Raw genomic sequence first — 72,089 nt, 5'->3', positions numbered from 1 at the left:
TGTTCAGACATATAAGACATGGTTGCTTTTATACTGGATATTCTCTCCCCTAAGCATATGTATTGTAGTAAACGTTTTCATTTTTATATTTTCAAAAATAACATTTAGTATAATTTAAAATGGTTGTAACACGGTTAGTAGATACGGGAAGAAGGAGGCGGGAACCGGCGAACATTCAACCAAACTTTAATTCAAAATAAACAAAGAACAAAACGAAAGTAATGCCGGCAGACCCTCGCGGACGTCTGCCGGCCACACAAACATAATAAAACGTAAAATAAAGTCCAGGCCTGGTCCTCTCTCGTCCTTCACTGTAGTCGCTCCTCCTTTTATGCTCCCGGAGCTCCTCCGTGAGGGACTCAAGGCAGGTGCGCCTCCCAGGTGAAGCTCATTAACACTCGCGCCACCGGCCTCGCGCCGTTCCCTCACGGCTCTCGCCCGCCCTGGTCGCCACATACCCCCATCGCCCCTCGCAGGCCGGGGGGTACTCCCGAGACTGCGCTCAACTCCCCCCCGGGCCTGTCTCGGCGGCCGCAGCACCTGGGGGTAAGGACAGACAAGACGAGAGAAAGGAGACGGAAGCAAGGGGAGCGACAGAACGAGAGAGGGGAAGAGGAAAAAGAGAGAAAAAAAAATTCTTGGTCCGGTTCCCAGACACACTGCCGCTCGGTCCTCAGCCAGCCGGGAGGCTCTTCCTCGCGGTGCCATGCGGTGGCACTGGACGCACGGTGGACGGCCCGATCCTCGACCGCCTCCTGGCGGCCGGCGATGGCTCCTCCGGACTGAGGGCAGCCGGCAGCGAGTCCCCCGTTCCCTGCTCCTCCCCTTTATGGCGGACGGCAGCAGGCTCCGGCCCACGGCGAACGGCGGCGACTCCTCCGCTCCCTCTTGGACGGCAGCCACCCCACCTCGTCCCAGGGGCATGGGCTCGAGCTCTCCGTCCCACCTGTCACTAGGCTCCAGCACCACCGCCTCGGGCAGCTTCTCGCGGTCTTCACACTCCCGCGCTGCCCGAACTCCTCAGCACCGCGATCCCCCTCAGCAGCGAGGGCTCTCCGACAGCATGTCCCTCCTTCCTCCCGGGTTTCGGCACCAATGTAACAAGGTTAGTAGATACAGGAAGAAGGAGGCGGGAACCGGCGAACATTCAACCAAACTTTAATTCAAAATAAACAAAGAACAAAACGAAAGTAATGTCGGCAGACCCTCGCGGACGTCTGCCGGCCACACAAACATAATAAAACGTAAAATAAAGTCCAGGCCTGGTCCTCTCTCGTCCTTCACTGTAGTCGCTCCTCCTTTTATGCTCCCAGAGCTCCTCCGTGAGGGACTCAAGGCCGGTGCGCCTCCCAGGTGAAGCTCATTAACACTCGCGCCACCGGCCTTGCGCCGTTCCCTCACGGCTCTCGCCCGCCCTGGTCGCCACAATGGTGTTTTGCAAATGGGGGTACATTTTGGTAGCTAAATAAAAAAATATGTAAAAACATTTTGCTTTTAGTTTATACTGAAATCTAAAAATCTCTCACTGACTCTCTCTGTCTCTCTCTCACACACACACACAAACACACACACACACACACACACACATTTCAAAAGTGAAAAACATTCTGTTCTTTGAATGAAGATGGTAATAAATAAAAGTATAACAATGTTATTAATAGCAAACAGTTACTAAGCCAAAATGATATACCAGTTATCACTGTAAAGCTGCTTTGACACAATCTGCATTGTAAAAAGTGCTATATAAATAAAGATGACTTGACTAAATTTACTGAAACCAATTATTATAGTTTTACTTAAATGAAAATATAAAATTTCTTACTTGTTGATGTCCTTTAACATGAAATGGCTTACAAACTATCTCACTGTCTCTCCAAGTGACTTGCAACAATACGCGAGAACGGTGGTCAGCGGTGGTGGATGAAACAATATTTTGTTCAAGCTAACTTTTATTTTCAAAGCATAAATGTAAAAGTTGAAATTACATCTTTTAAATCAAGCATTTGTTCAAATGAAATCTTTTTAAATAAATCAAATCTTTGACATTTTATTTATCAGTGTATGTGTAAAAATGTATGGGTCTCACAAGCCATCTCTCACACTGTATAATATTTTCAATAATTCACTATGAAAATCACCAAGCATTTTCACAGAGAAACAATGATTTCATTCATACCCTGTGATGCCTCAGGTTAGTTCTATAAAGGGAACTTGTCTCTATTTTGAATTGAAATTATTCTAAATATAAATAATATAAAAATGTTACTAAAAATTATTTAAACAATTTAATTATAAAATAAAACTCCCATTTGCGTGTCTCTCTTTAAAAGCCAATAAAAACTGAATCCATATAGGTAGCACAAAAATTATTTTTGCATACAAAACCAGAGACTTTAAGCTTTCATATCAAGCCTCCAACATGCTTCTGTTGCGTTGTTTTCACCCTCTAATGAGTCTGAGTAATATGCAAAAACAGTTCAGCCGCTAACTGAATACAAGTATGTATATTTCACGTGCTCATAACTTCATGAAAAATGCACAGATCATAAAAATGGCACATCAATATTTAAAGCAGACTCTCAAGATTAAAATGAATCCAAAATCAATATAATATATTGCGTTGATCACAAGATATTACTCACGGAATGATTTAACATACTTGGCTAAAAACATGTCTCTCATCTCTCCGGGATGCAGTGTGTATCCAATGTTCCCGGACCCATCCATGTTCGTTTTCCAATGTGGAATAACACAAAATAGATATCATTTTAAAGCTTAGAATCTCATCTTTTTAATGCATCTAACCATTTTGAAAAACTCCTAACGAGTGCTGAGAAGCACCTCTAAACCGGAGTTTACCGCCCGTTGGCGCCACCTGGCTGCGGAAAAAATGAACAACAATTTTTCAAACTATTCTTTATGCTATCACCACGAAATTTGAACCAGATGCAGCTCACATATTGGAGAGTATCACCAAAAAATATTTTTTTTAGCGATCTTATTGTGTTCCTGAGTTATTCCATGTCAAATAATAAAAAAAGAAAAATTATTGTAAAAAAAAAATATATATTTTTGTATTTTATCAGCTGTTTCTCAGCAAGAAAATGTCCAAATGTAATGTAATTTATATTTTCTTAAGATTTTAAATGTTTTCTATCAAATGATACCTACCTTTTGACTCTCCTTGCTACAGTTTTGGAGTTATGAATCTTTACTTTTGTGTGTGTCGCTCAGGGGGAAAAAAAAAAAAAAACTAAAAAAGCCTTCAGGTCTTAAAGTGTTAATTCAAATAAATACTTTCAAATAATTTGAGCTTCAGTCTGGTTTAGCATTTATATATATAAAAATGTCTTTGGTCAAATTAAACTGTAAAATAAATAGTTTATCCCTTTTAATGCAATGGATTTTGAAAGATATCAACAAAAAATGGGCAAAAAAAACTTTAAAAGCGATTTTCTCAGGTTTTCAATTTGAAAAAGAGGGCAGACAACCATAATTCAAATGGGTATATCTTTAAAACCATTCAAGGTATGACTTTGACTAGGATATCATTTTAAAGCTTAATGTCTCATCTTTCCATTGATACCAAAATCTCAATTTTGAAATTTGGGTCACTGTGACTCATTTTGCTGGATCAGGTCATATATATATATATATATATATATATATATATATATATATATGTGTGAGCAATATCAGCACGGCTGTGATTCGTCCGTAGGTAATCACAGCGTGCTGATATACAGCCATATCGCACAGCTACGAGTGTGATATTGCGTTTATACAACAGTTTGACGGCATGAGTGTGTAAACAAATAAAAACAACAACAACAACGGAGTGTCTTTAAAACTCTCTTATGTGCAGCACTACTTCCTTCCGCCACGGATTCAAATCTCAAGTTGACAGTTGGACCAAGCCTCCGTTACTAATTCTAAAACGTCACTTCAGAACTAGTAACGAAGGAATGTTTCAAATCTAAAGTTGACAGTCGGACCAAGCCTCCGTTACTAACTCTAAAACGTCACTTTAGAACTAGTTACGAAGGAACGTTGAGTCGCTTCATTGAAACACATTGAATTTTGTACAGTATGAGAGAGAGAGAGAGAGAGAGAGAGAGAGATCGCCTGAGAAAGTAGGCTATTATCTGTCTGATATACTGCATTACATTCATTCAGTCGATGTCCATATCATTGTAAAAAGTCTGTTTGAATGTCCGCTGAGGAAAGCGATCTTATATTTATCCCATAACATCACAGCGCTAAAACAACTTCCTTTGCAAAAGTTCCTTTCAATTTAAAAGTCTCTTGTGACTCACTGATTCATTCACCTGTAAAGTTTTGCCGCCATCTAATGGCGTATTAATGTAACTTTCACTCAATCCATATTAAGCATTAATGGACATATTTATATAAAATAATATTTATTGAACAACAAATAAACACAATTGTCAGTCAAACGTAAAGCACTAGTGTGCCCGTGACGGTTGTCAAGTGTGCCGTGGATAATTACCAAATGCCAAAAAATAAATAAATAAATAAATGCTACACCTTGTAAATCTATATTTCCTAATTTTTGTTTTATTATTTTAAAAAAACAAAACAAAAAACAATGATATAGGTCACCCTTTACGCTTGTATGTGGGTTTTACAAATATTTAACGAATTAAAAGGATTTTAAAGAGCTTGTGACAAAACCTATCTATTGGATCCTCAAACTGTCAGTCAAACCTCATAAATCCGCCCACCTCGTGAAGGAAGTGCCGCACGCAGTTTGGTCATCTTGTCCATAGATATACATAATAAAGGCTAAATGTCTCGTCCGCGCTGCTGGCCAATGGAGGTCGACGTCCGCACCTGGCAGCCATCTTGTCACAGTCAGCTCGCTCACTCCGACTCGTAACATTGTGTTTTAATGGTGCATGTACTTTTTAAATAACCATAACTTGCTCAATTTTCTACTGATTTTCAAACTGTTTGGTTTGTTATAAACGTCAGAGATGTACTTATGACACTGCATACTTATGAATAATTATAACGTACTCGGTTACTAACGTAACCTCGGTTCCCTGAGATACGGAACGAGTACTGCGTATGGGGAAAGGTCTCCCTTTTTCCCCGCTGCTGAAGCCTTTTTCAATAACGCAGTGTAACTGCATCGTCATTGGTTCACTCATAGACAAGTTGTTGAACCAATGACGGCGCGCCATAGCTGCGCAACCTATGGCGACAAAGCGCGCGAATATTCCCGCCGAAATGGGCGGGGTTAGGGGCTATATAAGCAGGCGTTTCGCCATAGGATTTCAGTGTAATCGACTGAAGCGACGACCCTGAAGCCGCAGCCTCGTGGCACGGCAAGTGACGCAGTACTCGTTCCGTATCTCAGAGAACCGAGGTTACGTTAGTAACCGAGTACGTTCCCTTTCGATACTTCACTCGTACTGCGTATGGGGAACGAATTCAACCACGCCGTGCCACGGCTGGGAACAATACAGCCTGATATTGGACACATGGGAGTGGGTCCAAAAGACAAGCGAGAAGGCAAAGCCTTAATCGAACCCTAGTTACACTTAAGGAAATAATTCCTGGGGTTGTGTGAGGCGGAACTCGCCAGAGGCCGCTTAATCACACTGAAAGAACCCGAGCTTGCAAGGTCGGGACATCGAGATGATAGAATCTGACAAAAGTGGACGGCGAAGACCAGCCGGCCGCCTCACAGATGTCTTGAATGGAAACTCCGTTGGACCAAGCCCACGAGGAAGCCATTCCTCTAGTGGAGTGGGCCCTGACTCCTATGGGGCAGTCTGCACCCAGTGAGGAGTAGCACAGGTTAATAGCGTCCACTATCCAACGGGAAAGGCGCTTTGAGACCGGAGACCCTTTGGTGCGGCCACCAAAACAAACAAAGAGCTGATCCGACTGCCTGAAAGGCTGCGATCGCTCCACATAGGTCCTCAAAGCCCTGACTGGGCAGAGTAGCTCTAGCTCTCGTTCATCCGCCGAGGGAGGAAGAGCAGAAAGCGAGATGACCTGAGCTCTAAACGGGGTTGAGAGCACCTTAGGAACGTAGCCATGCCTAGGTTTCAGAACGACCTTCGAGTCTCCAGGCCCAAATTCAAGGCATGCAGGGCTCACAGAGAGGGCCTGCAAATCGCCAACGCGCTTAACCGATGCCAGTGCTAACAGCAGAGCGGTTTTTAGCGTTAGGGGCCTGAGATCGGCTGAACCCATTGGCTCAAAAGAGCCCATTCCAGAAGACGTTTCGCCAGAGCGCATAAGCGGCTGGACGAGAGACCGCCCTGGTGGTTTAAATATGACACCACTGTCATACTGTCCGATCGGACTAGAACATGACGTCCTGTCAAGTGAGCCTGAAAAGACTGAAGGGCCTTCATCACTGCTAGCATCTCTAGACAGTTGATGTGTAGACGGCTTTCCTCGTGACTCCACGAGCCGAAGGCCGGTCTGCCCTCACACACAGCGCCCCAACCCGAGTTGGAAGCGTCCGTTGAGAGCACCGTCCTTCGTGAGACCGCCTGTAAGGGTACTCCGCGCTTGAACCACATAGGGTCCATCCAAGGTTTCAGGGCTAGAAGACAGGCCTGATTGACTTTGAGACTTAAGCGGCCATGCCGCCAGGTGCTGGGAGGAACCCGGAACTTCAACCAGTACTGAAGAGGCCGCATCCGAAGAAGGCCGAGCTGCAGCACCGGGGAGGTGGAAGCCATCAGCCCTAGTAGCCTCTGGAAAAACTTCAGAGGGAGACAGGCTTTGTTCTTGATTGAGGCCGTGAGCTGCTGAATCGTTAGAGCACGCTCCGGCGAGACTACTGCCGTCATGCGGACTGAGTCGAAAACTGCCCCTAGAAACGAGATTCGCTGGGTGGGGCACAGCGAGCTCTTGGCTAAGTTGACCCTGAGACCCAGACATTGTAAATGGCTGAGGAGCACGGATCTGTGGTGTTCCAGCTCGGCTCGCGAACGGGCTAGAATGAGCCAGTCATCGAGATAATTCAGGACCCGGATTCCCATTTGCCTCAGAGGGGAAAGCGCCGCGTCCATGCACTTGGTGAAAGTGCGAGGAGCCAGAGACAGCCCGAAGGGCAGGGCCGTATATTGGTACGCCACTCCCTCGTATGCGAATCTCAAGAATCGTCTGTGACGGGGGGCTATCTGGATGTGAAAATACGCATCCTTCAGGTCCAGCGAGCAGAACCAGTCCTCGGGGCAAATGTGCACGAGGATCTGTTTCAGCGTCAGCATTTTGAACTTCCGTCTCATGAGGGAGTGATTCAAAAGTCTGAGGTCTAGAATGGGTCTGAGACCACCATCCTTCTTGGGGACCAGAAAGTAGCGGCTGTAAAAGCCTGACTCGCTCTCTGTCGGGGAAACTATTTCCACAGCTCCCTTTCTTAGCAACGTCATAACTTCGGCTCGGAGGACATGAGCGTCGTCCGGATTGACCGAGGTTTGAAGCACCCCGCCATCGGGGATGGCCTGCCAGGCCTCGGCCCGAGTGGCAAGGGGTTGAATGATATCGGGTGACAGACCGCCGTTGAGGGGGTCGTACACCGAGAGGGGTGGAAGAGGAAATTTGCTCTTTTTTAGATGAGGTGAAATATTGTTCGCCGTGAAAACGGCGTTTGGAGTGGGCGCAACAGGTGTGGGCCCAGCTATCACTTGGAGCATGTTTCCCACGCCCGGAATTAAACGAGGCGGAGGGGAAATTACTCGTGGGAGCTTTGGGGGCTGTCCGGTCGCAACGGGACGATCCCCCATCCTCTTCCTTCCTGACGAATCAGGACGACTTCGGAGGCACCGGGTCCAGCACAATCTTGGGCCGGGGTCCCTGGCGTCTCGGGAAGGGAGGGCGCTTCGCAGGGCGCGAGCGCTGGCGATGCTCCTTGGGTGGCGCTGCCTGTGTTGCGGGTGGAGCTGGCTTGTTCTGCTGAGCCGGCGCAGTCCTGGGGCGGCTGGACGCAGAAGCAGAGCTGGAGCGCTTCGGCAAGAAATGCCTCATAGCCTGAGACGATTTCTGCGCAGCAGTAAAGCGCTCGGTGAAGCCGTCCACTGCAGGCCCGAAGAGACCAGAGGGAGAGACCGGGGCGTCTAAGAAGGCTGTCTTATCCAGGTCCTTGATCTCCGTTAGGTTGAGCCACAGGTGGCGCTCCAACACTACCAGGCTGGCCATGGAACGCCCGATGGCCTGGGCCGTAGCCTTCGTGGCTCGCAGGGCAAGGTCGGTGGCGCTGCGAAGGTCCTTGAAAGCCGGCGTGTCAATTCCAGACTCGTCCAGCGAGCGGAGGAGTTTGGCCTGGAAGACCTGAAATATGGCCATTGTATGGAGCGCGGAGGCAGCCTGGCCCGCCGAGGTGTAAGCCCGTCCAGCCAAAGTAGAGGTGGTCCGACAGGGCTTGGAAGGAAGGGCCCTCTTGGTCTTCCATCCCACAGCCGCGGGAGGGCAGAGGTGAGCAGCCACCGCTTCGTCTAGGGGTGGCAGGTGCTCGTATCCCTTCTCTTCGGTGCCGTCGACGGCGGTGAGGGCGGAGCGGTGCGTTGTGTGAAGGCGGGCGGAATACGGAGCGCGCCACGACTTCGTGAGCTCCTCGTGGACCTCAGGAAAAAAGGGCGCTGAGCGCTGGTGAGGTGCTTGGCGGCGGCCTGGCAGGAACCACTCGTCCAGGCGGCCGCGAGATGGCTCCTCTGGAGGGGCCCACTCGAGGTCCAGCTCTTCCACGGCTCTGGACAGGATGCGGAAAAGCTCGGCATCCATGCCCTGGCCGTGCTCAATGGGCTCCAAGGGAGGCGGGGGAGCGGGGTCATCCGGCTCGCCAGCCCATCCTTCCGCTTCGGAAGCCGCAAGTGACATGGAGTCATCCTGCTCGTCGTCTGTTCCTCCGAATGAGACGAGGTCACTTGCTTCGGCAGAGGGACGCTGCTCAGGGCGAGAGAACAGGACGGGAGAGAGTTCCCTCGGAGGAGAAGGCGAGGCACGCGGGGGCTGGGCCGGCGTGAGCTCGCCTAACTCCGGGCGCTGAGTCGCTCTACCCCGCTGTCTCTTCCTGGCCGGTTCGCGGGAGGAAGGAGACGGGAGGGCGCGAGCGGCGAGATCGCCCTCCGTGAAGAAGGCGACCCGCGAGCGCAGGGAACTGAGACTCATGCACTCGCAGTGCGGGCATGAGTCTCCAGCAAGCGCGCCGTCCGCATGGGGCTTGCCCAGGCAGGCGACACACTCGCTGTGACCGTCGCTATCGTGCAGGGGGGCCCTGCACGTAGCACATGAGTGACGGGGCATCGTGAGACGCCGGTGCCGTGAAAACGGCAGTTGGGTGGCTCTTTGTAGAGCGGCGAGGGCCGCGGAAGCTCTTAGAAGCGGTGAAAACCGCTGAAATCGCTCTTTTAGAGCGGCGTTAAGCCACGGGTGAAGCTCTCAGGCGGCGCGCCGGATGGCGGCAGGGGACGCACAGGAAGCGGCCGGGAGCGGGAAGCGGGAGGCGGCGGCTCGACGACGGCGCAGAAGCTGCAGTCAGTGAGGGCGCCGGCGCTGTCCTCAACCGGCGAGTCTAGGCGAGTCCGCTGCGGGAGCCTCTTCAGATGGCGACGAGAGCTGTCAGGAAGGCGGCGAGCTTCTTCGGCTTCAGGCGGAGATCAGCGAAGAGAAGTAGAGGTCGTCGCTGAAGGAGAAAACACTGAAATCCTATGGCGAAACGCCTGCTTATATAGCCCCTAACCCCGCCCATTTCGGCAGGAATATTCGCGCGCTTTGTCGCCATAGGTCGCGCAGCTATGCCGCGCTGTCATTGGTTCAACAACTTGTCTATGAGTGAACCAATGACGATGCAGTTACACTGCGTTATTGAAAAAGGCTTCAGCAGCGGGGAAAAAGGGAGACCTTTCCCCATACGCAGTACGAGTGAAGTATCGAAAGGGAACCATGGACTTCCATATGAAAATAACATTGAACAGAACAGACAGGTGCAATGAATATACACACGCAAGGTATTTATGTTAAATCAATATATAGGCTACTAAAACTCAGTGTATAGAATGGCAACATGATATATATATATATATATATATATATATATATATAGTATGGTTATGTATATATATACTACATATTTATACATTTACTATACAATAGTAATATTAATATTCATATATTATTATAGTAAAATATATATATATATATATATATATATATATATATATATATATATATATATTACTATTATATAGTAAATGTATAAATATATAGTACATATTATATAGTAATATATCCTATAAAGCCAGCAATATCCTGTATCATAATGTAAGATGTTTTTAACAAACCGATTGGAAATCATGTGCAGCTTATACTGAAAAGAAAGAGCAATTCTGCCTTTCCCACTGATGTAAAATTGCTGGGTAGCAGCTAAACTCACTAGGTCTCACTCACAGCTTGTAGTTATTAGCCAGCTAATAACTACAACCAACCACATCCACAAAGATTGTAATTTAGACAAAAGATTAAATGTCATAAAATCGTTAAATGTCAGTTCCTATATAATTGAACAGCTCAATTGGGGTCTCAGCCTTGATAACTTGCGCAAGTAGCCGTGATACACAAATATGCTACACGATTAAGTCGTTTTTCGAAAAGAAAAGCTGCAATTTCAACATGTTCAAGCATCCAAAATTATAGCCATGTTAAAGGTGATAGAGAGGATTTTTTCGTCGACTGAGAATCCAAAGACTGTTACTGAGTTTTTGAAATGAGCGCATGCGTAAGAACAGCCCCCCCCTTCACAGCTCACTTCAAAGGAAGTTCTCCCAAAACTCGTGCACGAGTATTGGAACACGAGTGTTTACCACCGGCATTCGCTGTGTCATGTTTTTTGGATCATTATGTCGGACTTACCGCAGGTAACTCATAATCTGCAGTTGTTACTCCTGTCTCCTGACAAAAACATTGCATGCGGCGCCTGTGGAGTGTGGAAAGTTACTGGAGCGCGCAGCCGCGCTCGTCTCTCACAAGGAACGTCACGGCAGTGATTGACAAGCCAGAGGGCCAATCGTTTACGCGATGATCGCGTAAATGATTGGCTGATGTTTTTGAGGCCCTGCCTCGTGCACAGATGATGTATATTAAAGGTGCCCTAGATTATGTTTTTAAAAGATGTAATATAAGTCTAAGGTGTCCCCTGAATGTGTCTGTGAAGTTTCAGATCAAAATACCCCATAGATTTTTTTTAATTAATTTTTTTAACTGCCTATTTTGGGGCATCATTATAAACGCACCGATTTTATGCTGCGGCCCCTTTAAATCCCGTGGTCCACGCCCACAGAGCTTGCGCTTGCCTTGAACAGTGCCTTAAAGTTTACACAGCTAATATAACCCTCAAAATGGATCTTTACAAAGTGTTCGTCATGCATGCGACATGCATGCGTCGGATTATGTGAGTATTGTATACTGTTATATTGTTTACTTCTGATTTTGAATGAGTTTGATAGTGCTCCGTGGCTAACGGCTAATGCTACTCTGTTGGAGAGATTTATAAAGAATGAACAGTACCACATTTAACAGTACATTAGCAACATGCTAACGAAACATTTAGAAAGACAGTTTACAAATATCACTAAAAATATCATGTTATCATGGATCATGTCAGTTATTATTGCTCCATCTGCCATTTTTCGCTATTGTTCTTGCTTGCTTACCTAGTCTGATGATTCAGCTCTGCACATCCAGACGTCCTGCGGAGGTCTTTTAAACAAATGAGATTTATATAAGAAGGAGGAAACAATGGAGTTTGAGACTCACTGTATGTCATTTCCATGTACTGAACTCTTGTTATTTAACAATGCCAAAATAAATTCAATTTTTCATTCGAGGGCACCTTTAATATTATTACTTACAGTGCACCTAATAAATAGTCTTTTATCTGTTAGTAAAGACAGTTTCAAGTAATATTGCAAAAATGTATAAAACAAAACATCCTCTTTAGCACCTTTAATAATATTTGTAAGAAACCAAACCATTTGTAAATCCGTCAAGATGTTAGCGAGATAAGAGTATTTGTGTTTGTGCAGATCACGAACCTTACATCAGGTATCACAGAGTCCGACAGAAAGCTAGCCTGTGACAAGATGGCCGCCGGTGATGACGTTAGAGAGTCCGCCGTAAGACATCTAGCCTTTATTATGTATATCTATGATCTCGTCTATGCAATGCAAAGGTAAATAAAGATCTGATGTTTGAAAAAAAAAAAAAAAATTGTAAAGCGTTTTCTTTACTCAAAAAACACTATGTCTATAAAGGGTATGTATTTAAAGGGAGCAAGAATAGGAAGCGGAGAAGAGTCTTCGTTTGATATGTCCTGTCTAGTTGTAGCCAATATGCTATGAGATGCTATATAAATAAGGTAATTATTATCAAATTAAACATAGCACAATTCGACTTGCTGTGGAAGAAATAATAGATTAATAAGACCAAAGACTGTCCTTTTTATGTACTCAAATTGAATTATGTCTCATGTTTAACCACTATAAGAGCCAGCTGTAAATCCCCGAAGCACTGCCCGAGATGAAGCTGTTGTTGGAGCATACATGATCAATGAACAGCCGCTGATGGCCTGGAGCTCGCATCTCCGAAAACGCCAAAACAAATTGTAAAATAGGCGCTATTATTAAATATAAGTCACATAATTGAGGTCTAAACAACTACATTCTCGCCTAAAAAACTATTAAAACTACAGTTCGTGGTACAACAAGTAGTATTTGTAAAAATTATAGTGGATTTGATCGGCCGCCATGACGGTCACTTCAAGCGGAGTGATACAAACGGTGAAAAGGTAAGAGTGCTGTTATCGGGTGTGCCTCATACGTCCTGAAAAATGAAGCTGCAGGCTCTTTGATCGCCTCCTGGAGGCTGGATGCAGTACAGGTCATAAACCCCGCCCTCTCAATGCAGACGAATGAGACTTAGGTTAAAACATAAAAATAAATTATGCTTCAAATAAAATTTTCTGAAAGATGGTTTTGGTCATTTAAGATAGTTGTTATCATGCTGATTTATATTCAGTTGTTCGTTTTTGTGATAAGTTTGATTTTAGCTAGCAATTTGGTGCTATAGAAACGGGGCATGTCGTCATGATTCACAATTGATTGACAGCTTCTCTGAGGACTGTCGGGCTTCGAGGGAAGATTGAAGATAAATAAATAACTATTAATTTTCAATTTCTATGTTATTTCACACCGACAAAATGAGCTGTTCAGCAGTAAACTGTACTAACTGACCTACAGGATCTGACGGATATCTGAGCTTTTCTCGGTAACGTTAAATGTGGGCTTCATAAGCTAATTAATAAATGTTATTAGTTAAGATAACACGCCTAACGTTAGCCATGACGGGAAAAAAGCAGGTGATTGTTATCTGGCAGTTACTAATTATTTTTATGGGTATAAAATAGTAATTAGCAGGATAAAACTAATGATAGCCTACTCTAATTAATTATAGAGCACTGTCTACAGCAATCAATCTCCTGTAACGTTAGTTTAACCCTTCATTTAAAATGGCAGGACCGTTTCTAGAGTTTTCTAGAGTTGTTTCTAGAGGCATATTATATTGAGTTTATCTATTGAATTTGCTGTTTCAAAAATATTATTGCTCTAGAAACAGAATAGCATATTATTTTATAGGTAGAATTTTAAATTGTGTATAATTTATATAGCCTATTTACAGTTTTTCTCGATTGCTTAGACACATTTTCTGAAAGCATGCCTCATATTCTCAGAACTCTACACACAAATCAAAAAACACACACACAATGGGCAAAACCCCTCAATTCTCCTGCAAAATGAAACTTTACATTCAAAACAATGTTATTTCTTCTCAAAATGGTATTTTGTTTTCAAATGACACACACAAACCATCATATGAATAGACATTTATAAGAACCAGTTGAACACTGATGTGCTCAATGTAAAACACTATGATGAATGGAAAACACTTCTTCTCCATTCATCATAATGACTTAGGCCTTTTTTTGTTCAGTGTTACACTTACTACAGACAGTACATAAGTGTGTTGTAAAATATTTGTTATATATATATATATATATATATATATATATATATATATATATATATATATATATATATTATATTATATTATATATATAAAAAATAGTTTTTATACTCAGAACACACAAATACATGGTAACAAATATATTTTATTTTTCCAACAAAAACAATGTACAGTGTACATCCCAACCAACGCAAAGTTGCACATACAGTACAAAACAACAGAAGAATTTACTGTATACAGTTACAGTAAAAAAAATAAAAAAAACTATGCTGCATCCTCTCTTCGGTTTCGGTCTGGCCACAGCACCTCATCCACATCACAAGCAATGTTTTCCCTGGCCAAGCAGCGGGGGAAATATCGCCTAGCATGGCGAGGCCAGCCATGAAAAGCATCAACTGCTATATCTCCACATGCGTCTTCCATAGCTTGGAGAAGGGGTATATGCGTTTGTGGATTTCGGTCATACACTTTCCATCTCCAGGCAGAAAAAAATTCCTCAATAGGATTGAGGAATGGGGAATATGGAGGCAGATAAACAACTAAAAAGCGTGGGTGGGCAGTGAACCAGTTACGAACCAGAGCAGCCCGGTGGAAACTTACGTTGTCCCAAATGACAACGTACCTGAGCTGCTCTGGGCGGTCTATCTGATCTGGGGGAATGAGTGTGTTGTGTAGAGTGTCCAGGAATGTGATCAGATGGGCAGTGTTGTAGGGGCCAAGGGTAGCATGGTGATGGGTGACGCCGTGGTGGGTAATCGCTGCACACATTGTGATGTTCCCTCCGCGCTGGCCAGGGACTTCAACAATGGCACGCTGGCCGATGATATTCCTTCCCCTCTTTCGTCTTTTTGTGAGGTTGAATCCAACCTCATCAATGAAGATGAACTGGTGCTCCACTGCAGCCACCTCTAGCTCAAGGACTCTCTGAAACACACATGACAATATCAGAAATAGACATGGAATGGTCACTATTGTGAAGCACAATCATTATGATTACAATACTGAAATATGTATAATTTACACAGTGTTGAGAGTATGCATCAATTGTGGGATTGTATAGGACTCACTTGCACATAGTTATATCGCAATTCTTTGACTCTTTCTGAATTGCGTTCAAATGGCACCCTGTAGACCTGCTTCATCCTCAGATTATTTCTGCGCAAGACACGGTCCAGTGTTGATAAGCTTACCCTATCAATATTTGGAAATATCTCATTGTTTTCTATTATTTTTCTTTGTATTTGCCGTAATGTTATGACGTTATTTTCTAAGACCATGTTCATGACTGCAGTTTCCTGTTCAGGAGACAGAACACGTTCCCGACCACCTTGTGTAGGTAATCTTTCAGTTCTGCCAAACAAATAGTAAAATACTGTGTAGGAATACAAAGTAGGAATACATTTCCCAAATACTTGAAACATACTTTATTTTTACAGTCCTACAGAACAGTCCACGGGCAATTCTGTACTACTGTACTCATTGAGCACTGTATTGATTTGCAGTAATGCAATTTTCTAGTGTGAGTAGATTTCTTACCTATTCTCATTTCGGAAAGTCCGGATGATGGATGCTACAGTGTACCTGCTCAAATTTGGCTGTACCCTTTGCCCAGCCTCCCTCATTGTTAGACCATGGTTGACCACATGGTCAACCAAAGTGGCTCGGATCTCATTAGAGATTACGGTCCTTGGCCTTCCTCGTCCCCGTCCCCGTCCTCCCCGTCCTCCCCGTCCTCCTCCCCGTCCTCCCGGTCCTCCTCCCCGTACTCCCGGTCCTCCTCCCCGTCCTCCTCCTCTTACTCTCACTCCTCTGGCTCTGCCTCTGTTTCCATGGTTGGCATCCATTGCTCCAAAACAGAAGAGCTCACCTGTTGCCCTTTTATGCTAAAGCTTTGTTTGCTAATTGTAAAAATGTGTGACAGGTGTTTGCCCATGTGATGAGTCAGTGTGCATATTTGAATGACAGTGTGTTCCTTGTGAAAACAAGAGATTTTTCTGCCCGAAAACTGTGCCAAATGCAGAGAATTGTGTGTAGTGTTTTGAAAAAAGTGTGTTTTAGAACTGCAATGTGAGTGTAAAGCAGGAATTGTGCTTGTAGTTTAGCAGAATTGGTTCAGGGGGTTGGTGCATGTTGTGGTCATTGTGTCTCAAGTACCAATATTTGTGTGTAAACAATTGAGAAAAACTGTAAAATACATCAATGATGACGCAGACGTCTGGGCAGAATTTGATACCGCGACTCCGCCTCCGGGCTCCACTGACGAGTCTTTCTGTGCATGCCCAGCCTCCAAATTTTTTTTTTTTTTTTGACATTTTTGCTTAACGTGTCGTTTTGACTTCAGTTTAATACAATGGAAGGAAGCGGCGTCGCGTTGTCCATTTTTTTTTACATTCTATGGCTGTTATCACTGAAATATCGCATGGCTATCAGCCAATCAGATTAGAGAACCAGACAGAACTGTTGTATAAATATATATATATATATATATATATATAAATATATATATATATATATAAATTTATATTATCCGTCCTCCATCCTATGACCCGGAAACCCATCGAGCTCAGCCATCTTGAAGGACATCTCAATTCTCTAATTGCACCGTGAGGAGGCAAGGATCGAGGAGTGAGGAAGCTTCCTGAGGAGTTATGAGTGAGGATACAGAGGTGCATCCTTTGCGGAAGTCTTTCTCGTTGAGAAACGTGACGCACGCATAAATTCTCCTCCCCCTTCATATCTGTCACAATAATTTAAAGTACAGATGAAATCAAAATCAACCCTATTTAGTTTATAAGTGATTATTACTAGTCTAGTGGTGAACAGTTAATCAGTGTAAGTTAAAACACAGAAAAAAATTGTTTGTCGCAGTAATCTTTAATCAAAATCTGAAAAGTTACTTCCGGTCTGGATGGCGTTCCTGATAACGTCAGTTTGACGGCTTGGGTTGAAAACGCTTAAACCACTCCTCTGCAACCGTTCGTCTGCTATGAGTGAGATATGGAGAGGAGAAGTGCTGAAGTAAAACTCTGCCCTCTATTCAATATTAGGCTTGTTTGAGATGAGCAAAATCTGCGCAAAACCGATCACTGGTGCGCTGACCAAAAGCACGATGGGAAACGACTTGCTGACGACACAGCTTAATGCTCATTGGTTTAAACAACCGTGATGTATTGATCTCTTTTAAAATGTTTGATTTTAAAACTATCATGTTTTTATGTGTAAAAATAATGTGTGAATATTCCTAAAGTCTCTGACAGTGCGATCTCTCTGTGAGTTATGTGATAGTTATCAGATTTATAAAAATATATAAAATCATGTCTGTAATTAAAATAAAAATGATTGATACACACATCTTTCGAATGGAAATAAATAACAAGTACTGTGGGTGTATTGTTCATTATGTATTCATATAAAAAGCAACAGAACTTAAATTACATCCAGTTTATCAGCAAAAAAGCACGAGTGTGAATCCCGCGATATCCGCCTTTGATCTTGTATGTGTCTGATCCAGTACGAGAACAGAGAACTGTCCGTCTTGCCTGCACTTTTTTCACTCCTCCCCTCACTGCAGCCGCCTGCTCTCGGCTGAACTTCAGGTGAGGCTAGGCACATCTCAAACAAGCCTATTCTGTTTCACTTGGAAATACGTCACAACACTGGAGAAAATTTGTTTGCAACTTCCGGTTCACGCAGACTTTAAATGTATACTTTAATGTATGCAGTTTAAATAAACTTTACATCTCACGTGTTTCAACGGGGCATCTTGCTTTATTAATATTTATTATATATTTTTTAAATAACCAAACGTTATCAACATATGGGTAGATCCCTCCAGTGCTGCTGATGACGCTTTGAAGTGACGCAAAAGGGAGCGAGGATATATCATTTCACTTGATTCAATTCCTCCGTCCTCGCGTCTTTTCCTTGTGTCCTTCCCTGGCATCCTGAAGGGGTGGAGCTAAGGTGCGAGGAAAGGAAGCGAGGAGAGGAAACGAGGATGCACAAATAAGAATTGAGAAGCTCCCTTTATGAAATGCAGCTCACTAGGATTGGATTGAGATCACTCATAGATGGAACCATGCAGTCATAGAGTTAAAACAGAGTGTTAAAAGGCAGTTTCAACATAAATTTAGGACATTTAGTTACTATTTGTTTTTTTGGGGTTTTTTTTTAATTGTTGTTGTCTTTGGCTGTTTTAGTACCTGGTTGAAAATAGGTCAGGTATGTATATTAAGGCATTTATATATGGCATAATTTGTTTTTATGCTCATTTTTATGCTTATTTGTGTTTGGATAATTAACTTGAAGTTGTTCATCATTAATGTTAGTCTTCATTTTTGTTAAATTGTTGTTATAGTCATTTGTTTCTTTTCATGTCTGTGAATTCCTTGCAAATACTCATGTTGTTTTGTTTGTTTATTGCAGCTCTTACGGTGTTGTGGAATAATGTGTATTGTGGAGTTAAACAAGGATAATAAATGGAAAAAGGGACAACAGCATGCTTTCATGTTGTCTATATTCTGTGTAGCATGTGGCTGGTGTTTTTCATCGACTGTGCATTTTTATGTCATGTAATGTATGGACATGCAGTCACTGAGAGTTCTCATTGGCTGCGTGTTCTTGTGTCATACTGTGTGAGCACCAGTCCTGCCACTGATTGGACTGTGTTTTTTTGAAGTCTAATAAAAAGCCCTTTAATCTCTGGATCATTGAGTCCTTCTTCATCCCTTGAACTGTGTTTTTTTGAAGTCTAATAAAAAGCCCTTTAATCTCTGGATCATTGAGTCCTTCTTCATCCCTTGCCTCACCTGACAATAATATATGTCAAAATATGTATTATACAAACATGAACATATATAATATATGGGATTGTTCCAATTTCTAATAGGTTTCATATATAGCTGGTCATATATGTGTATTTATGTTTTTACTCTACATGAGCATATTAGTACATGAGCATATTAGGACATTTCATATATGAGACATATATGTCCAAAAATGTATTATACATACATAAACATATATAATATATGGGATAAATGTATATGTCAATATATGGAATTGTTCCAATTTCTAATAGGTTTCATATACGTTTTTACTTTATATGAGCATATATTATTGATATTCCATATATGCACATATATTACATTTCCATATGGGGTGTCTCTTTTCATACAGATTACATAAACAGAGAATTTTTGTTTTCGATTTGACTTACACGATTTAAAACCTGACATTTCAACGTTTCTTTAGACATAAGTCTAATTTGTTTGTGATTAGTATTCACTAAGTTACAGCTCATTTTCTCAGAACTATCAGATTGGACTTTGTTCAGAGGGAGATGACAGATCACGCATCATGTTAGTTTTCTTTATTTTGCAAAAAGCACATCATTTTGTTTTTACTTTGAGTGTACACAAATAAATGAAGATATTATATAGTTTCAATTGATATATTACTTATGTCTCCATGACAAAAAATGACTGAGTATTTTAAGTCTGTTTTGCTGCAATGTGAAAAAAATGTTTTTCATATGTGAGTCATGTTCCATAAAAAGCTATTATCATGATGTAGGCCCCTTTCTGGCCTCCATGATTATGTGCCCACAGTATGGTCTACCTGTTAGGATGAGTTTTGTACTTCCCTGCTATGTTTGTCTGTGTAATATTGCTTAGCTCCCTAAGCTGATCATTGGTGAAGGCTTCCATGAGGCCTCCCATTGAGGATCAGCCCCAGGCTGGTTTGTGCTCCCCTGTATCAGGGTTTTCTAGCGCACAGCCTCCTCAGTGCAAATAATTAAGCGCTAGTAGATCCTAGTAGATCCTAGGATGAGCGGATTATACTCCCCTCAATACGAGGGTTCATAGCACTCAGCTGAGTTCTGCTCTCCAGGATGCCCGTCTCTATGTGTGGGTTTGAGTTGCTTACTGCCATTCTTGTAGTCACTCTTACCTGCTCTCTTCTCTGAAGAATGCGTTATGGAGATTCTGTATTCAGAAAGGGTTAGCCAAGACTAAGTTTGTCCTACATCAGACCAGGTCGGCCTCCCTGGTGGCATTGGGGGTGACTTCATTCCCCTCTAGTGACTGTCTGGGGCTCCTATCGGTTCCCTGGCCACATTCCCTTTAAGGGACCACTTTTCCTTGGAAAAGTTGGTCCCAGATGCCTTTAGCGGCCTTGGTAGGCTTTCTACAGAAGGCCTCTTTGAGACTCAGCTTGGGCTTTTGGCCGTAGGAAATGCTGTCACTGACAGCCTTTGTGTGACACGAGAGTGAGTTGCTATATGGTGTTTCATTCGAAACTGCTTGACGTTTGTCTAGCCATCTTTTGGCATGCACTATCCTTAAGCATGGCGGCGTGGGTATATCGTTCCCCAAAGCGTAACTGAACACAGAGTTTAAGTTCCCTTCGAAAGGGAACGTCTCAGGTTACGTATGTAACTATGGTTCCCTGAGAACAGGGAATGAGACTCTGCATTGCCCTGCCATGCTTTGGGGCTGTCTGCTGAACAGTCCCTCAAGACGAAAAAATACTGACTGTTTCTCCAGGCGCTCCTTTTATACTTCCATATTACGTCATATTACTGTCGCTGGCCAATAAGGATTGGAGTTGTTATCTTTCAGACACCGGGTCACGTGTGATGTTCCCCAAAGCATGATTGAACACAGAGTCTCGTTCCCTGTTCTCAGGGATCTACCAAGATTGAGTGATGTATTTCAATCAAGTGATATCGCAGACTGACCTTGATGGTGAAGACAACCAGCTCGGAATTTAATGGCCCACGAGATCCTGAAAGAACCAGAGAAAAGTGCTGCTTTTTGGATGTAAGTTGTAGTCTACCAGTTAACAAACCTTTTTTTTGTTTTTGCTTTAACAAACAAAGTGCGAGATTTTGGCTTGATATCTCCATTTTGAGTTTGTGTGTAATGGTTTATGGCACATGATTGTATGCAGCACCAAAATGCCTGTGACGAGCAGGGCCGTCCTCTCTCGTCCGTCACGGTCGTCGCTCCTCCTTTTATGCTCCCGGAGCTCCTCCTTGAGAGACTCGAGGCCGGTGCGCCTCCCAGGTGATGCTCGTTATCACTTGCGTCACCGGCCTCGCGCCGTTCCCTCACGGCTCTCGCCCGCCCTGCTCGTCACAATGCCCCATTCAGATGATTGGTCAAATCGGCCCGTATTCTGTAAGATAATAATTCATAAAGTGTTGAATGCTTGACTATGTACCGAAAATAATATCGACATGCCATACTGATACAGTTCCCTGCTGCTAATCCTCATTTACTGTTCAAAATATTATTGGTTCAATGTAGGATTTAGACAGACTATTAAATGTGAATAAAAAGTTGAACATGCTGACCTTATATCTTTTGTATCCTGTTAACAGATGCTGTTCTTCACGAGTTTCTGTGGTCAACTGCCTCTGTTAAGCGGCCATCAGACACAATAATGAGCAGCTCATCAGAAAATGAAATATGTGTAATTTGTATATGTGTATTGAGGGTCACCATTGGTCCAAAATATATTTAATTATTTTAATGAAAAACATGGTAAGTTTTTCTGAAACCATATTAAGTTTAAATAAAAACCATTGGATTTGTTAATAAAATATGTCTCTTCATTAGTGATGTTGTTACATTTTATTTATTTTAATGGCCTTGAAAACAAATGCACTCAACTTTGGGAAAATGTAATTTGTTAAATGGTATTTAAATGGTAGCACAATTATAATACTGTATTGTGTGAGATTATGTAATTCAAAGTACAGTAGTCAACATTTGAAGTGGCTCAAAAAAGCTTAGCAAAGTTGTCCTAAGAAGAAGGATTTTGGACAACTTTGATTAAAGGTTTAGATCCACTTCAAATGTTGACTATATTATACAAAGTATAATTGTAAGTAATAAAGTGTATTGATATTGACTACAAAGTGTGTAATTTTTAGTATTTAGAATAAGCCAAAGGTACTGAGCATACAGTATATACTATTACCTGTAAAATAATATATTAATTGTACACTCACCTAAAGGATTATTAGGAACACCATACGGTAACACTTTAGAATACTGATCCTTCATTAATGAATAACTACACAGGAACAAATGAGTAATGCATTATTAACACTATAGTAACTACTATTAACTAACAATAAACTCTGATGAATGAATTAGTAAGTAATAGTGCTCAGTTAAAGGTGGTAGTTCACTATTAACTAATCAGTAACTACTGTTTGTTCATTCCTCCCAGAGAACTACTAAGAACTACTATATACAGGTTCATAATTAACATGAATGATGCATAATGTATAATTAATTCTAAAGTGAAGGTGATAGTAACCCATTAGTAATGACTGAAGTATTACCAAATACTTCAGAAGGAATTACTAATTATTTGGATCAGTATTCTAAAGTGAAAAACATGATAACTCTCTAGTAACTACTGAAGTCTTTGTAAACTTTTGATGTTTTTGTAAAGTATTGGATAGTAATAACTCAAGAGTTACTATATAACTCTAAAGTAACTACTTCTTATTTGGATCAGTATTCTAAAGTGAAGATCATAGTAACCCACTAGTAATTAATCAAGTGTTACTACATCCTTCTAAAGGAACTACTTCTTATTTGGATCAGTATTCTAAAGTGAAGATCATGGTAACCCAGTAGTAATTACTTAAGTGTTATCAAATATATCATAAGGAATTACTGTAAAAAAAACATACCAAAACATCAAAAGTTTACAATGACTCCAGTAGTTACTAGAGAGTTATCATGTTTTTCACTTTAGAATACTGATCCAAATAATTAGTAATTCCTTCTTAAGTATTAATACTTCATTCATTACTAGTGGGTTACCATGACCTTCACTTTAGAATTAAATGTTAATTATGAGTATATAGTAGTTCTTAGTAGTTCTCTGGGAGGTATGAAAAAAACAGCAGTTACTGATTAGCTAATAGTGAACTACCACCTACAACTGAGCACTATTACTTACTAATTCATTCATCAGAGTTTATTGTTAGTTAATAGTAGTTACTAGAGTGTTAATAATGCAGTATTCATTTGTTCCTGTGTAGTTATTCACTAATGAAGGATCAGTATTCTAAAGTGTTACCCACCATACTAATACTGTGTTTGACCCCCTTTCGCCTTCAGAACTGCCTTAATTCTACGTGGCATTGATTCAACAAGAAATGTTTAGAAATGTTGGCCCATATTGATAGGATAGCATCTTGCAGTTGATGGAGATTTGTGGGATGCACATCCAGGGCACGAAGCTCCCGTTCCACCACATCCCAAAGATGCTCTTTTGGGTTGAGATCTGGTGACTGTGGGGGCCATTTTAGTACAGTGAACTCATTGTCATGTTCAAGAAACCAATTTGAAATGATTCGAGCTTTGTGACGGTGCATTATCCTGCTGGAAGTAGCCATCAGAGGATGGGTACATGGTGGTCATAAAGGGATGGACATGGTCAGAAACAATGCTCAGGTAGGCCGTGGCATTTAAACGATGCCCAATTGGCACTAAGGGGCCTAAAGTGTGCCAAGAAAACATCCCCCACACCATTACACCACCACCACCAGCCTGCACAGTGGAAACAAGGCATGATGGATCCATGTTCTCATTCTGTTTACGCCAAATTCTGACTCTACCATCTGAATGTCTCAACAGAAATCGAGACTCATCAGACCAGGCAACATTTTTCCAGTCTTCAGCTGTCCAATTTTGGTGAGCTTGTGCAAATTGTAGCCTCTTTTTCCTATTTGTAGTATCTCAAAAATATTGCAAGAATTAGATGCTTTGTCTCCAGTCAAGACTTAGAGAAACTTGTTCATGCTTTCATCACCAGCCGGGTGGATTATTGTAATGGGCTCCTCACTGGTCTTCCCAAAAAGACCATAAGACAGCTGCAGCTCGTACAGAACGCTGCCAGGATTCTGAGCAGAACCCGAAAACATGAACACATCACACCAGTCCTCAGGTCCTTGCACTGGCTTCCAGTTGCATTTAGAATTGATTTTAAAGTACTGTTACTTGTTTATAAATCACTCAATGGTCTTGGACCTCAATACATTGCAGATATGCTCATAGAATATAAACCTAACAGATCACTCAGATCATCAGGATCAAGTCATTTAGAAATACCAAGGGTTCATTTAAAGCAAGGAGAGTCTGCTTTTAGCTGTTACGCTAGCCGCAGCTGGAACCAGCTTCCAGAAGAGATCAGGTGTGCTCCAACAGTAGCCACATTCAAATCCAGACTCAAAACACATCTTTTTATCTATGCATTTGCTGATTGAGGACTGTGCTATGTCCGAACTGTTTGCACTTTATTTTATACGTATTATCTTTTTATTCTTTTAATTCCTTTTCCTGTTTTTATTTTATTTTTAATGTATTTTATATATTTTATGTATCCTCTTGTTATTCTGACTTTTAATGCATACTGTTATTTCTATTCCTTATGTTCTATTTTTATTATTCTTTTTTATGTAAAGCACTTTGAATTACCACTGTGTATGAAATGTGCTATACAAATAAAATTGCCTTGCCTTGCCTTGCCTAGTGGAGATGAGTGGTACCCGGTGGGGTCTTCTGCTGTTGTAGCCCATCCGCCTCAAGGTTGTGCGTGTTGTGGCTTCACAAATGCTTTGCTGCATACCTCGGTTGTAACGAGTGGTTATTTCAGTCAAAGTTCCTCTAATAGTACACTTTAAGTGATGCTAGAGGCCGACTGATTCAAGCTGATAGAAGAGCAACTTTGACTGAAATAACCACTGGTTACAACCGAGGTAGGCAGCAAAGCATTTGTGAAGCCACAACACGATGGCGCATGCTCGTAGTTTCTTCTGTGCTTTATTTAATCTATGATAAAGTAATTATGCAGCGAGCACCGGCGCATTTGCGCATGCAACTCTTGAGTGCGCGCCGCAAGCACAGTATAACGGCTGATTGGACAGTCGTGTTCATTTTTCTGAGTTTTACCGACATAGCCTTACAACATCTCATCCGACCGCAGTTCACTGTTGTTCAAGTGAAGCTCTCTCATCGTCACATGCACCTTTTCCGCGCTCGTTTGACTGGCACCTGGCGCTGAGGCGAAGTCGGAATGCGCGTCTGAAAAGTGTCCCGTTTGTTGTGGTCGTAAAGAGACAGTTCTATATAAACGCAGCGTTTTACTTGGGGATGTTTTTAAAAAAAAGATTTTTATTTTTGGTATTTTATATGCTCTGTTGGTGGTTTGTGGAGTAGCATCACCCAGAGGGGATATTTTTTTATTCCCACCGGGGATAAAAATAATTCAGCAGAGGCATGCACAGACCTCCGCGAGGGCAGGGGCGAAATCGCGTTCTGGGGGAGGAGAAATGGGAACGCGGGGGCACCGCGATATAGAGACCTACATCGGATGGGACGGATTTTTCAGTCCCGCTCCCGCTCGCCCGCTTCCCGCAAGAATCATTTGATTCTCCCGCAACTCGCACGCGAGTAGTCTTACCACCCGCGCTGCACTCTTTTGTGTTGGGTCCCGCGGATCCGGGAGTGTATGGAGTGCAGGTCTCACCGCGATGGGACCGCAAAGGGCGCGATCAAAGGGGCAGGGCTCTTTATATTCTCTCTGTATATATTGTATCATTAACTGTTAATTCTGTATCTTTCCAGCTAAATAATATATATACAAAACATGATTTTTTTTTTTCTAGTCATTATCTCAATCACTTGGTGCCCCCCTATTGGCTGGTGCCCCAGGGCACTCGCCCAATCCCGTCTATGGATAATCCGGCCCTGCTCATGAGAGACTAGGGGTGTGTCTCAATCAGTTCCCTAGCTCCCGAGCTCGTGAATCAGTATATCGTGTATACGAATTCGGGCACTGATAAGGACAGTAAAAGATGCTGGTTCACTACACATTGGGACACTTATGACTCTATTTCCGGCGACGTGACAACGTCCTCATTGTACAACATCACTACTGGTATTTATGAACAACAACAGAGCTGATATTTTCTGACATTACTTGTAATGTTATTTAAAGTACATTGTGATTAATTATTTGCTTGTTACATATACGTGCAACATTTCAGCCGTGAATAAATTATAAATGTTAGCTAGATTATGTTCATTACCTGTCTAGCGATGTATGTTTATGCTGAAATATAATAAAATAACGGTTTGTATTTTAAAAAACATCTATCGCGTATCGTTATGTGTAGTGAGTTGGCTCACGTGATTCAAGTTTCGCGCTTCAGAACTTCCGTTAAGGGAGCATAGTGAGCATCGATGCTCCCTGGGTTTCACGGTGCATTGTGGGACTTTTCAGGGAGCGAACGTTTCAGTGCCCTGGAAGGATTCTGCGATTGAGACAGCCCTTAAAATGGCCGACTCCCTGGTCAGTGCCCTGACTACTGAACTAGGGAGCTGATTGAGACACAGGGTAGACCTTTGAACATGAAACACATGCATACACACCACAGAGGAAAGGGGAAAAAAAGAGTAATAATTTTCTGTTTGAAAAGTTAAATGTTTATTAGAAAAGACATGTTTGATTTATTTAAGTTTGCAGTTACTTTAAGATAAAGTCTACAAAAGGGCTACTATGAAGTAAAATGACTTCTGTTAGTTTCTCTGATTACACTTTTAAGTTAAAGAAAGGATTTGAAGGAATTCGTAAAGTTATAAAATAAGTGAGTGAAATAACGGAGTAGCCATACTGTCGAATGTATCCCATTATTTTAAAGTTCTGTCAAAAGTATACTTTAATCTAAAAGGGGGTGATGTAGTGGAAGATTATGGCCACTTGGTGGGGCCAGAGATTAAGGTTGTTAAGCAACAACTTAGAAGAAGAGTTAAAGAGTTGCCTGATTTCATCCAGTGAGTTGTGTCCTTGAATACAGAGTATAGAGGAACAATACAGAGAACGTCTATAAAATATTAAAAGTAAAAAAATATATATATATATATATATAGTATTAAAGTAAAAATCACTACATCAAACTTCTGCCACAACATACACTACCAGTAAAAAGTTTGGACATGGTACGATTTTTAATGTTTTAAAAAGAGGTTTCATCTCCTCACCAAGGCTGCATTTATTTAATTAAAAACACAGTGAAAATAGTAATAATGTGAAATATTATTACAATTTAAAATAACTGTGTTGTATTTGAAAATATTTTAAAATGTTACATTACTCCAGTCTTCAGTGTCACATGATCCTTCAGAAATTATTCTAATAAGCTGATTTGCTACTCCAGAAACATTTATTGTGTAAAATTGTACAAAATATTTGTGTACAATATTTCTTTTTCAAAAGTCAAAAGAAATATTGTACACAAATATTTTGTACAATTTTACACAATAAATGTTTCTTGAGCATCAAATCATCATATTAGAATGATGTAATGATGCTGAAAATTCAGCTTTGCCAACACAAGAATAAATTAAAATTTAAAATGTTTTCAAATAGAACACAGTTATTATAAATTGTAATAATATTTCACAATATTACTGTTTTTACTGTATTTTTAATTAAATAAATGCAGCCTTGGTGAGCAGACGAAACTTACCATGTCCAAATTTTTGACTACATAAAATGGGTTACATGTAAAAACCACACCAAGATACAAAGTAAAGATAATCTCACTTTACACAGTCTGTTGTTGAATTGCTGGGTTTTCGAAACTCTGGGCCTCCAACTGGGCCTGGCCTAACACCCTAACATCAGAGACACATTCAACATGGCATCACAAAAGTTACAATATGCACAGTAATAATAGTACAGTTCACATGTTACATGACTTACCAGTGTCCATGGTTTATGCCAGATCTGCTTTGTGTCTGTGCAGCTGTGCACTGGGGGAACAGCAGGAATGTTTAGCTGTGAATAATGGGCAGACTGATAAAGAAGTGCAACCAAATGATTGCATAAAGCACAGCCCGCCACACAGGAACAATGGCTGCTCACCAAAACAACAGGTTTTGAGTGCTTTAACACCATCTAGGGAGAAACAGAAGCTTAGATGAGCTTAGATGATGAACACACAATTTGAGACTATAACGTTACATTTTTACACAGTATCTTGACATTATCTTTATAAAAGAAAACTCACACAAACTCACAATCGAAAGTTAGCTAATAAATCTGTCAGTCTTCGAACAAAACAGCTAACATTAATTATATTTAACGGCTCTGGTCGGATCCAAGGTGTTCATTGAAGGTATTGAAATCAAGCTTGACGCCGAGGGCCAAAGGATGGATTGAACATTATACGGCTAAGTTGGAATTCTGCAGCCACAAACACATGCTACTGTTTTATCATGTTTAAACCTAACAACGTTTCTTTGTTCATAATTTATAACATATATATACTTTTCATACTGAGTTCATATTGTGGCCTAGTTATATTTTATTGAGTTTGTTTCAAGTCTGTTCTGCTCTTGAAGTTGAGGATGGACTAAACCCTCTTCATACTTTTTGATATGTTGATATTTGAACTGTTGATATTTCATAACGGAGTTATCACTTATATCACTTAATGTAAAGGGCATTCGATATATTGTAAATAGAAAAGCAATATTTTTGTTTTGTAAAGAGATGCAGGCATATTTTATTTTTTACAAGAATCCCACTCAAGTGCTGAAGATGTTTTGTTTTGGAAGAACCAGTGGGATGATGATCTTTGGTTAGCACATGGAAATAATCACTCAACCGGTGTGAGCATTTTAAAAGGCAACTTCAGAGGGAAAATTCTTTGTAACAAATGTGATGTCAATGGGCATTGGGTTATTTTGTTTATTGAAACTAGCAGTAATTTGTTTATATTATGTAATGTTTATGGATACAGTTCCTCTTCTTTGAATTCTGGTTTGTTAGAAACTATAGAAGAAAATGTCAATATTCTCTCAATTAAATTTCCAATGCCAAAGATAATTATTGGTGGAGACTTCAGTATGGTTCATGATAATATTCTAGATAGATTCCCCCCAAAATCTTTAATAAGAATAACAATCTCCAGAATTTTTGTGATAATTTAGCTCTCATAGACATATGGAGAAATAGAAACCCCCTCATTAGACAATTTACATGGAGCAATAAGCAGATGACTCAGCAATTGAGAATTGACTTTTGGCTGATTTCCTCTGATGTAGAACAGAAAGTTTTAGAAACCGAAATTTGCCCAGCTATTCTCACCGATCACAACATTTTAACCTTAAAGATTAAATCTGAATATATACAGTATAATTCTAGAAATCTAGGCTATTGGAAACTGAACAATTCACTTTTGTACCATGAAGATTATTATTAATAAATAAATACTGGACAGAGGCAAATATTAAAAAGGAATATGGCAAGGTATGGGAACTATTTAAGTTTGAAGTAAGAAAATTCAGCATTCAATTTGGAAAAAAATGGCTATAAAAAAAGAACACAAATTCAAGACATAATTAGAGAGATTTACAATTTAACTCAAAACACCCCACCCACCCAATAATGATATTTTAGAAAATTTGCAGAAAGAACTAAACCATATTTAATAAGAAAAAGCCAAAGGTACTTTTGTAAGATCTAGAAGAAAATGGATCGAAGAAGGTGAAATAAACAGTAAATACTTTTCTTGAAAAAAGGAATGCAGAAATGTGTCTGATTAGAAAGTTAACAATTAATGACATTGTTACTAAAGACCTAGTTATGATTTCTAAATTTGTTTCTAAATAGTATACAGATATCTATTCATTAGAAGACAATCAAGATCATTTCATTCTTTTTAAAACAATTAGAAATACAAACATGCTATATTTAGAAAGTAAAATTGAATGTTCCTCAAACCTTTCTCTAATGAAATTGAGTTATCCATTTAAGCACTAAAAAATGACAAATCCCCTGGAAATGATGGCCTTACTTAAGAATTGTATAAAACTTTTATAGAAGATATATCTAAATTCCTCTTAGCAGTAGGCTTATGTGAAGAAGCCATCAACAAGGGATCCTTACCCTAGTGAAAAGTAAATATACAGAAAGAGAAAACAGGAGCGGGAGCTCACTGGATGTGTCACAAGAAAATATGTGAGGAAGACAGATGTCATTCTTTGTAAAAAGTGTAAAAAAGAAAGAAAGCCACCATCACATCTTCAGTACTTTGGTAACTGGTAGAGTCTGAGACTCAAACATATGGTGAATGGAGGGCTGTGCTGGAGGAACGAGGTTATAGGGGGAAAAAGCCAGGAAATGACAACCCTCCAGCTTCGTAAAATTGCTCTTTTTTGTTTATTATTTGGTTAATGTTTGCATTATAGAGCAATTTTCAAGTCTCCAACAATGACAGCTGTCTCTAAAATCTATAATAGTTCTCTAAAAAAAAAAAAAAAAAAATCTCTAAAAGAAACGTTTTTTTTTTTCTTCACTGTTTCCTCTGCTGCATGCATGACCTTTAAATGAGTCTTAACACAGAACTGAGTGTGATTTACTGTGATCAGCCACAGGGATTCGCACAAACTAAAATTAATTTAGTTAGTTACTCACCAACATTAATAATGACAATATTTTTAGGGGTCAATCCAAAGCTCATCAGTCTTTTTGGCAGTTAAAAAACAGAATCATAATTTTAGATAAGATTAGCCAGCAGCCTGAGAGCTGAAAGAGGAAAACCCTTTATTCCTCCTAGATACAGTCATGTCACTGTGTGGGTCAAACTCTGAATGGGTGATGCAAAAGTCTTAAAAGAGGAAATACCTGCTTTTTCACCTCTGCTAAATATTTCTCTGACATTTGTTTGACTGTCATCTATCAAGATGGAGCTGTACATAATCATTCTCACCCTTACTGTTGTTCTTTCAACTGATGCTGAATGTAAGTTAAAGTTTTTTAATCACTTAGGTAGTGGTAAAATGACAAAACTGATCATGTTTAACACCATTAGTCATTCATTCAAAACCTGCCTGTGTTTTTCTTAGGGGTTTAAATGCTTGAAACCAAAAGATTATTATTGTGTCATGTAAATTTGGTTTGTAAAATGTTCGGTTTCACTTTATTTTACAGTATGTGCACTTACATTACTGTGTACTTACCCAAGAAAGTAGTAATATAAGGTAACTACATGGATTAAGGTTAGGTTTAGGTGTAGGTTCAGGGTTATTACCTAGTTATTACCCAGTTATTGTAATTAATAAGTACATAGTATACATATGGGGAACAGGACTGTAAAATAAAATGCTGCCATTTTTTAATGACTTTGGTACTGTTTTCCACAAGTAAGTAACAAGTAATTTTCAAAACTCTTGGTACAAAAGACTATTTCTTGAGAACATTTGATACATGTTTTAAATCACCCTTAGAGGTGCTAAGAAATGTTACAGTACTCCAACATCACAACAAAAGAAAAGAAAAGAAAAGAAAAGAAAAGAAAAGAAAAGAAAAGAAAAGACCTTGCCATACTGAACTAAATAAAGAAGTTTGTTGAGACAATCTTTTACGTTGGCTTGAGAAAGCATGTCCAGAAAGTTTAAAAAAGTTGTTAAAGCTTGAAATTTGAAGGTTTTCAGTTTGCTTTGTGGTTGCAAATGTATTCCTTATGGTTTCTAAGGACTCAGGTGGTTGCTAAGGTGATTAAGGTGGTTGCTAGGGTACTCTGAGTGGTTGCTAAGGTTTTATGGGTGGTTGCTAGGGTGTTGCTATGTGGCTGCTAAGGTACACGGGGTGGTTGCTATGTGCTTGCTAGGATACTCGGTGGTTGTATTATCACATTGCTATTGCATGTTTCAGATTCCAAACTAGTTGAAAGAAAGAAAGAAAGAAAGAAAGAAAGAAAGAAAGAAAGAAATGAATGAAAGGGATTCCCAGCTTAAATTCCCAGAAGCACAATTCAGGTTTATTATTATAAGGAACAGTTATTGATGGCTTCACACAAAAGTACATCACAGGCACAGAATGAGCATTTTAAACCATAAAACACATGCAAATGACTCAATTCCTCTTAAAACATCATGGCATGGCATCCTTGTTACAGGTGTACAGTGTGAGGGAACAAACAATGTACAAACATAACAAAGGAAAGAAAAAAAAAGGGCCTTTCCCAAGTCTCAGAAATTACCAGCTTAAGCACCAGGATAGACTTCCCAAAAATAAAACAAAAGAAGAAAAAGCTAAACTGAAAAGAACAAGAGCAACAAATGAGCTCTGCAGAACTAAATTAATAACATACTGTAAAAAAAAAAAAAAAAAAAAAAAAAAAACTACTTTATTATTGTAACGATACAGGACTCATGGTAAGATCCATATGCAGCTTTATTAAATGTGAGCGTGGTCGTACAGGCAGGGTCAATCAGGAGCAAACAGGAACAGCAAGGGACAGGCAGAGTCGTAGTCAGAATACAGGCAGTATATCAAGGCAGGCAGATATCATACACAGAACAGCAGTCAAGGCAAGGATCAGGACAGGCAGCAACAGGTCGATAACGGGTAACAGGCAGAAACGGCAACAGACAGGCAGACAAAATAATAATGCTTAGAAATGTAACAAGGTAAACAAGACTTCGCGATCCAATGATGTGTGAGTGAGTCCTTTATAGTACAGATAAGAAGCTACAGGTGTATGTGGCAATTGGTGATTGGTGTGGAATGTGAACATGTGACTGGCAGGGAGGATTATGGGAAGTGTAGTCCAGGAGTTGACAGGAACTGACAGTGATCGTGACAGAATGTCCCCCTCCCGGAAGGCGCGTCCTCGCGCCGTAGATGGCACAACCGGGGAGGGGGGGTGGGTGCATTGGTGACGCAGACGGGTCTCCAATGCAGATCCAGGAACTCAGGTAGCCACGGTAGGTCAGGTGCCACGGGTAGCCATGGCGGGTCAGGTTCCACGGGCAGGCATGGCGGGTCAGGTGGCTTGAGCTGCCACGGCAGGTCAGGTGGCTCGGGCAACCACGGCGGGTCAGGTGGCTTGAGCAGCCACGGCAGGTCAGGTGGTTCGGGCAACCACGGCAGGTCAGGTGGCTTGAGCAGCCACGGCAGGTCAGGAGCCTTGGGCGGCCACAGCGGGTCAGGAGCCACAGGCAGCCATAGCAGTTCGGAGGCCGCTGATGACCGCGGCCGTGCAGGGTTCCCACCCGTTGGGGATTTCAGCGGGGTCCGTAGCGGGTTCGTGGGCAAGGAGTTCGGGTGGCGCCGGCAGGGCAAGGCGTTTGGGCGGGGCCGGCAGGGCAAGGAGCTTGGGTGGCGCCGGCAGGGCAAGGAGCCTGGGCGGCGCTGGCAGGACAGGGAGCTTGGGTGGCACCGGTAGGGCAAGGAGCTTGGGCGGCACTGGCAGAGCAAGGAGCTTGGGCGGCGCCGGCAGGGCTAGGAGCTTGGGCGGTGCTGGCAGGGCTAGGAGCTTGGGCGGCGCTGGCAGAGCAAGAAGCTTAGGCGGTGCTGGCAGAGAACGACACTTGGGCGGAGCAGAAGAGACCTCTGGAGTGGTCTCCAGGCCCACAACGGGCTCTGGGAAGGCCTCCGAGCCCTGAAAGATGAAAGGAGGCTTCTTCCTCCTCTTACGTGGACAAGGCGGCGGCTCTGTGTTCACCTCCTCAGTGGACACTGCAGCGAGCTCACGGGCTGAAGCGGACTCTGGAGCGGACCCACTGGCTGGAGCCGGCTCTGGAGCGGATTCACTGGCTGAAGCGGATTCAGGAACGGACTCACTGGCTGGAGCGGACTCAACGGCTGGAACGACCCCTACGTCCACAGACACCGAAGGGGCGGCCATCTTGCCCGTGGGCACTGGCGACGCGGCCATCTTGTCCATCGCATCCAGAGAGCCTGAGTGCGTAGCAACCGGCGAGCCTGAGTGCGTAGCAACTGGCGAACTTGCGTGCGAAGCGTCCGATGAGCTTGAGTGCAAAGCGGCCGACTGGCTTGAGAGCGAAGCGGCCGACGGGCATGAGAGCGAAGCGGGCAGAGGCTTAGGAATGCCAACCGCTCGTGCTGAAATCAGCGGTGGATCAGCCACACTGGAACGCAGCGCTCTCCGTTCTCGGACAGATCTAGGAAGGTGACGTGACTCTGGGCGATCAGCGGAGACGTGACGTGACTCTGGAAGATCGGCAGATGTGTGCCGTGGGTCAGGAAGATCAGCAGAGACATGAACTGTTGTTGTTGTGATGGTAGCCGCCATTTTGTGCATGTTCCTTGGCGCGGCAGCCATTACGTGATTCACCATGATGTCGCATTTCTTCGCGACACCCACAGTAAACGGACAGCCAACAGTCAATAAAGCGTAATCCATGAAATGACTTAGAGATGAACGGGGTCCCTCACGGATGAGTTGTGATTTGAGTGGTTGGTTCACGCCATCACAGAAGAAGTCTATGAGTGCGCAGTCAGGCAAATTTGAATACTGTACAATGTCCAAATATTCCACTACATATTCCTCCAATGATCATGTGCCCTGCGTACTCCACAACAACAACTGAGCAATGTCCATACCGTACAAATGCTCTCCAGGAAAGCTGCTGGATCGTGGTGGCGGCGAAGTCTTCTGTAATGATACGGGACTCATGGTAAGATCCATATGCAGCTTTATTAAATGTGAGCGTGGTCGTACAGGCAGGGTCAATCAGGAGCAAACAGGAACAGCAAGGGACAGGCAGAGTCGTAGTCAGGATACAGGCAGTATATCAAGGCAGGCAGATATCATACACAGAACAGCAGTCAAGGCAAGGATCAGGACAGGCAGCAACGGGTCGATAACGGGTAACAAGCAGGCAGACAAGATAATAATGCTTAGAAATGTAACACAAGGTAAACAAGACTTCGCAATCCAGTGATGTGTGAGTGAGTCCTTTATAGTCCAGATAAGAAGCTACAGGTGTATGTGGCAATTGGTGATTGGTGTGGAATGTGAACATGTGACTGGCAGGGAGGATTATGGGAAGTGTAGTCCAGGAGCTGACAGGAACTGACAGTGATCGTGACAATTATAAATATCAGCATATGTGTTAATGCCCTTTAACAATTTGATTTTGAATACTTTTTCGCAAAGATCCAAAAATAAAGCAAATTGTGGAATTAGGACTATTGGGATGAGATGCATAAAAATTAGTCCTACACAAAAGATTGTTTTAAAGACAAAAACCTGACAAAATAAAATGTCTTGAGGTGTGGTAACCGTAGTAGAAGTGAAGTAATTGACTCAGAGTCATAGCTATTTCATGTATATAACTAAACTGACTTTATTTGCTCATTCTATTTCAAGTGTTACATGAATATTTTGGAATTCATGGATGCTCTGAGACAGATGGAGAGGATATGCATGGAATTGATGGAGAGGAAATGTGGCATGCCGACTTTAATCAGAAGAGTGGAGTAGTAACATTACCTGATTTTGGAAATCCTATGGTATTTCCTGGTTTTTATGAAAAAAGTGTTATTGAAATGAAAGGATGCAAAAGTGATGTAGCCACTTTGACTAACATTTTCAAGAGCCCACCACCAGAAATGGGTAAGGCATGAAAACATGCATTTAAATTTTACATTTTTGAATGAACATCAATAGTGCATATATACATACAAGGATATAGTAACTATTTATAAAGGTGATCATTAATAATTAATATCCCATCTACAAGTGCATGAAAAGTTAGGCAGTTATAACAACTCAGGTTATGAATGCTTAATCATGATGCTAATTATTGCTACTACCTATTTTATTCAAAACCAAATTCATGAGTTACGTTATGATGCATGAAGTGTTACATGATGTGAACTTTTAATCTATGTGAGAACAGAAATGAAATGAGTTATATACATCCAGTGTCATCAAGTGTTGCCTCAAAAGTGTATATAATGTTACATTATGATGATATCTATATTTCTTTGAATTAATTAAAAAATAGTTATTTTTGTTTCTAGATGCACCCCAAACATCCATCTATCCAAAGGATGATGTGCAGCTGGGTGTTCAGAACACCCTTGTCTGTCATGTGACCGGATTCTATCCTCCATCTCTCAGCATCTCATGGACTAAGAATAATGTTAATGTGACAGAGGGCATGAGTTTAAGCCAGTACCGCCCAAGGGCAGATGGTACCTTCAACGCCTTCTCTACTTTTAGGTTTACACCTATTGAAGGAGACATTTACAGCTGCACGGTGAACCACATAGCCCTCCAGGGTCAACCTCAGACCAAAACATGGGGTAAGTGGGATTTTCAATTTGAATAAATGGATATTAATCTCTCTCTCTTTTTTAAATCATATTTTCATGCATCTTCCAATATCCTATTCATGTTTTTTTCCAGATGTTGACATCGCCCTCCCAAGTGTTGGTCCAGCAGTGTTCTGTGGAGTGAGTCTAACTCTTGGACTGTTGGGAGTCGCAGTTGGAACTTTCTTCCTCATTAAAGGAAACAACTGCAACTGACCTGGGGTGCGTTTCCCAAACAACAATGTAACTTTCTGCTGAACTACCATAGTATGATGCATCATTGACCAAATCAACTAGCTAGTCATGACTGTTTCCCGAAACCATATTGTCGTAAACCTGTCATTCAACCACGTTGGTGGGTGACGTCACGCAGGTGGTGAGAAATAACTTCTTTAAATGAATCCGTTTGAGATCAAATTAATGCTGGATTCTTTTGCTATAAATTACAGACATGGCATTAGAGGACTAATTCTCATTTTTCTCAGTTATTTTGCTTTATTTCCAGATTAAATCAAGTGCTTGTTCTAGAGCATGTACGCACATGCGCACTCTTCAAAAACGGTGCTTAAAATCTCTTGACAAACTAAAATATATAAATGACATTTGTATGTATTTGAATTAAAAGATATACATAAAAGATATACTTAAAGGTGATAGAGAGGATTTTTTCGTCGACTGAGAATCCAAAGACTGTTACTGAGTTTTTGAAATGAGCGCATGCGTAAGAACAACCCGAGTGTTTACCACCAGCATTCGCTGTGTCGTGTTTTTTGGATTCATTATGTCGGAATCACCGCAGGTAACTCATAATCTGCAGTTGTTACTCCTGTCTCCTGACAAAAACATTGCATGCAGCGCCTGTGAAGTGTGGAAAGTTACTGGAGAGCACAGCCGCGCTCGTCTCTCAAAAGGAACGTCACGGCAGTGATTGACAAGCCAGAGGGCCAATCGTTTACGCGATAATCGCGTAAACGATTGGCTGATGTTTTAAGGCCCTACCTCGTGCACAGATGATGTATATTAATATTATTCCTTTCAGTGCACCTAATAAATAGTCTTTTATCAGTTAGTAAAGACAGTTTCAAGTAATATTGCAAAAATGTATAAAACAAAACATCCTCTTTAGCACCTTTGATGTCAGCTTGCTTATTTTGCTCAAGATAACGATTTATTAAGTCCACATGTTATAAAAACAAGAAACTATGCTTCTAACCACATCTCGAGAGCTGTTGTTCCAACCACACAAGTTTGGGATGCAGTTTGCTTATGTTCGTTTGAACTATGGTTTCGGGAAACACCAAATCGTTGAACTATGTAAGTAACGATGGAACTTGCGATGTTAGTTAGCTAATGATGCTTTTGGGAAACGCACCCCTGGAAGCTACAATATCTCTTATTGGAACTGGCCAATTAGACAACTAGTACATGTGTGTCATTCTCGTGATGTCATATTTGATGTTAAAGGTATGAATAAATAAAGTAATAAATCTGGATTCAATATGTTCTAGCATTCTATTGATTCTTCAAAGCATGGCCAACTTTTAACACCAGACATGCTTATATTAAAAGTCTACAACCCTTTTATTAAAACAAAAATAAATATATGTACTTAAACATCATATTTGCAGTTCATATGCTAATTATGCATAACTTCATTAAATAATTTAAATAGTTATTTAATTATTTTATATAATTAATATATAAACTGTTCCAGGACTTGATGCCAGAGTAACAGCCCTATGCAATTTAAAGGTGGTACAGGGGATGTTTTCGTCGACTGAGTTTTTGAAATGAGCGCATGCGGAAGAACAATCCCCCTCCTTCACAGCTCATTTCAAGTGAACGCCTCCCAAAACTCGTGCACGAGTATCGGAATACGAGTGTTTACCACCGGCATTCACTGTGTTATTAAGCCGGGCACACATTTTACAACTAGCTAAAACATTCTGACTATGCTCAACATACAGCGATAGTTTCCTGCTCCTGAAGCAGATTTATATACTTTCACATGGAATTTGAACACCGACTGTAATCGCAGAATAAACGCAACTGGCTCTGACTGGACACGTTTGAGCGCGATCAGTCATAAGTATCAATTTACATTCATAATCGGCCTTACAATCATTAAGCCGCGCACACACTTAGTGGATTCATTATGTCGGACTCACTGCAGGTGACTCATAATCTGCAGTTGTTATTCCTGTCTCCCGACAAAAACATTGCATGCAGCGCCTGTGGAGTGTGGAAAGTTACTAGAGCGTGCAGCCGCGCGTCTCTCACAAGGAACGTCATGGCAGTAATTGACAAGCCAGAGGGCCAATCCGCACACGTCTCTCGTAATGGCAGTGATTGACAAGCCAGAGGGCCAATCGTTTACGCGATGATCGCGTAAACGATTGGCTGATGTTTTTAAGGCCCTACCTCGTGCACAGATGATGTATATTAATAATATTCCTTTCAGTGCACCTAATAAATAGTCTTTTATCACTTAGTAAAGACAGTTTCAAGTAATATTGCAAAAATGTATAAAACAAAACATCCTCTTTACCACCTTTAATCCCTGATATAATATATATTTGCAACTGAACTTAACTGCCAGTGATCACCCTGCATTTTCATGTATGGAAAACACATTTCTTACCTATGAAACTTATTTAAACATAACATGACAAAAATTTGTGGAATATATCATGAAAAAAAAAAAAAAAAAAAAAAAAAAAAAACCACACACACACAGAAAAAAACAACAACAACAACTTGAATTGCTCTGTTAGTAAGATAACTCGAACTCTTCCACCATCTATTTTTAAAACAAATCACAAGTATCTGCTGGGTCACATGACCATAAATGATAAAATTACTTCCTTGAAGTGACCATCACATGTTCCCTTCACCAGGCACGTGCACAGGTAGGGCTCAACCTGTGCAGAGCACATGCCTTTTTTGTCCTTACACTCTGAAGTCACCTTTTTTTTTGGAGGTGTTTTATTTTTATTTATTTATTTTCTTGAAAAAATCAATAAATTTACAAATATATTTAGCCTAATAAAGGTATTAAAAAGAGCTTGTGACGGGACTTCCGGTTTGGGCGATGTTGTGGTAGGTCGCAAGCTGGGAGAGCTCTGTTGAAATCCTCTCTAAATTCGACTATTACACGCATTATTATTACAGTCAACTTGAGCAAGCCTGTGTGAATGCATATTAATCATGGGGAAACCGACCAAAAAGCAAAACCAACCCGCAGAGGGCTCATCTGATGATAATCACAATGCCGGTTTGCAGGCTAATCAAAATGAACCGCATGCTGCTAATAACACGCCGCTAACCCTGGCTGACATGGAAAAACTCCTCAACTCAATGGAGGACCGCATTATAACCAAATTGTCTGTTCAACTTTCTGCTGACCGAGCAACGATTGATAGGCACGACCAGACCATCCAACAGATGGAAACGTCACTTAACGACATGGAATCCAGACTGCTGACCCTGGAAGCGACCTGCGCGACTCTGTCCAAAGATAACGAGGCCCTCAAACTTAAGACAGACGATCTTGAAAATAGATCGAGGCGCAATAATATCCGGGTAACCGGCTTACCTGAAAAAGTTGAGGGATCGCAGCCTACAGCTTTCATGGAGGTATTCTTGGCTGAAATTTTTGGCGAGGAAGCTTTTTCCTCACCTCCATCCGTTGACAGGGCACACAGAGTAGCCTTTTCTCGCAGGAAACAGGATGACCCACCGCGCCCTTTCATTGCACGGATTCACCGTTACCAGGACAAAGAGCGCATCCTGAAACTGGCTAGAGAGACTGGGCCCCTCTCCTTTCGCGGCTCTGAGGTACACATCTACCCCGACTACAGCGCGGAGGTTTCCAAGAAAAGAACAGCGTACTATACAGTGAAATCGCAGCTGAGAAACGCTGGATTAGCATATCGGATGTTTTTTCCTGCCAAACTTCAAGTCACTGACAAAAAGCGTTCGATCGGGTTGAATGGCAATATTTGTTTGCAACTTTAAGGAAATTCGGATTTGGAGACTTCTTTATCTCCTGGATAAAACTCCTCTACTCTCACCCTTCTGCCACAGTAATTACTAATGGACAGCAATCAGAGTACTTCTCTCTAGGCAGAGGCACACGTCAAGGTTGCAGTTTATCTCCTTTACTTTTTGCCATTGCCATCGAGCCACTGGCCATTGCTCTTAGACAATCTGAGGACTTCCGGGGCATAGAGCGTTGGGGCCTTCTACACAAAACATCCCTTTATGCAGATGACATCCTCTTATATGTCTCAGACCCACTGGGCTCTGTTCCTTCCATTCTCAACATTCTGACTCAATTCGGAAACCTCTCCGGCTATAAAATCAATTTTGAAAAAAGTGAAATGTTCCCTCTCAACAATGCAGCCACTTTAATACCGGCATCACATTTCCCATTTAGAATTGTTAACAAGGGCTTTAAGTATCTCGGGGTAGAGATTACTCAAACTTTTCCTTCCCTCTTCACTAAAAATTTTAATATCTTGTTTGAAAAATGTAAAAAAGATATGGCTAGATGGATGAATCTCCCGCTGTCCCTAGCAGGACGAATTAATCTTATTAAAATGATTATATTACCAAAATTTATGTACCTCTTCCAAAATATCCCCATTCTGATTAAAAAATCATTCTTCAGTTTATTGGAGAGTAATGTATCCTCCTTTATTTGGAACGGCAAACCGCCTAGAATCAAAAGAAGCGCCTTCCAAAAACCTAAAAAGTTGGCCGGTCTAGCTTTACCCAATTTTATTTACTATTATTGGGCATGCAATATAAAGACAATGCTGCATTGGTTGGGAGCGGGGGGGTACAGTGGGAATGGGGCCTGGATACGGATGGAGATTGCCTCTAGCCCATTTGATCCGGGCGCCGTGCTTTGTTCCCCACGCCCCCCACCTCGAAGCCAATTTTGTGCTAACCCGGTGGTCTGTCATTCTATTAGAATTTGGTCTCAATTCAGAAGACACTTCAAGTTGCAGACAATGTCGGTGTATTCTCCCATAAAGAATAATTATAGTTTCCCCCCCTCTCTCACAGACTCGACCTTTAGAACTTGGGCCTCGAAGGGCATAAATTCTATCTCTAGTCTCTATGTAGATGGCAAGTTTGTGTCTTTTGCCCAACTCTCTCAATTATTTGACTTACCTCCTTCCCACTTCTTTAGATTTCTCCAAATTAAACACTTTGTCCAGAAAAATATATCCTCCTTTCCAGACTTTCCAGCGAGCAATACAATCGATCATATTCTCTCATTACCCCCTTCACGTAAAGGCCTAATCTCTACTCTCTATAACTGTATCAGCAATGTCTCCCCACATTCTTTGCAAGATGTCAGGAGTTCGTGGGAGAACGATTTCGGGGAGGAATTTACAAATGATCATTGGAAGGCTGTGCTTGACTCAATTCATACCTCCTCTCCTTGTGCCAGGCACAACGTGATTCAACTTAAAATAGTTTTAAGAGTACACTTGACTAAGACAAGGTTGGTGAAAATCTTTCCTAATGTCGATCCCTCATGCCCTTATGTTATCTTGGTTAATACTTGTATTATACAGCCATTACATTTTTGTATATATATGATCCACTATGTGCTGTTGAAATCCTACTTGTTTTAAGAAAAAACCCAATAAAAATTGTTAAACATAAAAAGAGCTTGTGACAAAATCTTTTTGGATCCGCTCAAACTGTCAGTCAAACCTCTTAACTCCGCCCCCTGAGTGCAGCGAACTGAAGTTCCACAGCAGAGCAGCTGAACGTCTTGCTACAGTAAATAAATATCTTGTTGTTTGAATAAGTAGGCTACAACGTTGTCTTTACGAAAGAAACATTAGTATGTCTATAAAGTTTCATATTTTATGCATTTGAGGCCTGAGACTGGCGGCGGAGAGAGAGGGAGGGGGCTAGCATTTGCCTTCTAAGTCATAGCCAATACCAATAGCCTACAAATAGCCTTAAATAGCCTGTGCATACAGTGTAGTATTACATCTTTTATAAATTGAGATTGTGGCCAAACGTATTTTACAACAGGAAAAATTGAGCGCTCATAACCTATTGATGACGACGTAACACGTAGCCTAATGTGATGCCATCGTTTTAATGACGGACAAATTGCACATTTGCACATATTCGCTGGTCAAAAACCCGGCGTAACTGCATTTGAGTTTGACAAAAAAGCGACTGAGTGATCCCCGTCGTCAGCTAGGTAAAATATATTTCTAAGGAATTTCTTCTTTGATTTATGATGGCTATCTGCATACACTTAATTCATTAACATTTAATCATATTATATGGTCACACAGTATGGTTAATGTTTACGATGTTAATATGTATTTGCTCGCTATATAATGTTTTTAATCTAGTATTGTATACTCCCCACTCTTCACATGTATAAACATAGTAAAACATGGTTTTACTACAGTAATGTTGTAGGAACTAAAAAACATTATAGAATCATCAGGTCACTGTGCTTCTTTATATTTTATAATGCAGAATGTAATGTGTGTGTATTAATGTGTTGAGAGGGACATCCCTGGATCACAGTGAAATCAAACATCTTCAAACACATGGCGCACCGAAGATTGCTGTTTTAATTATTTTTAAAGAAGCCCTGAAAACCTGTATATATGTTTGTTTATTTATATATATATATATATATATATATATATATATATATATATATATATATATTATAGTGCCCTTTTTTTTCAGTTTCAGCACATGCCCCTCAAAAGGTCTGTGCACGGCCCTGCCCTTCACTAAGCCTCACACAGCCTTGTGGAAGGGCACTTCATGTTGGGATCCAGTTGTTCACTTTCATTTGGAACCCGAAGTGCCCTTCAAGGGAAACCATGGACTCACCAGTGCTGCATCTCCTCCTTCTCTCTGAGAACCAAAGGTGGCTGGGGTATTTGGGCTGGATGCTTGAGATGGCGGCCCGAGGCACCCACCGAGGTCATCCCAGAATCTGAGCCAGATGACATCAAAGCCCTGGAGTCTACACATGCGGATCAGTCCATCTCAGAGCTAGGAGCGGACCAAGTCTTCATCTTCCTCGTCGGTCCTGTCTGAGATGATCTTCCTCTGCCGATGTTCCTGTCTGATTTCCTGGTCCCATCTCCACCATTGGTTAGCAAGTCCCTTGGATCTGTTGGCACCACTGGTGTTGTCCAGCTCCTCGGCTCTACCTCACGTCGGACTTCCCCTCCATCAGCTCAGCATGAATCCCTGGCTGCACCTCGGGGGTCCAGGCCCATGTCTCCACTTCAGTGAAGATCATGTGAAGAACATTTGCTGCTCAAAACCTTATTTACTTTAAGCATTTTTCTTAAGTCCTTTTTATTTGTATAATTTATTTCTATATGTGTTGCTTCCTAACCATATGCTTGCAGTTTAAAGTCCGCGTGAACCGGAAGTTGCAAACGACTTTTCTCCAGCGTTGTGACATATTTCCAAGTGAAACGGAATATTGAATAGAGGGCAGAGTTTTACTTTAGCGCTCCTCCTCTCCATCTCTCGCGCTCCTCCTATCCATATCTCGCTCATAGAAGACGAACGGTTGCAGAGGAGTGGTTTGCGCGTTTTCAACCCAAGCTGTCAAACTGACGTTATCAGAGAAGGAACACAGTTCCAGACCGGAAGTAACTTTTCAGATTTTGATTAAAGATTACTGCGACAAACAATTTTTTTTCTGTGTTTTAACGTGCACGGATTAATTGTTTACCACAAGACTAGCAATATGCACTAACATAGTAAATAGGGTCGATTTTGATTTCATGTGTACTTTAACACAAAATAGTTTTATTATTCACAATGTACCACTACACTAAATGGCTTTATAGAACTTCTAGAATATATTATCATGAAAGACATAAAATTGTCTATTCATTTTAAATAGCATTTTAATCATGACTTGCAACTTGAAAAATTGTGTTATATATATATACATACAGGTGCTGGTCATATAATTAGAATATCATCAAAAAGTTTATTTATTTCACTACTTCCATTCAAAAAGTGAAACTTGTATATTATATTCATTCATTACACACAGACTGATACATTTCAAATGATTATTTCTTTTAATTTTGATGATTATAACTGACAACTAAGGAAAATCCCAAATTCAGTATCTCAGAAAATTAGAATATTGTGAAAAGGTTCAATATTGAAGACACCTGGTGCCATACTCTAATCAGCTAATTAACTCAAAACACCTGCAAAGGCCTTTAAATGGTCTCTCAGTCTAGTTCTGTAGGCTACACAATCATGGGGAAGACTGCTGACTTGACAGTTGTCCAAAAGGCGACCATTGACACCTTGCACAAGGAGGGCAAGACACAAAAGGTCATTGCAAAAGAGGCTGGCTGTTCACAGAGCTCTGTGTCCAAGCACATTAATAGAGAGGCGAAGGGAAGGAAAAGATGTGGTAGAAAAAAAGTGTACAAGCAATAGGGATAACCGCACCCTGGAGAGGATTGTGAAACAAAACCCATTCAAAAATGTGGGGGAGATTCACAAAGAGTGGACTGCAGCTGGAGTCAGTGCTTCAAGAACCACTACGCACAGATGTATGCAAGACATGGGTTTCAGCTGTCGCATTCCTTGTGTCAAGCCACTCTTGAACAACAGACATTGTCAGAACCGTCTAAAGACAAAAAGGACTGGACTGCTGATGAGTGGTCCAAAGTTATGTTCTCTGATGAAAGTAAATTTTGCATTTCCTTTGGAAATCAGGGTCCCAGAGTCTGGAGGAAGAGAGGAGAGGCACACAATCCATGTTGCTTGAGGTCCAGTGTAAAGTTTCCACAGACAGTGATGGTTTTGGGTGCCATGTCATCTACTGGTGTTGGTCCACTGTGTTTTCTGAGGTCCAAGGTCAACGCAGCCATATACCAGGAAGTTTTAGAGCACTTCATGCTTCCTGCTGCTGACCAACTTTATGGAGATGCAGATTTCATTTTCCAACAGGACTTGGCACCTGCACACAGTGCCAAAGCTACCAGTATCTGGTTTAAGGATCATGGTATCCCTGTTCTTAATTGGCCAGCAAACTCGCCTGACCTTAACCCCATAGAAAATCTATGGGGTATTGTGAAGAGGAAGATGCGATATGCCAGACCCAACAATGCAGAAGAGCTGAAGGCCACTATCAGAGCAACCTGGGCTCTCATAACACCTGAGCACTGCCACAGACTGATCGACTCCATGCCACGCCGCATTGCTGCAGTAATTCAGGCAAAAGGAGCCCCAACTAAGTATTGAGTGCTGTACATGCTCATACTTTTCATGTTAATACTTTTCAGTTGGCCAGGATTTCTAAAAATCCTTTCTTTGTATTGGTCTTAAGTAATATTCTAATTTTCTGAGATAATGAATTTGGGATTTTCCTTAGTTGTCAGTTATAATAATCAAAATTAAAAGAAATAAACATTTGAAATATATCAGTCTGTGTGTAATGAATGAATATAATATACAAGTTTCACTTTTTGAATGGAATTAGTGAAATAAATCAACTTTTTGATGATATTCTAATTATATGATCAGCACCTGTGTGTGTATATATATATATATATATATATATATATATATATATATATATACAGGGTTGGGGAGTAACGAAATACATGTAACGATGTTAAGTATTTAAAATACAAAATTTGAGTAGGCCTAACTGTATTTCGTTACAGTTACATTTTAAATAGATGGTAATCAAATTACAGTTACATTCAAAAAGTATTTTAGATTACCAAAGTGATTACTTTGAATTTTAATGTCATTTATTTTATTTAATAGCTATTAACATAAGCTGTTTGGGGATTTTTAACCAATGAGCCAATGTTGATGATTATCCGACTTTGTCTGTTTAAAAACAAAACAAACTGCGCGCAGCCTGTTCAGATATTAGAAAACTGCAGAGTGCACACATGAGATCGCACGCAAGAAATGGACAGGAAAACAGGGCATAACGCATTTCTCTAGTGGAAATTCAAAGACAGTTTTACTTATATAAACATTAAAAAGGGTGTAAAGTAACATCATAGTGCAATGCAAGATGCTACCTGCAACAAAACGGCTTCAAAGGATTCAACATCTAATCTAAAGCATCTTGAGGTAGGCCTAAACTCTTGGTCTTTGAAAATGTTATTTTCCTTATTTACTCCTTATTTTCCTATTTACTCGTACGTTGAGCTTTGTATGGTTAGCCTCGTTTTAATATTTATAAGAATTTATTAGGTCTTTGAAAAATAACAAAATCCTCATAAAATTAACATTCAATTAATCATGCGGTAAATAATGTTTTATAAAGCCAATTTCTTGGGTGTACTTTACAGAGAAACTTTAAATCTTAATTCATTCCAAATGTTTAGGTATATGGCGCGTACTCGAGTTCATGATCAAAAATAGAGATGCAGTAGTCCACTGGTCATAAATCCAAAGGTTTTTTTAATTTTATTTTGGTCTATCTTTATTCCGGGTTTGCAAACAAACTGCTTTATAATTTCACAAAATGTCAGGAAATATTTATTAAGCCTGTCAACAGGACATTAACACATGCACACGCTGAAAACGGGCACAAAGAGGAGAACAGATGCACCAGCAGAGAAAATACAGCACCATGCACAAGCTCACTGTTCGCGAAATATAGGAAGAATAATATAAATATTGAATTGGGGTTGATATGAATGTATCTCTGAAGGGAACTGTCTTCAGAAAAGTTTTGATGGCTATTCCTCTTATCTCCACCACAGCTGCTTTGTGTATAGTGGTAACCGTGGAAACGCTCTATGGCTGCTGTTCCACAAGCACCACCTACTGTCAGAGAGTGAATTTGCATTTCATTCAGTCTGTCTGCTGATTGTGTTTTGCGCAGGTGTCTAATGTAGCATAATTTCACAAAGCTAAAGTCAGACCAGGCTGTTTTTGCTGTTAATCTTGAAATTATACAATAATTTAAATGAGAAAACAATTTATTTTTTTCGCTGTTTGTTTTTTATATGGTTAATATTAATGCAGCTATCAGTGCACTAAGGTTAAATATTAGTATAAACATATTTTTTTTCCAAACCTGTAAATTGTGGTGGTGGAGAGATGCAAAAAACTGTAGGTGAGTCAGCTTTGAATATAGGCCTTCTCTCAAGATTATTGGGTAGATCATTTCATTTCATTTTCTTTATAAACATTCTAAATGTTACAAAGAAACTTTGTTAATAAAACAATTTAAACCACTGTGTCAATTTGACTCTATACACCTATAAAACAACCTATATTATTAACAATATTTTATTGTTGTTAATTAATATTTTGTTATCCCTCTGATGCACATCTTTACAAATATAAAAATATAATTTAGGAATGATATATCAATAGTAATTATATATTGATGTGATGTTAAAAGAAACAAATATTTTCATAATTTGTTTATCAAGATATTGAAATTCTTTACCAATACATAGGTTATGTCTAATAAACTGCAGATATATATTTTGTAACTGATGTTAAAAATACAATTTTGTGGAAAACCAAATCCTGGTGGGTAGAGGTCTTTTTTATTTACAGGTTGTAAACTTAAAACAGAACATCAAGTTAATACTTTGTGTTTCTTGTAATCCATTGTCCTTTGTGTTAAGTATTTCAAAGTATTCCAAATTATTTAGATTAAGTTACTAAACATGAGTAATGTAACGAAATACGTTACAGATTACTTTTTAAAGCATGTATTTTGTAATCTGTAGTGAAATACATTCTAAAAGTAACCTTCCCAACCCCATATATATATATATATATATATATATATATATATATATATATATATATATATATATATATATATATATGTATACTTATTATATAAAACTATACTGTCAGTACACTATAGTTAACAATATCAATGCATTTATTTCCATTCAAAGGGAGGGAAACTGATAGAAAATGATCAGGCTTAAAATATTGCCTCTAGTGGACAACATTAATATCACAGCCTTCATCTTTTAGTTGAAATGGAGTGTAGACTTTAGAATTTGCTGTTAACCTCCAGAGAATCATAAATTCCATGTGTACAAAGTTTTGAGAAGTTTGGACTTTGTGGATAACAGGTCATACCAAACACATGCAAAAATTGTATCTGTAAACTGTTTGATCAATCAAAATTCTTTTAATATTTTATTGCCAGCTTGGTCTAGAAAAAGTTAATAAAAAGTTGATTTATTTCACTAGTTCCATTAAAAAAGTGAAACTTGTATATTATATTAATTCATTACACACAGACTGATATATTTTAAATGTTTATTTCTTTTCATTTTGATGATTATAACTACTAAGACAACTAAGGAAATCCCAAATTCAGTATCTCAGAAAATTAGAATATTACTTAAGACCAATACAAAGAAAGGATTTTTAGAAATCTTGGACAACTGAAAAGTATGAACATGAAAAGTATGAGCATGTACAGCACTCAGTACTTAGTTGGGGCTCCTTTTGCCTGAATTACTGCAGCAATGCGGCGTGACATGGAGTCGATCAGTCTGTGGCAGTGCTCAGGTGTTATGAGAGCCCAGGTTGCTCTGATAGTGGCCTTCAGCTCTTCTGCATTGTTGGGTCTGGCATATTGCATCTTCCTCTTCACAATACCCCATAGATTTTCTATAGGGTTAAGGTTAGGCGAGTTTGCTGGCCAATTAAGAACAGGGATACCATGGTCCTTAAACCAGGTACTGGTAGCTTTGGCACTGTGTGCAAGTGCCAAGTCCTGTTGGAAAATGAAATCTGCATCTCCATAAAGGTGGTCAGCAGCAGGAAGCATGAAGTGCTCTAAAACTTCCTGGTATGCGGCTGCGTTGACCTTGGACCTCAGAAAACACAGTGGACCATCACTGACTGTGGAATCTTTACACTGGACCTCAAGCAACATGGATTGTGTGCCTCTCCTCTCTTCCTTCAGACTCTGGGATCCTGATTTCCAAAGGAAATGCAAAATTTACTTTCATCAGAGAGCATAACTTTGGACCACTCAGCAGCAGTCCAGTCCTTTTTGTCTTTAGGCGCTTCTGACGCTGTCTGTTGTTCAAGAGTGGCTTGACACAAGGAATGCAACAGCTGAAACCCATGTCTTGCATATGTCTGTGCGTAGTGGTTCTTGAAGCACTGACTCCAGCTGCAGTCCACTCTTTGTGAATCTCCCCCACATTTTTGAATGGGTTTTGTTTCACAATTCTCTCCAGGGTGCGGTTATCCCTATTGCTTGTACACTTTTTTTCTACCACATCTTTTCCTTCCCTTCGCCTCTCTATTAATGTGCTTGGACACAGAGCTCTGTGAACAGCCAGCCTCTTTTGCAATGACCTTTTGTGTCTTGCCCTCCTTGTGCAAGGTGTCAATGGTCATCTTTTGGACAACTGTCAAGTCAGCAGTCTTCCCCATGATTGTGTAGCCTACAGAACTAGACTGAGAGACCATTTAAAGGCCTTTGCAGGTGTTTTGAGTTAATTAGCTGATTAGAGTGTGGCACCAGGTGTCTTCAATATTGAACCTTTTCACAATATTCTAATTTTCTGAGATACTGAATTTTGGAATAATACTGAATTTTTGAAATAAACATTTGAAATATAATCAGTCTGTGTGTAATGAATGAATGTAATATAAAGTTTCAGTTTTTGAATGGAATTAGTGAAATAAATATATATACACACACACTCACCTAAAGGATTATAAGGAACACCATACTAATACTGTGTTTGACCCCCTTTCGCCTTCAGAACTGCCTTAATTCTACGTGGCATTGATTCAACAAGAAATGTTTAGAAATGTTGGCCCATATTGATAAGATAGCATCTTGCAGTTGATGGAGATTTGTGGGATGCACATCCAGGGCACGAAGCTCCCGTTCCACCACATCCCAAAGATGCTCTATTGGGTTGAGATCTGGTGACTGTGGGGGCCATTTTAGTACAGTGAACTCATTGTCATGTTCAAGAAACCAATTTGAAATTATTCGAGCTTTGTGACGGTGCATTATCCTGCTGGAAGTAGTCATCAGAGGATGGGTACATGGTGGTCATAAAGGGATGGACATGGTCAGAAACAATGCTCAGGTAGGCTGTGGCATTTAAACGATGCCCATTTGGCACTAAGGGGTCTAAAGTGTGCCAAGAAAACATCCCCCACACCATTACACCACCACCACCAGCCTGAACAGTGGTAACAAGGCATGATGGATCCATGTTCTCATTCTGTTTACGCCAAATTCTGACTCTACCATCTGAATGTCTCAACAGAAATCGAGACTCATCAGACCAGGCAACATTTTTCCAGTCTTCAGCTGTCCAATTTTGGTGAGCTCGTGCAAATTGTAGCCTCTTTTTCCTATTTGTAGTGGAGATGAGTGGTACCCGGTGGGGTCTTCTGCTGTTGTAGCCCATCCGCCTCAAGGTTGTGCGTGTTGTGGCTTCACAAATGCTTTGCTGCATACCTCGGTTGTAACGAGTGGATATTTCAGTCAAAGTTGCTCTTCTATCAGCTTGAATCAGTCGGCCTCTAGCATCAACAAGGCATTTTCACCCACAGGACTGCCGCATACTGGATGTGTTTTTCCCTTTTCACACCATTCTTTGTAAACCCTAGAAATGGTTGTGCTTGAAAATCCCAGAAACTGAGCAGATTGTGAAATACTCAGACCGGCCCGTCTGGCACCAACAACCATGCCACGCTCAAAATTGCTTAAATCACCTTTCTTTCCCATTCTGACATTCAGTTTGGAGTTCAGGAGATAGTCTTGACCAGGACCACACCCCTAAATGCATTGAAGCAACTGCCATGTGATTGGTTGATTAGATAATTGCATTAATGAGAAATTGAACAGGTGTTCCTAATAATCCTTTAGGTGAGTGTGTGTATATATATATATATATATATATATATATATATATATATATATATATATATATATATATATATATATATACACACAGTACAGTCCAAAAGTTTGGAACCACTAAGATTTTTAATGTTTTTAAAATAAGTTTCGTCTGCTCACCAAGGCTATATTTATTTAATTAAAAATACAGTAAAAACAGTAATATTGTGAAATATTATTACAATTTAAAATAACTGTTTTCTATTTGAATATATTTCACAAAGTTATTTATTCCTGTTATGGCAAAGCTGAATTTTCAGCATCATTACTCCAGTCTTCAGTGTCACATGATCCTTCAGAAATCATTCTAATATGCTGATCTGCTGCTCAAGAAACATTTAATGTGTACAATTGTACAAAATATTTGTGTACAATATTTTTTTTCAGGATTATTTGATGAATAGAAAGTTCAAAAGAACAGTGTTTATCTGAAATCTAATCTTTTGTAACATTATTAATGTCTTTACTGCCACTTTTGATTGATTTAATGCATCCTTGCTGAATAAAAGTATTCATTTCTTTAATTTCTTTTCAAAAAAATAAAAATAAAAATTCTTACTGACCCCAAACTTTTGAACGGTAGTGTATAATGCTACAGAAGCTTTGTATTTCAGATAAATGCTGTTCTTTTGAACTTTCTATTCATCAAGGAATCCTGAAAAAAAAAAGTACACAACTGTTTTCAACATTGGAAATAATCATAAATGTTTATTGAGCAGCAAATCAGCATTTCTGAAGGATCATGTGACACTGAAGATTGGAGTAACAATGCTGAAAATTCAGCTTTGCATCACAGGAATAAATGACTTTGTCAAATATATTTAAATAGTACACAGTTATTTTAAATTGTAATAATATTTCACAATATTACTGTTTTTTACTGTATTTTTAATTAAATAAATGTAGCCTTGGTGAGCAGACAAAACTTCTTTTAAAAACATTAAAAATCTTAGTGGTTCCAAACTTTTGGACTGTACTGTATATATATGTCAGATGGGTGTGTGTAGTGGTGAGTATGGTGCACGATTGTGACCATCCTGCCAATTTTTGGATTTATGGTCTCTACACTGTTACATTTCAGTGCTTGGATACCTAATTATTGAAATTTGTCACTAAATAATGTAACAATTCGTCAGATAGATAACTTGAAAATAACTGGTTTTTGTTTTCAAATGAAAGCAGTATGCTGCCTAGCAACACTTGACACTTATCCATGCACTAAATGGTTGAACAGTTATCTTAGACATCCATCTCATAAACATGAACAAAAAACTGACAACATTCAACTGGCATTCAGTGAGTGAAAATGTCACAGCCAAAGCTCTTGAGTTGTGATTTTATATTGGCACTGGCTGCATTCCTTGTTGTAGAAAGTGGTAAGTAACATGAGCGGTATCGAAGTAATATAATTAAATATCAACAATAAATTGCATTATTATTGTTATGATTGTTAGTAGTAGTAATAGTAGTAGTAGTAGTGGTGGTGGTGGTGCAGCATTATCTTAAGAAGGGTGACGTTCTAATGGTGATGGACCTTCCAAGGAAAATATTACTTGACAAGTACTTTTTATAAAGACAACCAGCTGACTGATGCATCCAAGTTCTTCTGTTTCTTACTTCTTGACATATTTATCTGACAGTTTGTTCTCTGTCTAAATTCTTTTTCAGCTAATGTATATTACCGATACCGTATGTCAAGATGCATCTACAGCTCCTCTAATATCAGTGACATGGTGTATTTTAACAACTATTACTTCAATAAATATCTATTCATACAATTTGACAGCACTCTGGGGAGGTTTGTGGGGTTTAATGAGTATGGAATGAAACTTGCAGAGATCTGGAACAATGGCACCATTGTGCAGGAAGAAAGAGCTGTTGTGGACTGGTTCTGCAAAGGTAATGCTCAAGAAATTGACTCCCATATCTGTGATAAATCAGGTAAGTGGCTCAAGACTCTTCTCTCATTTTTACTGTCAACATGTAGAGCATATGTTAGTATCTAGAAAATAATTATTTGCAGAAAGATAGTAAGCAGAAAGTAAGCATTAAATAGTAGCATTTGAAATGAATCAAATTTTAAAAACTTATTGTGAATAAAAATAATTCATATTTACAGGGATTCTTCAATTGACCTTTCTTTTATCAAATTAACCACACACACACACACACACACACACACACACACACACACACACACGCACAGGTTAGTTTTGCTATCAAAGTGAGGACATACCATAGGCGTAATGGTTTTTGTACTGTTTTGTACTGAAACTGTACATTCTATCCCCCAGACTACCCCTACTCCTAAACCTACCCATCACAGGAAACTGTCTGTATTTTTACATTTTTAATAAAACATTTAGTATATTTTTAAAGCTATTTTAAATATGAGGACTCATGAAATGTCCTCATATTTAATGTTTGCGTCATAATACCAGTGTAATACCCATGTCATTATACAAATTTGTGTCCTCATAAATCACAACAAAAGCGCGCACACACACTCTTTGGGTTTCTGTGTTTTATGGTTACTTTCCTTAGACATAATGATTTTTATACTGTACAACCTGTGTATTTAGGATGTTGCTCTTCTTGATTCAGTGAAACCGAAGGTTAAGCTCAGTTCAGTGACGCAGGCTGGTGGCAAACATCCAGCTGTGTTGATGTGCAGCGCATATGAATTTTATCCTCCACACATCAAAGTGTCCTGGCTGAGAGATGGTAAACTGATGACCTCTGAAGCGACCTCAACAATGGAGCTGGCTGATGGTGACTGGTACTACCAGATTCACTCTGAGCTGGAGTACACCCCCAAATCTGGAGAGAAGATCTCCTGTATGGTGGAGCATGCCAGCGTCAATAAACCCATGATTTATGACTGGGGTAAGAGGAGATACTCACCTACTCTAATCTTAGTACTACTTTTGTGGACAGCATAGTTTGACACACCAGTGTACCCTACAGATCCATCTCTCCCTGAGTCTGAGAGGAATAAAATCGCTATTGGAGCTTCTGGTCTGGTGCTGGGAATCATCATAGCAGCTGCTGGACTCATTTACTACAAGAAGAAATCAACAGGTTAGTGAGAATATTTCAGAATGACGTTAGTCTATTTACATCATCCCTGTTAATGCATGTAACATATAAATATTTTTTTCTTGACAGGGAGGATCCTAGTACCTCATTGATAATGGTAGATTTCTGATAACTCATGCACATGATTAATAATTAGGCCTATTTTTACATATTTCAGTTTGTCATTCTGACTGCAAGGAGACCAAGAATGAAGCATTGTCCTTTATGCCACAATTATCATATATAATCCTTGTAACACAGTTCGTATGTACAGGAAGGAGACGGGAACTGGCGAACGTGTAAACAAACTTTAATATGTAAAATAAACAAAGAATAAAATTAAAGTAATGCCGGCAGACCCTCACGGACGTCTGCCAGCCACACAAACGTAATAAAACATAAAGTAAAGTCCAGGCCTGGTCCTCTCTCGTCCTTCACTGTCGTCGCTCCTCCTTTTATGCTTCCAGAGCTCCTCTGTGATTCGAGACCGGTGCAATGCGCAGCTGATGCTCATTATCACTCGCGTCACCAGCCTCGCACCGCTCCCTCACGGCTCTCGCCCGCCCTGCTCGTCACAATTTGCACAATCCTTTAGCTGATGCTTTGTTTTTTAAATTTAAAACAAGGGAAACAACAATGATATAAATATAGCATAAAATCTGACACTTATTTTTTTTCTGGGAAGTATTGTATGAATATAATATCATATTTGAGTAAGATCAGTGACAATGATGCAAATGATGTGACAATGTTGACAATGATGTAAATGATGTATAAAATATAGAGAAAATACAGATTATTGTTCTCACTGAGTTTGTCTCTTTTTGTACATACAGTAGAAGTAGAGGAGTTTGTTATTGTTGAAACTCATAAGATATGTCTTTGTTGCTATGCTGAATACATAAAACAACTAAAACATATCTGATGAGCATATTTTACTCTTCTTTCTTTATTAAAAAAAAAAAAAAAAAAACTTATTAGATGAAGTGAATGTGTAAACTTGCATCTAATTGGTCTTAATTTTTATGAATGACATATTTCTATTTAGGAAACTGCCCCATATGTCCTTAAAGGATTAGTTCACTTTCAAATGAAAATTTCCTCACTCCCATGTCATCCAAGATGTCCATGTCCTTCTTTCTTCAGTCAAAAAGAAATTAAGGTGTTTGATGAAAACATTCCAGGATTATTCTCCTTATAGTTGACTTCAATAGACCTGTTGGACGGTTGAACGGTTGAAGGTCAAAATTACAGTTTCAGTGCAGCTTTAAAGGGCTTACGATACCAGACGAGGAATAAGGGACTTATTTAGAGAAGCGATCAGTCATTTTCTAAAAAAATAAAAATGTCTAGTTTATTGTCACGGTTCATGGGTTCACTTACTCGCCCTCGTGTGGTTGCGGTGTGTGTTGCCGGTGAGTGAGTGATTGTGTTGGCGTCACCCACCTGTCTGATTGTGATGTGCTGCCAGCCGTGTCTTGTTCAGTGTTTGCTATTTAATGTGCGTGTCTACATGGTGTCTTTGTCAGTTCGTTGCAGGCTGTCCCGGTGTCGTGTGTTCCGTGTTTCACTTCCCATTTCCTGGATTTCTGGACTATCGTCTTGTGCCCGCGTCTGGGTGGATTATATGAACTGTCGTCTTGTGCCCGCGTCTGGGTTGGATTATCATTGGTTTCTGATACCCGCTGCAGCCCTGCGCCACCCTGTTCATCTGCCTCCGCACACCATTGCTTCAGCATGCCTCAGTCACTGCAACGACTGCCCATTTGGAGTGAAGTTATTGTACAGCGTATTCTGTCAATAAATATTGTTTTACTTGCACTTGGATCCTCTCTCCGTGTTCATTTCCTGACATTTATAAACACAAATGATCACCTCGCAAGTGATTCCGTCAGGCCGCCTTCCGTATTCTTCAAAAAGCTTACGCTGTATGTCCTACACCTTCCCTATTCAACTTATGGAAAAAACGGAACTGGCGCCATGTTCGATCTGTAATTTGAATGGCAAAAGCACTTGTGAGGCGATCATTTGTGTTTATAAACGTATACATTTTTACTTTTTTTAGAAAATGACAGATCGTTTCGCTAGATAAGACCCTTATTCTTCATCTGGTATTGTATCATTTTGAGATAAACATGTTCTTGATTTTCAATTTCGATTTCGATTTGTTCGGTATGTACATTTCTGATATACATTAAGTTTTTAAATTATACTTTTTTTTAAATTTATGATTTATTTATGGGTTTTTTTTTACAATACATTCAGGTTTAAAGGAAATAAAAAAGTAAAAAAAAAAAATCAATAAATAAGTACATAAAAACAATAATGATAATTAAAGCTGCAGGCAGCATTTACCAGGGCTCAAGCACTTTAAGGCCTTTAAGCAAATATGCGTAAATAGGAATTGTTTTATTTAGCAAGCATGTCACCACTGAAATCATAGAGAAACAGCTATGATATATGCTAAAACAAGAGAAAGAACAGGCTTAAACAATACTACTTGATGCACAGTAAGCATGCATACACACACACACACACACACACACACGAACAAACACAGAGACACATATTTTATTGTAGATTCAGTATTTGAAATACATGATGGGTTTTCTGCATATCTCTATAACACCACTTTCAGGTTTCATTTTACTCATAATGTGGCACAACTGTTAAAACTAATAATCAACTGGAAATTAAGTGACGAATTTTGACAAAAAAGTGATATTAAATGTTAAAATAGTGATTTTATAAACTCTAAATATGAATTATAGAACAATATTTGTGAGTAGTATGACAACATGACTTTTAAATTATTGGCTGACCAATTATTGGCTCACTTTCATTTTTAAAATTGTCTGTTTTGTGTTTAAAGTACATTTCCCATGTTAAAACCATTAATTAAATGTGTTTTCACACATTTTGTTGCAGATATGGACATTTGAAATCAATTATAGGTTAGAAAATGACCCAAGAATGTGTTTGATTTTTTTGCCACTTCCTATCAAAATTTTGACATTTGGGCTCTAACATGTAGTTAATCAACTTAGGTTCTGTGTTTCCTACCCTGGTTTCGTCTCGATCGGACTAACAGTTTCCAAGATATTTGTTAGTTTTTAAGCGCTAAATCACAACGTTGTACAAACCATAAGCCAAAACCTGGCAAGTCTGGTATCATCTGGTAAGTCTGGTATGAGGTTTCAGGAGTCTAAGCACGTGACTCCCATGAAAATAAGTCGATCACACCCAAAGTTATACACAATTTTATCCAAAACCATTAAAAACATATGTTTTTATAAAAGTTTTTAACAGTTATAACGCCACCTATGGTCCGATCTCCATAAAAAATGGCATGCTTCTTTAGAGTCATAAGCTGCATATGCTCACCTATTTTTCTGAATTTCTGAGTTTTCGGCTTTTGGGCATATTTAGCCATGCCCACTTTCTAAATGACCCTGTTATAGTGACCCAAAGGGTAAAGTTAAACTTTTTTAAATAATTATTGATCTAGAGAGTCCAGAGAATTGTCCTGCACTGGTTTTGTTCCGATCGGGCCAAAAACATAGGACTAGTTCGCAAACGTTTTTCACATATTCATGAATAATTAATGAATGATTTGATTGACAGCATTGATTCTTGAGGCAAAGTTGTTCAGAATGTGGAGATCTATCCAATGATATGCATATTGTGTAGATCTGTTAAACACCACGTGATTACTGAGGTGTAAAAACTCGTTAGCGCCAACTAGTGGCCGATTTCTTTCAAAATTCTTACAGACTTCTAGGGCCATGAGTCAAACATGGCCACGAGTTTCGTTCCGATCGGCCTCCATTAACCTTGTCTAATAGGTGCTCAAACTTCATTGGCTAATGGCGGCCATGTTTTTTGAGATACGCCAATGTCCTCCTAGATCATGCCCCCTTGGACCAAGACACTGCATGATTAAATCAATCACACTAACAGTTGCATAGTTACAGCTGTTTTCATTTTTTTTAAAGTTATAGCACCACCTAGTGTCCAATCGATGATTTTTTTTTTATTGTGACCAAAGATAGATTGATAAAAAGATTGTGTGGTCGAAACTTGTTGGAAATCATATTTGATATCAACTTTAACTTTTAGTTGTCCATTCTCAATTTCAGTTTCAGAGTTGTGAAATTCTCACCCTTCTGAGCTTAACATGGTCACAGACAAAGTGTCCTGCACATTGTTATTAGTTTGTGCATCTAGCTCTTGTATTCTATCCCTTTGCTGGGTCCTGTGTTGGAGCACCAACTAACTGTGCTGGCGTAGACTTGCAGCACCTTGCCAGCACCTTGCCAGCAGCCATATCACCCTGTAGCCCAAGACTGGTTGCCCACTGAAGCTAAGCAGGGCTGAGCCTGGTTAGTACCTGGATGGGAGACCTCCTGGGAAAACCAGGTAGCTGCTGGAAGAGGTGTTGGTAAGGCCAGCAGGGGGTGCTCACCCTGTGGTCTGTGTGGGTCCTAACACCCCAGTATAGTGACGGGGACACTGTACTGTAACAAGCACCGTCTTTCGGATGAGACGTTAAACCGAGGTCCTGACTCTCTGTGGTCATTAAAAAATCCCATGGCACTTCTCGTAAAGAGTAGGGGTGTAACCCCGGTGTCCTGGCCAAATTCCCTCTATAGGCCCTTACCAATCACGGCCTCCTAATAATCCCCATCCATTGGATTGGCTCTTTCACTCTCTCTCTCCTCTCCACCTACAGCTGGTGTGTGGTGAGCGCACTGGCGCCGTTGTACTGTGGCTGCCGTCGCATCATCCAAGTGGATGATATATATATATATATATTTTTTTTTTTTTTTTTTTTTTTTCATACTCCCTCATACTCTCCTCTGAATGTTCTAGCAGCAAGCATGTTAACAGCCAAGTGAAGGTTGATGTTTTTTTTTTATTTCATTAAACATTGTGTGTAAAATGGTGGTGTTTAATGTGGTTGTTGATTATTAAATGTTGAAATGTGGGCAGTGACTAAATGTTATAAAAAGCTGAATATTATGAAAGGTATATCCTCACCATGACAGTAACTTTCACATGATTAAAATACCTTCCTTTCACTCTGTGAGCTTTTGTATGAGGAAGCATCACAAATTTAAATATCTGGTGCAGGTTTTGGCTGTGTTTGTGAAAGTCATGCATCTCTGGTATTTAAAAACTGGTTTTCCATGATTGTTGTAAACATACAAACAGGTTATTTTACAGAAGAACTGAAGCTTATAATCATGGGAAAGATTTGGGGGAACTATGGGGAAGTTTTGATCAGATTTTAACAAACTTCCCTATAGTTTCATAATACAGTATTCAACAATGGACCCTTTTCACAGACTGAACATCGCTCTCTTTCCATACATGAACAGAGAATATTTGTTTTCGTTTTGAATTAGGTAATTTAAAAGTAGATGCTTAAATGTTTCTTTATTGTTCATGTCTGTGTAACAAGTATTCACTGAGTTTGGTTTCATTTTTTTGATGCACTTCAGAAAAAAGTTCATGGAGACTGTGATGGAAGAAAGCTCACCCTGTTTGTTTTCTGTATTTTAGAAAGGCACAATATTTTTTTTGATTGTTGACATAAATAAAAGTAAATCCTTTTCAGTTTTGGATGATGTATTGCTTTTATCTGTATGATCATAAATGACAGAGTATTTAAGTCGATTTTGCTGCAATGTGAAGAAAAAAAAAAGAAAAAAAAAACTACCACAACGCCCGGTTGTGTTCGTTGACCCCAAAGGGATAAACAATGTTTTACATGCTTGTTTCACAAGTTCACACTTACAAATAATCAGATAGTAATAGTATGCTTATCAGATAGTAATAGTATGCGCATTTGGCATGCTGTCTAAAGAAAGGGCTCCGAGCTCGGTATTTGGCACGAGTACTTCCCCGTATTTCAGGTTAGGAAAGTAACCAGGTGAGTGTGAGGAGTTACAGGGATGCCGAAAAACTGTTAATAAGGATGAGTTGACTGTGTTTATATAGGCCTCCACTTATGCTGATCAGGTACATATGTTGATTGCTGATTGTTGACAGCTGGCTGAAATGACATGATGATTGGATACATTATTTGAATGTGTTCCTCCCGAGCTTTAATTAAAAATAATTTAATGAATCATAAATAATTATTGCACATGCATCTGTGGACACTAACAGATTACAGGTGGTAGAAAATTAAAGACACAGTTACAGTACCTTAGGACACAAGACCTTTCTATTGACTGAAAAACACCAGAAGAAAGATGCCCAGGGTCCCTGATTACCTGTGTGAATATGCTGCAGGAGGCATGAGGACTGCAGATGTGCATAGGGCAATAAAATGCAATGTCTGAAATGTAAAATGTCCTAGACAGTGTAACAGGGAGATGGGAAGGACAGCTGATCGCCCTTGGAAGGGCAACCCACGTGTAACCATGTGTCCCCCAAGATGTGTTTGAGAATTTGTAAGTGTCTTGGTGGAAAAGTAGAGTAACATCTCACAGCAAGAACTAGCAAATCTAGTGCAGTCAATGGATAAGTATTTGATTGTGAGAGGACATTTCTTTTTTCTTTTTTTTTTTTGCTGAATTTATAATAATGAATATAACATTAAATGTATCTGTTGGGCCTGATCATGGCAAAAGACAGCAGATTTGCTGGTATCACATTGTCCTGAAAAATGGTGACCAGGACCACAACTGATTTCACCAACCAAGCTATGTCAAAGAAATTACAACAAAACCAGCCACTTCCTTTGGTGTTAGTTGTTAAAAAGTTATACTTTTATCTCTTAAGAGAGGGCAGTCGGGTAAGATGAGCCATAGTAAGGACTTTCTTTACACAACACATCAGTAATAGCAGTGCTTGACTGACATTATTTAAACTCATGCTATTAAGAATGGATATTTAATTGAGTCAATACAAATAATGTCAGTGCAACCACATCTACATGGTCTGAGAAGTTCTGATGATCTGTTTCTAGACATGATCTGTTTCTAGAATTGTGAGCATATTTGCAACTTGCCCTCATTAGAAGTATGCAAGGCAGCAAAATCAAAAAGATTAAAAAAAAAATTGCAGAAACATTCAACTCAAAGCTACTACCATTATTCATAACCATGTCTTTACCACACACTTTGCAATAGCATTCACAAACATTTTAACTTTAAGACCTCTTGATGCAGAGAAAAATGAACACTGCTGTCACGTTCATCAGCTGGAGTGTCCTTGAGAGCCATCAGGGGGCACTCCACCTCAGACTTTTCACTTTCACAAACTACATTCCCCATAATCCATTGCCTGGACTCATCAATTGTTGCTTTCAGCTGTGTCTCATCATCTTGTTCTCCCTGCCTATATAAAGCATGGTTTATCAGTTACTCCTGGCTAGATCTTGCATGTTTTTGTATTGTACCTCTTGACCTCTTTTTTGTTTTGAAAAAAAAAAAAAAAAAACCTTTTTCATGATATTCTAATTTATTGAGATACACCTGTAGATCTGGGTCACAAGACCCGAATATATAAGAATGATTGGCAAAACATTCATGCATTTAATGGTTCAACTATAATTTTCATCACTTTCAGCAGTGGTTTATGTATCCTCAAAGGGTTTCCTGTAAAATGACACACAATTTTGTATTTAGAGCACTGTATGTGGTATGGGAAGCTTTTTTAATTTGGGTAGGCCAAATCCAGGCGGAAATCCCCAAAATGGTCCCAAGCTAAAGCATTTTTGAGAAAGATAGTTGCAAATACAAGGATGTTATTGTGTGTTTTTTTTAAATTCTCTCTCTCACCAGATAGTTATTATGTCTATGTACTGTACCAAATGCACCTATATTTCCTGTGATCTCAGTGATGTGGAACTCATTTATTCAATTTCCTTTAATAAAGTTGTGCAAATTGAATTCAACAGCACTCTGGGAAAGTTTCTGGGGTTTACTGAGATTGGAATGGATTATGCACGCTACTTGAACAACATACCATGTTAGATTTTAGAAATGTGTTTAGAAATTCAGCAAAAATAATGGATAAATTGGGTAAGTTGGAAAAAAACTCTTTTTAGTTTCTAATTTTAACAGAAACTGCAAAAAAGGTTTAGCTGTTTTATTTTTATCTTGAGGTCTTCTGGGATATTATCATGCATGCATTCTACTCTTTGTTCAGTCCAACCCAAGATTAAACTTAGGTCAGTAAATCTGGTCAGCTGCAGCTCTCCTGCTGCATTGGTGTGCAGTGCATATGACTTCTACCCTGAACAAATCAAAGTGTCCTGGCTGAGAGACGAAAGAACAATGTCCACTGAGGAGCTGGATGATGGGGACTGGTACTACCAGATTCACTCCTATCTTTAATATACTCCCAAATCTGAAGAGAAGATCTCCTGTATGGTGGAGCATGGCAGCTTCAACAAGCCCATGATCACTGACTGGGGTAAAAGTGTCTAATTTTGATAAAAGCTTCTGCCAGTCTTACATTAGATTTAAAATTTTGAAGTCAATATAATATGCAGACATGCTGAACTGACATTACCCACTTTTAAATGTTATGGTAACAAAATGATACTCCACAGACCCCTCTATCTCTGAATCTGACAGGATTAAAATCACCATTGGGGTGTCTGGTCTGGTGCTGGGAATCATCATAGCAGCTTCTGGACTCATTAATATTACAAGAAGAAATCAGAAATCAGCAGGTCAGAATAGATAAAGACAAATATTTTAGTAGTGTATTCTTATTATGACAATCAATTCCCCTTTTGTTTTGACAGGAAGGATTCTGGTATCACATCAGCAATGTCTAATACAACTTTCTGTAAGTGACTTTGATTTCATTATTGTATTTCAACTATTTATTCTTAGCACAGGACAGCCATTATGTGTTTATCGTGCATTGCAAACCAAAAAGGAAATTGTAAAAATGTGTATCGCTAAATTCGGTAGCACTTTATTTTACAGTTCGTGTACTTTCCTGGTACATGACTCCATGACACATGGTAATTACTTTGTACATATAGACAGGTGTTGGGTAATAACAGGCACTTACTTATAGTGTCTGTATATGGTAACTAACAGACACATTACTGTATTTACTAATGGAATGCACATGGTAACTATGTAGTACTTACAGACAAGTTTGGGTAATAACAGGCACTTATTTATGGCAACTAGTAAGACATTACTGTACTTACTAGTGATATACATGGTAACTATGCTGTACTCACGGACAAGTGTGGGCACAAATAACAGACACTTACAGTGTGTACATGTTAACAACAGTAAAAAAACAGAGGCTTGCCAAATAGTGTTTCCTCACTGATGTCATTTAAAAACAAAATTCTTAAGAAATAAAGTAATTGTTTTGCTGCACTATGTATGTACATTATGTAGTGTTTTATGAACTGTTAATGCTAAATTGCTCTCCACATTACAGTGCATCTTATTTTACAGTCCTTACTAGTTAATATGCTTTATTATTACAAAGGTTAAAGAGTTGGTAATTTCTATGTAATGTTTATGTACAAGGGTTCACTTTATTTTACAGTCCTATTTTCATGTACATACTATGAACGTATTAGTGAATATACCAGTTAGATAATGTGGTACAAGATACTTCTTGAGTACTACATGATATACTATTGCGGTTCAACTTGACCAATCTTTACTGGACAATGATTGTGAATGATAACCGATTGGTCAAACAGGGGTATTTTGATGACATACAAACATACAGATCAGTAACACTACAACTGTACTTGGTATACTCAGTTGTCATGTGTCAAAAGCTTTGCTTAAAAGGACTACTTAATAAGTATTAACACTATGAAGTGCTGTAGAGTTACTGTAGTATATCATTTTGGTAAGCACATTTGTTTCACAGTAGTTAAGTAAGTGCCCGTTATTTGTGTCCACACTTGTCCGTGAGTACAACATGTACATATATACCATGTATATACCACTAGTACATTAATGTGTCTTACAAGTTACCATAAATAAGTGCCTGTTATTACCCACACTTGTCTATAAGTACTACATAGTTACCATGTACATACCATTAGTAAATACAGTAATGTGTCTGTTAGTTACCATATACAGACACTATAAAAGTGACTTATTACCCAACACTTGTCTATAGGTACAAAGTAATTATCATGTATGTACCATTAGAACATACAGCAGTGTTTCTTATTAGTTTCCATGTACATACATGTCAGGTAAGTACCTTGTGTCACCACTATTTACTTTATATCAAAATGTATTTTAAAATAAAATACCAAATACCTTAATTTTAAATGTATCAAAATAAACTACAAAATACAGCAGCCACACCATGTATCAAAATAAAATACTGTATTTTTGTATTTTGAAAATGAGCATGAAATTTCTTCGCAAACCCTCCATCAGTTGGCCTATTTGATCGATCCCTTCATCATTACACTGATTAAGCAAACAATGTTTGATAGCAACAGCTTTACTCTGCCTGAGTCATGCAATAAATCTGACATATGCAACCAGTTAAAGGCACAAATATGTAGGATTTTTTAGATTAAATATTCAAAAACCACTAAAACAATGTTATATTTTTTGTTGACTTGTGTACTTATATTATCCCAAATGTTTCCAAGAAATTCTAAATCCAGAGAAATAAGCAATTTTAACCAGGACACACACCGTGTCTGTGTGTCGCCTATCAATGACATGATTACTGTCATGATCACTAGTGAGAGTGCCCTAGTCAGCCACTAGAGGGCACTCCATCCTGGACTCTTGTTTTTCACCCCTTGGACTACAATTCCCATACTCACTCTTGGACTCATTATTCCACTCATTGCACTCAGCTGTTTTGTGTTTGTTATCAGTGTCTGTCTATTTAGTCTCAGTTGTTTCTGTCCTTGGTTGTGGTTTGTTGTATTTTGTTACGTGCACTTTGTTTCTCTGGCTTTCTGTATTGGAATGTTTTTGTGGAGTTTAACCTTTGCCTGTGTTCTGGATCACATGCTTGGAGTTTCCTGTAATAAACATCGCTGCACTTGGATCTTACCATCTTGTTCTTGTGTGCACCGTGACAGAACAAACCACCATGCAGAGATCCAGCAGCAGGAGACTCCAGTCATCAGTGGGGGCTGAGGAGGCTCAGGCCCTTTTGGCAACTCTCCGCCAGAGGAGAATGGGAGTGCGGGCATTTGTCCAGAAGTTCTGGTCACGGGCGGAGGGGTATGGTCTCTCGGATACGGTCCTCAAGGACACAATTAATAACTGTCTGGATAAACCTCTGCCGCAGTGGGAGATGGAGCTGGTAAGGGGGTTAAACTTTTGGAATTTCTCCAATTACCTGCATCTGCGTGGGAATGGGCCGCTTCGACTACCTCCAGCACCCGCTCCAGCCCGTGAGCCCACTCCAGCCCGTGTGTCCACTCAAGAGGCCGCTCCAGCCCGTGACTCCGCTCCAGTCCGTAAGCCCGCTCCAGCCCTTGCGTCCATTCCAAAGCCCGCTCCAGCCCGTGTGTCCTTTCCAAGGCCTGCTCCAGTCCATGAGTGCGTCCCAGCCCGTGAATCCGCTTCAGAGGCCTCAGAGGAGGTTGGCACTGAGTCTCCGCTTCCCACATCTAAAAGGAGGAGGAGGAGGAGGAGGAAGGCTTCCATCCCCCAAGACCCGGAGGCGTGTCAGTGAATCCACTCCAGAGCCCGCTTCAGTTAGTGAGTCCACTCCAGAGCCTGCTCCAGTTAGTGAGTCCACTCCAGTCAGTGAATCCACTCCAGAGCCCGCTTCAGTTAGTGAGTCCGCTCCAGAGCCCGCTCCAGCCAGTGAGTCCGCCTCAGAGCCCGCTCCAGCCAGTGAGTCTACTACAGAGCCCGCTCCAGCCAGTGAGTCAACTACAGAGTCCGCTCCAGCCAGTGAGTCCACTACAGAGCCCGCTCCAGCCAGTGAGCCCACTACAGAGCCCGCTCCAGCCAGTGAGTCCACTACAGAGCCCGCTCCAGCCTGTGAGCCCGTTCCAGCCAGTGAGTCCACTCCAGAGCCCGCTCCAGCCAGTGAGTCCGCTCCAGCCAGTGAGTCCGCTCCAGCCAGTGAGTCCGCTCCAGCCAGTGAGTCCGCTCCAGCCAGTGAGTCCGCTCCAGCCAGTGAGTCCGCTCCAGCCAGTGAGTCCGCTCCAGCCAGTGAGTCCGCTCCAGCCAGTGAGTCCGCTCCAGCCAGTGAGTCCGCTCCAGCCAGTGAGTCCGCTCCAGCCAGTGAGTCCGCTCCAGCCAGTGAGTCCGCTCCAGCCAGTGAGTCCGCTCCAGCCAGTGAGTCCACTCCAGTGCCCGCTCCAGCCCGTGAGTCCACTCCAGAGCCCGCTCTAGCCAGTGAGTCCACTCCAGAGCCCGCTCCAGCCAGTGAGTCCACTCCAGAGCCCGCTCCAGCCAGTGAGCCCGCTCCAGCCAGTGAGTCCGCTCCAGCCAGTGAGTCCGCTCCAGCCAGTGAGTCCGCTCCAGCCAGTGAGTCCGCTCCAGCCAGTGAGTCCGCTCCAGCCAGTGAGTCCACTCCAGTGCCCGCTCCAGCCCGTGAGTCCACTCCAGAGCCCGCTCCAGCCAGTGAGTCCAGTCCAGAGCCCGCTCCAGCCAGTGAGTCCACTCCAGAGCCCGCTCCAGCCAGTGAGCCCGCTCCAGCCAGTGAGTCCACTCCAGAGCCCGCTCCAGCCAGTGAGTCCACTCCAGAGCCCGCTCCAGCCAGTGAGTCCACTCCAGAGCCCGCTCCAGCCAGTGAGTCCGCTCCAGCCAGTGAGTCCGCTCCAGCCAGTGAGTCCACTCCAGTGCCCGCTCCAGCCCGTGAGTCCACTCCAGAGCCCGCTCCAGCCAGTGAGTCCAGTCCAGAGCCCGCTCCAGCCAGTGAGTCCACTCCAGAGCCCGCTCCAGCCAGTGAGCCCGCTCCAGCCCGTGAGTCCACTCCAGAGCCCGCTCTAGCCAGTGAGTCCACTCCAGAGCCCGCTCCAGCCAGTGAGTCCACTCCAGAGCCCGCTCCAGCCAGTGAGCCCGCTCCAGCCAGTGAGTCCGCTCCAGCCAGTGAGTCCGCTCCAGCCAGTGAGTCCGCTCCAGCCAGTGAGTCCGCTCCAGCCAGTGAGTCCGCTCCAGCCAGTGAGTCCACTCCAGTGCCCGCTCCAGCCCGTGAGTCCACTCCAGAGCCCGCTCTAGCCAGTGAGTCCACTCCAGAGCCCGCTCCAGCCAGTGAGTCCACTCCAGAGCCCGCTCCAGCCAGTGAGCCCGCTCCAGCCAGTGAGTCCGCTCCAGCCAGTGAGTCCGCTCCAGCCAGTGAGTCCGCTCCAGCCAGTGAGTCCGCTCCAGCCAGTGAGTCCGCTCCAGCCAGTGAGTCCGCTCCAGCCAGTGAGTCCACTCCAGTGCCCGCTCCAGCCCGTGAGTCCACTCCAGAGCCCGCTCCAGCCAGTGAGTCCAGTCCAGAGCCCGCTCCAGCCAGTGAGTCCACTCCAGAGCCCGCTCCAGCCAGTGAGTCCACTCCAGAGCCCGCTCCAGCCAGTGAGTCCACTCCAGAGCCCGCTCTAGCCAGTGAGTCCACTCCAGTCCCGCATGCTCTCCCTGTCAGTCCCGTGATGGCCAGGAGGGCTGTCTTCACTTTTTATATTTTGGCTGTCTTGCGTGCCTGGAGGATGCACTCAGAACAGCCCGAGCCCGCTCCAGCCAGTGAGTCCGCTCCAGAGCCCGCTCCAGCCAGTGAGTCCACTCCAGAGCCCGCTCCAGCCAGTGAGTCCGCTCCAGCCAGTGAGTCCGCTCCAGCTCCGCATGCTTTCCCTGTCAGTCCTGTGATGGACTCAGGGCAGCCCGAGCCCGCTGCCGTCCCAGAGCAGCCCGAGCCCGCTGCCGTCCCAGAGCAGCCCGAGCCCGCTGCCGTCCCAGGGCAGCCCGAGCCCGCTGCCGTCCCAGGGCAGCCCGAGCCCGCTGCCGTCCCAGAGCAGCCCGAGCTCCCTGATACGGCCACGGAAGCCGTCACCGAGCTGTCCGCTCTCCCTGATACGGCCACGGAGGCCGTCACCGAGCTGTCCGCTCTCCCTGATACGGCCACGGAGGCCGTCACCGAGCTGTCCGCTCTCCCTGATACGGCCACGGAGGCCGTCACCGAGCTGGCCGCTCTCCCTGATACGGCCACGGAGGTCATCACCGAGCTCCCCGCTCTCCCTGATACGGCCACGGAGGCCGTCACCGAGCTGCTCGTTCTCCCTGATACGGACACAGAGCACCCTTGGTCGGCCCTGCTTCCACCGTCCAAGCCTTCTGCCCTGCTGCCGCCGTCCAAGCCTTCTGCCCTGCCGCCGCCATCCAAGCCTTCTGCCCTGCCGCCGCCATCCAAGCCTTCTGCCCTGCCGCCTCTGCCCAGGCTACCAGAACCGTTGAGACCCGCCTGGTCTGTTCCTCCAGCACCGCCCTGGCACTCAGCCAGGAATCCTGACCTGCCAGTGCCTGCCTGGTCAGTTCCTCCAGCGCCACCCTGGTATTCAGCCAGGACTCCAGAACCGCTGGAACCAGCCTGGTCAGTTCCTCCAGCGCCACCCTGGCTCTCAGCCAGGACTCCAGAACCGCTGGAACCAGCCTGGTCAGTTCCTCCAGCACCGCCCTGGCTATCTGTGGGGCACCCTGGATCTGACCCGCCATCCCTCCCCCTGATCCTCCTCCTGTCCACCTCCCTCCTGAGTTTTTGTGTTTTTCGTTTTTGTTTTCTGGTGGAGCGTCTGGTAGCCGCTCCTTTGAGGAGGGGTAATGTCATGATCACTAGTGAGAGTGCCCTAGTCAGCCACTAGAGGGCACTCCATCCTGGACTCTTGTTTTTCACCCCTTGGACTACAATTCCCATACTCACTCTTGGACTCATTATTCCACTCATTGCACTCAGCTGTTTTGTGTTTGTTATCAGTGTCTGTCTATTTAGTCTCAGTTGTTTCTGTCCTTGGTTGTGGTTTGTTGTATTTTGTTACGTGCACTTTGTTTCTCTGGCTTTCTGTATTGGACTGTTTTTGTGGAGTTTAACCTTTGCCTGTGTTCTGGATCACATGCTTGGAGTTTCCTGTAATAAACATCGCTGCACTTGGATCTTACCATCTTGTTCTTGTGTGCACCGTGACAATTACCCTCGATTTCCCGTTTTATTTTGTCGAAAAACCATGGAAAAATCAAAGACACTTTAGTACTTTATGAGTTTTATTAGACAGGGAAGTAACTGTTTGGATACATTCATCGACAGAAAACTCATCATGTTATATCGCTTAACACATTAAGGGCCAGATTTACTAAACGGGGCAAATTAGCGTGAGAGCGCAATTCCACAGATGTGTAGGCAAGTGTGTGGCAAGTTTTGCACGTGTTCTGCTGACATGCAAATTAAAGAACACAGACACGGTCAGATTATTTACATAATGACTAATGCAATCTACCAAGGGCAGTGCAAATTAGAGTTGGGTCGCATATAAACAGAGCTGAATCAGGTGCGGGTCGACACAGGCGCAACTTAACATGTAATCTGACAAACACAACTGCGTGTCTTTAGTAAATTTAAGTAGTTTTTTAATGCCAAAAGAGGGTTTGCGCTGGCACAATCTGTTAGTAAATCTGGCCCTTTTTGTTTGAATCTTGTTTTCTTGATTTATTGCGAGTACCATGTTTTACCATGACTAATATCGATCTAGCTTACTGCAGTGTGCAACAAGTGTCTCATAGTAGCCGCTGAGCGAACGCACAGAATAGCACTATACCAACTTTCAACACCAAATGTATCTAATATGATAAACAGCGCTGCTTTACCCTACGTGCACATGACCGAAAGAAGCAGAAGCGGCGACTGTGGCATAATAAAATATCCGCTGCTGTCGTGCTGTGTGTCGCACTGGCGCTTGTCTCTCATTAGTAATCGCTCCAGTGGGCTCGTTCAGCTTCCACAGCATTTGGTCCTGCTCTGCTTCATACTAAAGTAACATTAATAATCTCTCCATAAACATGATTTCTGCCTGAGTCCTGTTCCGATTCTTTTCCACCGGCTGTAGACGTGAAGAAGACAATACATCCCATGATTCCGTGAAATCAAGGTGTCATCGAGCTTTGCCTTTGTTTTGAATTAGCGATCTTTAGAGGCGAAAATTTACATATTGTGGCTTTAACAGAACAAATATTCACATATCCCTGTGATCTCCCTGATGAAGGTTAGTTTTAAAGTAACCAACAGTGTAATGTTTGCGAATGACTCATAATTGTATCCTAATTTAGTTACTTGGTGTTTGGTAATGAAGGGCCTACTTTGCATCAGCAACACTGACTCATTCATAAGAAGACAACTCATGGCACCTGTATTCATAGCAACTAGTTTTTAACCAATTAATCATTTGATTGTTAATCATAAATATAGTCTGCTGCTCGGTATAATTGTTTTCAAGAACATTATGTAAATTGGTAAACTATTTAGCCTAGGCTACTAAAATGAACACCAAAACTTAACATGAACTGTTAAAAATTATAGCAATTCATGCTAAAAATTGATGGAAAGCTGGCAGCCTGCACGTTTCTTGACCACCTTCTTCCATATGGATCAATTTTCTGTTCTGATCACAACAAGTCTCAGCAAACTATAGAGCAGGCACCAGAGGTCGCAATTTTATGATGTCATCATGTAGACTTCTTACAAAGTATTTACAGTATTTTAAAAATAGAAAAATACAAAATACAAAGCCATTTTCATCAACCCTATCAAATACAAATTACAAAATACTATTTTGTATTTGAAATACGTATTTGAAATACATGTATCATAAATATTGCCCATGCCTGTATATATGTATAAGGAAAGTACACACCCTAAATTCACTTACATGATTCTGTCAAACTGCAGAGTATTTAATAGAGTTTTTTGCATATTTTATTCTATTCCAAGCTTAGTACGTTTGTTGGGGGAAAATGCTGTGCAATAAAATTTATTTATGTGAGGTAGGTTGCGATTTGTGATTTGGGGAGACAGTCCCATGGCACGAAATCAACCATTGACCAGTTTCATTTTTCCCCCTCCTTTCCAGTGGAACATTCCAGAGACTTTCTCTTAAACTTCAATAAATTCACTCATAAATTGCTTAGATATATACTTTGTATCATGTATGTTTTATATAGGCCTAACCCGAGTTCTTTCTGTGTGTAAAAAGTTATTGTAGCCAGATTCTTATGAACTTCTACCTCAATTATATGAATTAATCAACAGTAGTTTCCTTAGATATATCTTATATAGCATGTGTGTTTTTATACAACCTGTGGAGTTCTTTCTGTGTGTTAAACATTTATTACAGCTAAACTCTTATGAAAGTCTACCTCAATTATGTGAAGTATATGCTGTTATTGTCTGTTTGATGGATGAATGATTTCCAGAATTTTGATACAAAGTAGTAAGTGTCTTCTGAAAGCATTTATTACTAAAACTCTCAAAAGATTGGGAGCACAGGATCATGTGAACATTATGATAATTGCTTGAACAGGGTCGCGATCAGCCCCGACAAAACATTGCAAAACGTTTTTTAAAGCGTTGAACACCCTGTTCTGATGATGCAAGAGTTGCAACTATGGCAGCTGAGAAGGCCATTCTTTGTGTTCTTTTTGAAGAATTTTCTGAGCCTGATGAAATTGGTATAAATACGTGTTTTATACTGCAAAATACGCTAAATGTTACAGTCACTGCCCTTGCCATCCATCCAGAATAAAAGAGAACATTCCAATCGAGTGAAGGGATTTGTGGATACCGTGGTTCCTAATTATTGTGATTCAACATTTGCCTCACATTTCAGGATGAAAAGACAAACATTTCAGGTGAAGGATAATCCACC

General features: G+C 41.0%; 2 protein-coding genes and 1 pseudogene across 2 annotated transcripts; all 3 read left to right on the top strand.

Annotated features, from left to right (window-relative positions):
- Positions 1 to 30,848: 30,848 nt before the first annotated feature.
- LOC137027246 (H-2 class II histocompatibility antigen, A-D alpha chain-like) lies at positions 30,849 to 36,450 on the top strand. Its single transcript, XM_067395205.1, has 4 exons — positions 30,849 to 30,906; positions 35,285 to 35,530; positions 35,941 to 36,225; positions 36,329 to 36,450. Exons 1-4 carry the CDS (start codon positions 30,849 to 30,851, stop codon positions 36,448 to 36,450), a joined length of 711 nt encoding a protein of 236 aa, XP_067251306.1.
- Positions 36,451 to 52,444: 15,994 nt separating this feature from the next.
- LOC137027253 (DLA class II histocompatibility antigen, DR-1 beta chain-like) lies at positions 52,445 to 55,167 on the top strand. Its single transcript, XM_067395215.1, has 5 exons — positions 52,445 to 52,554; positions 52,847 to 53,119; positions 53,783 to 54,064; positions 54,146 to 54,259; positions 54,347 to 55,167. The coding sequence occupies exons 1-5, from the start codon at positions 52,485 to 52,487 to the stop codon at positions 54,367 to 54,369; spliced, it is 762 nt and encodes a 253-aa protein (XP_067251316.1). The 5' UTR covers positions 52,445 to 52,484; the 3' UTR covers positions 54,370 to 55,167.
- A 3,404-nt stretch (positions 55,168 to 58,571) lies between these two features.
- LOC137027456 (5S ribosomal RNA) lies at positions 58,572 to 58,688 on the top strand (annotated as a pseudogene).
- Positions 58,689 to 72,089: the final 13,401 nt, after the last annotated feature.

Source organism: Chanodichthys erythropterus, chromosome 9 (assembly GCF_024489055.1).
Source record: "Chanodichthys erythropterus isolate Z2021 chromosome 9, ASM2448905v1, whole genome shotgun sequence".
NCBI lineage: Eukaryota > Metazoa > Chordata > Actinopteri > Cypriniformes > Xenocyprididae > Chanodichthys > Chanodichthys erythropterus.
The sequence above is the reverse complement of the archived record's forward strand: the minus strand, read 5'-3'. Positions and strand labels throughout refer to the sequence as shown.

Excerpts from the sequence above, each read along its gene's own strand:
- LOC137027253 (XM_067395215.1), top strand. The coding sequence starts at position 52,485 with ATGTCACAGCCAAAGCTCTTGAGTTGTGATTTTATATTGGCACTGGCT. Across the intron at positions 53,120-53,782 it reads CCATATCTGTGATAAATCAG|TGAAACCGAAGGTTAAGCTC; the intron begins GTAAGTGGCTCA and ends TTCTTGATTCAG. Across the intron at positions 54,260-54,346 it reads CTACAAGAAGAAATCAACAG|GGAGGATCCTAGTACCTCAT; the intron begins GTTAGTGAGAAT and ends TTTTCTTGACAG.
- LOC137027246 (XM_067395205.1), top strand. The coding sequence starts at position 30,849 with ATGGAGCTGTACATAATCATTCTCACCCTTACTGTTGTTCTTTCAACT. Across the intron at positions 30,907-35,284 it reads TCTTTCAACTGATGCTGAAT|TGTTACATGAATATTTTGGA; the intron begins GTAAGTTAAAGT and ends TTCTATTTCAAG. Across the intron at positions 35,531-35,940 it reads GAGCCCACCACCAGAAATGG|ATGCACCCCAAACATCCATC; the intron begins GTAAGGCATGAA and ends TTTTGTTTCTAG.